Raw genomic sequence first — 72,089 nt, forward strand, 5'->3', positions numbered from 1 at the left:
GGAAGCTGACCAGCAGGCACCATCATACAGTCAAGATGATGATTCTGTTATATTGTTAGATGGTTATGTACATGTAGAGCTTACAAGCACATCTAATTCATATGAATGAATGGATGACAGAAACAGATATGACACAATTCATATTTTTATAGAGAAAAATGATACATATGATATTGACCATACATACTATACCAATATAGTGCAAAAGACTACCGATCTACTTCATATGAAATTTGGAAGTCTTTACTGTTTAATCACTTTGGCGAGAGTAACTAAGCTTGGTCTTTTTTTCTTCTATCATTTAGGTGGCGAAGTGCTCTTCTTTGGAGAACGTTTTTCACAACAGCAGTCGTTGCTGTCACATTGAGAGCTTTCATAGAATACTGCCGAAGTGGCAAATGTGGTCTCTTTGGAGAAGGAGGATTGATAATGTTTGATCTAAGTTCAACTGTTACCTCATACAGTACACCAGATCTTCTTGCGGTTATAGTTCTTGGAGTCATTGGGGGTATTTTTGGAAGTCTATACAACTTTCTTGTGGACAAGGTCCTTCGCATATATAGCATTATAAACGAGTATGTCTCAAAACTGCTTGGTTGGTTATTGTCTTCCTTGGATTGTGTTTATATTCTGGACATTAGTTTGAAACTTCTCTCATAACCATCATGACTTGTGAATATTCTATTGAATTGATTTAGTGTTATCTGAAAATTTTAGTTCCATTGTATTCTTGTTCTTCCATGCTGTCTCTATGTTTGGCATTGACAGGGTGTCATTTATTGCAGGAAAGGTGCACCTTTCAAGATCCTTCTGACTGTCACCATCTCTCTGTTGACCTCATGCTGCTCCTATGGACTCCCATGGCTAGCCAAATGCACTCCATGTCCTCTCAATCTCCAAGATCAGTGTCCCACCATTGGCCGCTCAGGCAACTTTAAGAACTTCCAGTGCCCACCAGGTCATTACAATGACCTTGCCTCTCTCTTCCTCAATACCAATGATGATGCCATTCGCAACCTCTTCAGTAGTGGCACCGACAATGAGTTTTACATTTCCACTCTCTTTGTTTTTTTTGCTGCTATTTATTTCCTTGGCATTGTGACCTATGGCATTGCTGTACCTTCTGGTCTTTTCATCCCTGTTATACTTGCCGGTGCCTCCTATGGCCGCCTGGTAGGGACTCTTCTTGGCCCCATATGTGACCTAGATAAGGGCCTCTTTGCCCTTCTTGGTGCTGCTTCTTTTCTTGGAGGGACTATGAGAATGACTGTCTCAGTTTGTGTTATACTCCTTGAGCTCACCAACGACCTTTTAATGCTCCCCTTAGTAATGCTAGTTCTCCTCATATCCAAAACGGTAGCAGATAGTTTCAATAAGGGGGTCTATGATCAGATTGTTACAATGAAGGGCTTGCCTTACATGGAGGCCCATGCAGAGCCTTACATGAGAAACTTGGTTGCTAGTGATGTGGTCTCAGGCCCACTCATTACCTTTTCTGCTGTTGAAAAGGTAGGAAATATAGTGCATGCACTGAGGTTGACCGGACATAATGGATTTCCAGTGGTAGATGAGCCACCCTTTGCAGATGCACCAGAGTTGTGTGGGCTTGTTTTGAGGTCTCATTTGCTTGTGTTGCTAAAAGGCAAGAGATTTACACAGGACAGGGTGTTAACTGGGCCGGCAGAGGTTTTTCGAAGGTTTGGTGCCTTTGACTTTGCCAAGGCAGGGTCTGGGAAGGGGGTGAAGTTGGAGGACTTGGATATTAATGAAGAGGAGATGGAAATGTATGTAGATATCCACCCAATTACTAATAGGTCCCCGTACACAGTTGTTGAAACGATGTCTCTAGCCAAGGCTGCAGTGCTCTTCAGGGAGCTTGGACTAAGACACCTATGCGTTGTGCCAAAAACTCCAGGGGTAAGAATTCTTTCCTTCTTATTTCTTTTTCTGCTCTGTGTTGCACCTTATGCTGACACCTGATATCAACATAAATAATCATATATCTGAATGCGCGAGAGCAATTTTCTTGGAAAGAATTTATTACTGTGCAGTACATCCTGCTTATATTCAGCAACTGGGATGGTAAATGCATAGTTTATGATAAATTTTCTTCAATTACTGGCTTCTTAATTGCCCAAATCAGATTTCTTCAACATTGTCTCCATTATTTGATTTACATTGCAGATCGTGATGTTTGTGTTTTAATTCAGATTAGATCAATTTAGATATATAGCCAAGTCTGACCGACCGCAGACAATCAATCTTTACAGTACACTGTACTATGGGAATGTCCTGGTCCTCTTTTGTCTCTCAACTAAAACAAAAGTTTTTTGTGAACCCTAGCTCATAAATCGATGGTTGATAGGGAACTTGGCAACTCTGAGGTTAGGATAACCACTGGGGCTATATGATTCCATTAAGTAAGGGTAAGGAAATATACTCCAAGGAGGAACATGACAAATGAGGGGCTTTCCTATCTCATCACCAAACATATGAACTGTTTGTATTAACAAAAAGTTGTAAAAAAAAATGTTAATGGTGATAAATAAATTGAGCTCGTAAACCATTGAATTCTCAATAGCGTTCTAATATCAGTTTTGAGAACAATTGACATTTGATCCTAGATTGAGCAGAATTGATATATATCCTATAGAAATACTACTCACTCCTTTTAAGCTGTTAAGTCATGAAAACTTTAGTGATTGCAATGCTGGTCTTATTTTTATGTTCATCTTGCTAAACATGCCTTGTTATCAAGCGTCAATGATCTCCTGAAGCCTGAACTCTGTTTTCTTGCAGAGGCCTCCCATTGTTGGGATTTTGACGCGGCATGACTTCATGCCAGAGCACGTTCTTGGACTGTTTCCTCAATTCAAGCATCACAAGTAGAACCATAGAGCCTTGGTGTGGTGTTCTCTTCCATGATCTACTTGTTATCGCCATTACTCTTACAATTTTCAGTTACAGTGTCATTACTATTCTTGATCACCATTTTTCTTCGAGGCTGGAGAAAGTCTAAGCTTGAATCTTCATATTTATTACTAAAAAATCAACATCAAATCTCAAATGTATTTTAAGTCGCATTTTCTTCATAATGTAAATTGTTTTATATTGTTTTATGAGCATTTGACATTCTGTATCCTGATTGCATGGTAGCTCATCATACTCATGTCTCTCTTTTTACCGCACCGTCCACAAAATTCTGGTGATAAAAGACCTCCAAAACATGTAAGTATCTGTATGTCTATGTGCATGAAAGTAATAATCGGAGCTCCAACCGAAATTGCTGTGTACCTAAATCCAAGCACTGAAGTGAATCAAATATCGTAGAAAGAACTTTCTACCAGTTGCATACTGGATGAACAAGAGATTCTCTTGGAGAAATTGTTTTGTTAGGGCCGTATCTGTGGTCGAACAGGAGAACTGCATATTCAAAGTTACTCAGATATTTCTTACATAGCCTTGAGGATCCATCACTGGGTTATGGCTTACAGGCATAGCAAGAAGACAGGTCATGTATTTAACACAAAATCTATCATTCCTGTTTCAGGCCATGACCATATCAAAATAACCAAGGAGCCTTGTCCAGTTTCTCCAACTCAGTTTTCACAGCTGCCACCTTTGCAGAGCTCTCTTTGGAAATTTTAGTTGTCAGGTAGCATTGTTTTTACTATCATGGTAGCAGAGAAATATTAGGATTGACTCTGGACTGGCTGAATAGGCTGTCTGTTTGACAATGTTTTCATAGTGTTAGTGGCTGGAGACTGCTGGTGAAGCATTGTTATACAATTATTTACATCCAAAAATTAATTAATCATGGAACAACTATAGAAAATGGTCAAAAATGTTAGATCATCCAAAAATTAAATTTCCTGACAGGTGGTCCTCAAATATTGTACAAATTGTACAGATTTTTTTTCTTTTCTTTTTCTACTATTGACACATTGCGCAAATCCATGGAAGCATATTGAAGCAGTTTGTTCATAAAAAGAATTATAGAAATTACCCGATGTTAAAGAAAAAGGAATAAAATAAAATAAAGTATCTTAATAATCTCAACTTTGCCAAGTAGAATCAGCTCTTTTCTGCGGGAAAAATAAATAATATGCAATTTTATCAATGACCATACTTAAGAAAGTATTTCTTTTTCCTTTTCTGCCTTTGCTTATAGGAAAAGGGAAACGTTTTTTATTGCCAAACAGATGGCAAGCCTTTTTTTTAAAAAATGGGTTCCCTAGACTTTTCGGTATCTTTTTCCGTTATCAGATGGCTTCATGACATTTATTTTCATATATATGTCCTTATAGAGATGGCAACAAAATCTAAATCGGTGGATACCTGACCTGATTAAGTTAGATAGTCAACGCATTGATTAGATTTTGGTTAAGTTTGGATAAAATCCAAATGCTTAACTTTGGATTCAGAAAGAGGGTGGATAGTTATGCATGATCCGAACATGATCTAAACTATGTCAGTATTTTAAAATATATATATTATATTAAATATATTTTATCAATTATCATCTCCTGATTACTAAACTCTAACTTATTTATTCATTCTCCTATTTTTCTCTTTCCCTTATTTCCTTCAGCCGCCACCCCACAAGTATAAAGCATAAAATGACAAACCAAATCCTCTTCACCCACAGTCCTATACGGCCAATCGACCACACCCATACCACCATCTACCAATCGTTTCATCATCCCTTCTTCTGACCAGTATTGACATCGCCGTTAGTCCATCAATCTGTCAGTGCATCTGCTATTCCTTTTGTAACCAACCATCAGTCCATTAGCCATCAGTCCGTCATCCGTTAGCCATCAGTCTGATTTCATTTGAAATATTTTTTGTCTTTTCAGCCTCTATTTTTCTAATGATGGATAATCTGATGGTATTTTTAGTCTTTTCTACCGTCCATACTTCATTTTTGTTATTATTTTTTTTAGTATTTTTATCTTTTATTAATTAGATTGAGATTTTGTTTTTGGATATTGATTGTTCTATTTTCTTTTATGTTGGTTTGCGGTAAATATGATTCAAGTTTTATGTTTTATGCAATTATGCTGATGTGTTAAGCTTGTATAAATAATGGGTTTTGGATTCTTTTAGTTCTTGGCTAGCAATGATGGGTACTTTTGTGGTATGTGTATGGAGAAAAAAAGAAGGAAGATATTTATATTTTTTTTCTTTTTATGTAAGTTTGCTTGATAAATAAAAGTTGATTAGAAAATGATTAGATAAAATGAAGTTGTGCTTACGATGTTATTTTGTTGTCTTTTATGTTGATTAGCAAGCGACTGCTCTTTTTGATAATTATATTTGCTTGCTAGAGTTGTTTATTAGTGAAAGTTCTTATATTTGTTTATACTGCTTATGAAATAGATATATTATGGAAAGAGAGAGTAAGAGTTATGCATGGCAATAGAAAGAAAAAGTACTACTCAAATATCGGTCAACCATCTATGCCTGCTAGTATTTCTATTACTGCTATAAATTCAAACTAGCATATACACCCATCTGTGCCTAATACATCAGCCAGTGTTTCTATTGCTGGAGTAAATTCAGAGCAACCTATACATGTGGATGAAGCAACTAGCTAAAATTAAAGAGTTAGAGATAATGGCAAACTAAAAAGCAGCACTTGGAGTCACTCTGCAAAGGTTGAAGTTCATGGAGTTCCAAAGGCAAAGTGTAACTATTGTACTAAACTGCTTAGTAGTGACTTAAAAAATGGGACGAGACATTTGCATAGTCGCTACAAGGTATGTCCGAGAAGAAGATATGGAGATATTAAACAAAAAATTTTGATGAATAACCTTGCAAAGGATGGAACAAAAGTAATGTCAGCTTACTCATTTAATTTAGAAATTGAAAAGAGAGAGCTGGCAGCTGACATGATTCTTCTCCATGATTATCCTTTGAGCATAGTGGATCATGCTAGATTTAGGAGATTTTTAAACATAGTGCAATCATTATTTAGGATTCCTACTCGAAACACTATCAAGGATGAGATCAAGACTATTTATAAGGAAGAGAAGAGACAACTAACATATTTGATTAAGAAGAATGGAAGCAGGGTAACAATCACTACTGACATATGGATAGCAAACAAGCAAAAGGAAGGTTACATGATTGTTACCAATCAAGATTAGGCATTATAAAGTCGAATTCTTAAGTAAGTAATTCTTATACTATATAATTTATGTTTGATGTGCTTATGTGACTTATTTTATATAGTTGCTAATAATTTATGATTTTGAATAGGTTTGTTGATGTTCCTTCTCCACATGCTGCATTAAACCTTGTCGAGGTACTTATTGAATATTTATTAGATTAGAATGTTGATATTAAGTTATCGATAATTACTTTAGATAATTGTAGCACCACTGATGCAATGGTTGATATTTTGAAGGATAAGTTGCAGCTTAGTACTTTGTTGTTGTCTGATAAATTTATATATATATATATGTTGTTGTGCTCACAAATTGAATTTAATTATAAAGAATGGTTTAGAAGTGATTGAGAAAAGGATAGAAAATATTTATGATAGTGTAGAGTATTGGATAGCATCACCTAAGAGGTGTGAAAAGTTTGAAGAAAGGGCTCACCAAGTACGAGTTAATTGTATCAAAAGATCAATCTTGACTGCCTAACTATGTGGAACTTAACTTTCTTAATGTTGAAAACTACTTTGATATATAAAGACGTTTTTGCTAGGCTGAAACAATGTGAGATAGAATTTAATATTATTCTAGTGATAATGATTGGATACTTGGTGCAGAAGTTTATCATAGATTGAAATTATTTTATACAGTGACTGAGGTGTTTTTATTAGAAAATATCCTAAAGTTAATCATTTGGACGATTGCACTCTTTATAATTTATATATGAATTATGAATTAATAAAAATTATTTGACATTATTCATCACAAGGTATCTTTCTTGATTGAACTCTAATATTGTAACGAAGTCTTTAAAACTATATAACAATCAATAAAGGAAGATTTATCGAATAGTTCTTAAATATGTTCGTGACTAAATGATACGTCATTAAAGGATGATGATGTTTATTAAGTATAGGTCGTTGTGTACCATATAGATCGGTTGTGCTCTTAATCAAGAAGTGTGGAGACACTAGTATAGCATACAGGTGAGATGTAGGAGTACATCATTACAGAATAAGTGACTCACCTATGAAGTGCTCTGTTGTCAAGAGCTGCTCGTGAAGAATATGGATATAAGTATCCCTCCGACCTAAGATCACCATGATGATTTGCAAGCAACTTACTGTGCTTTGATGTCGGACTATCTGAATTTTTAATTCAATGACAAAAAATTTTTGGACACAGTCAAGTACTTATGGTAGTAGGTGTGTAGATCAAGATGGGATTGACCCCTCTAAATTTTAAGAGTTGATGCATCACTGTATTTCAATTGAGTAATACCTCGATCGGGGTAATCCATGTGATATGTCATCAGATTTGAAAAAAATTGAAATATAATATGGATGATTAATCCAGGATTGACAATTAAATCCTATGTCATTCTGAGCATTTAGGATCAAAAGGATGAATTATGCAGTAACCATATTTGTAGGTTCTTGAGTGTTGCCTTACAAATATTCGACCTATCCAGACGTCAGGAACCATTGCTAGATGGTAACTTCAATTAGTACAGAAAATAATTTTCTATACTACCGACTTAGTATTCGAACCTATGGAGTCATGTACAAAGTCAAATGAAGTAGGAAAGAATTGACCTAAGTCTATGAGTTTAATTTAGAAGTATGAGACTTGATTGAACAGATAGATTAGCTTAATTGAGAATTAAGTTAGAAGTCATACGGGATTAAAGAGTTGTCTATGTCTAGCTAGCACTGGACATGAGGTACAAGTTTAATTCTGAGGATGATGATGATCTGATCAATGATCCAAAAGATTTATGAGAGATTGAATTTATATCCTAATTAATTTTAGATTAGATCTGATTTAATTAAGCCTTAATTGGATTAAAAATTCAAATTAGATTTGGATCAAAATCCTAATTAGATTAGGATTGACAGGCTCTTCAAGTTTGGTTCGAATCGGATTCGAATCACACCAAATTTGAGCCTATTTGGATAGGATCCATAGAGTCCTAAGAGACAAAGACTCTCTCTCATGAAGGGCTGACTAAGGAAGGGAGGGAGCACAAATAATCTCCACCCCATAATGTGCGCATGAAGATGTTCTCACATGAAAGTGTGAGGCATCTTTTCTGTAGTGCTTCTAGTTCTTCTTGGCGGTTCTCTAGTTGGATAAGAATTATTGTCCTAAATTGGTTAGGACTTGATTAGATTGGGGTGTCACTTATTAAGGGGAGGGACCTCTATTCACAGTGGATTAAGTCTTTTATTTGTACGACAAAAGGAGAGCAACCACCAATAAGAAAAAAAAAGGGTGTGCGACAAAAGTTTTTGGGCACTGATTTTTTTCTTGGATGCCATCTTTTTTCTTGGCATGGAGTCTCCCATGTAACGGCGTGAAGACTCCTATCCAGATGCCTCCCTCGCGATGAGATGAGATCTCATCCCTCTCCTTATTTTCCTTCTAAAAATTAATACCTGAAGAAATCATCCCTCTTCCCTACGGAGCCTGACGTGCACGCAAAGTAGACGTGTGCGTGAAGTAGAGGGTCTGTATATTCAGACCTCGTGAGGCATCGAATTTGAGTTTTTCTGAAGATTTTGATCTCTATTCCACTGCAAATCAAGGTAAGGTTAAAATTTGTCACCTTATTATAGAAAATTTTTTCAGGTGCACCCTGATGACTCGATTAGTTCAGATGAATTTTTTCTTTAACTGCTATCAGAGCTAGACTGATACATGGATATATAATTAATTTTTTTGAATATGTATATATGTGATATATAATCAAAATTTTATATTAGACATTAAATCTGATTTAGACCTATTATTTAAAATTTTTCTGATCTAATTTTGACTAGATTTTAAGATTGAAATCAATGGTTGATAAAAATCTGTTATAACAGAATTTTCTTGGTATAGATTTTTGCTGAAATAACAATCAAATTAAAATCTATTTTAAATTTATTTTAACAAAATTTTTGTGATATTATTTTAGATTGAAAGTTAGATTAATCAAGATCTGAATTAAATCTATTTTGACAAATTTTTTAGATCTGATTTTAAGCAAAATTTTACACAATATCAAATCAGGTCTAATCATAAATTTTATTTCTATGCGTTCATGTGTATGTTTGAATTATTTTCTATATGATTTCAAATCTCAATTAAATATTTTATATACTATATAAAAGTAGATTCAGATCTGAAATTTATTTACAACATCATATGATGATGTGATCTAATTAGATTAGATGCATGAAATATATGATATGATTATGTTCATATGTGTGCATGCTTGGATTTTATTTATTACATAGGTATATGTAATTAATTTTAAAAATTAGATTTTTAATTTTAGTAGTCCAGTACTCGAATTGAGATGATCACCAGGCTATCCAATTATAAAAAAAAAGTAGGGATTAAATCTCTCTCTTGCCTATTTGATGGGTTCTCTTATGACGAGTAGGGGTGCTATTGTAATCAAGTCTCATGAAGAAGAACATCAAATAGAATTTTAAAATTAGTTTGATCATGAATATATTTAGATTAGATCTAAAGTACTTCATGATTCATTATAATTTTAATGAGATAAATTCAGATATGAAAATTATTTTAAGATATGAATCATATATTACATATGATGTAATTTGAATTGATCTGAATATTGCTATGATACATATGATGTATGTATGAGATTTAGATCAAATTTATGCATGTTTAATTATTAAACATAGATCTAAAAATTAGATTTTAGGATCTGAAAATTGTATGATACATGATGTATGTTACACTTGAAATCTTAGTAAAATAGTTCTACAAACTGAAACACACATTTTACATACTTAATTTGAAATTAAGTAATCTAGATTTGAGAATTAAAGATACTAAGACACCTCATAAATTGTTTGGGCTATGGATTAGCTTGAATCAGGTCTTCTAACTGGATTAGATCTAAGGTTAGAAATAAATATGGACTAATTAAAAAAATTGATTAAATCTAATTAAGCATTGAGTTAGATTAGATTAGAATTTTTCTAGATCAACCTCAATAGTTGTAGCTTGATCAAGTCTATATTTTTGACCATACCAAATAGACCGGATCGTAGCTCAATGATTTAATCTGAGTCTTTTGATTGATCGAATCAAAATTAATTGATCAATTGGTATTTAAGATAAGTTTGATAATATTGCTTGGCAATACGATCAATAATTTTTATTTGGTAGTCCACTTACCTAACCATTTCAATGGTGTCCAAGATAAGCTGAGGCAGATCCTCTCATCGATCTCACTTATTTGATCAATTTAATAGATTATATTTTGATTAGATCACTAATTGATTCGAGCTGACCCATACGATTAAGGTAAATCAGTGTGACTGATTTAGGTATCTCTAGACCAGACTTGTTTCTAGTCCAATTTAATGACTTGATGAAGTCAGTGGGAGAATTTTTGATTGCTGACTAATCTTTTCTCTTATTCTCAAATCATTAAATCAGTTCGATTGAATTTGACGCTCTTGAACTAGCTTGTTTCTAGTCCTCTTCATGACTTGGTGAAGTCAGTGGGAGGATTCAGACTCGCCATTTCAATGGACCAGCTTGTCTAGTCTTTTTCATGACTTAGTGAAGTCAGTGAGAGGATTATGATTAGCTGATCAGTCTTTTTCAATCTCTTAAAATCGATTAATCAAATTCCCTAAATTATTAGATTCATAAAATGAGCTAGTTATGGGGATAACTAGATCATAGCCTCCCATTAAGATGGATGATAATGGATCCAATAGTCTAGGTAAGTATTGTAGACCCATAGGCCTAATATTTATTTGGATATTGAAATTATTATTTATTATATGATAACTCAGTCGTGTCTCTCTGATGGGTGGTCAGTTTGACCGACTATAGTTGGATCTGATCATTTGTTGGTTAGATGGGCTAAGTATGGTCATGTTAATGGTTGAATCTAATCGATATTTTTAGTAAAGGCTCTATTCTATTGAAATAAAATCTGAGATAAAATTAATTACTAAAAGTTGTTTGGAGAAATAATTGATTAAGAACTTATCCATAGATGCACATGGATTGACTGGCCATAGTCGGGCTCCTATGTAGTTTGTATGGATTCTAGTATCCGCTAAGGAATTAAGATAATTTTTTAAATTTGAAATAGAGACTATCAATTTATGTAAAATAGTGGGAAGATCTTTAGACTAAAGTTCAAATCTTTAGGATTAAATAATTCATATACTAATAGATCTTAATATTTTTTTTTAGTGATGACTGGTAATTTATCGCTCCGCTCACTATTGGACAGTGACAAGCTTATAGGATCAAATTTTGATAATTGATATCGAAAGTTGAAAATAATTCTCAAGCACAAAAAGATCCTATATGTGATTGCGGATCCAGCACCTAAAGTACCAGTCCCTAATGCAGATGCGACGATTAGAGACACTTATCAGAAGTAGCTCAATGACTGTATGATAGTATGTTGTATAATGAGGGTTGCTATAAGTAATAAATTTAGTTGTAAATTCGATGATGCTCCGTCAAACGAAATGATTCAAAAATTGAAGAAGTCTTTTGGCATACTTGAGGATTTGTCCTCAATAGGGCACCGATCCTTTGAGAGAGAAAAATAAGTATGGTGCAGTGGTATCGCGCTAGGGCTTCAAATCCAATCGAACTAACTAGTCTAAGATAGATCAGAGTCAGAAAGAATGCTTCTTTTGCAAGAAGCTAGGGCACTGAAAGAGAAATTATCCTCTATATCTAGCTCCTCTTGATTCGAACAGGCCTAGGAAGAAAAATTAGCAAAAGATTGCTGGACAAAGTACTTATATGATAACACCTTATAATTTTTCTGTCATGATGCTACTACCTGGGTATTAGATACCAGAAGTCCGATTCGTATATGCAATTAGTTGCAGGGACTTTAGGTTAGTAAGAAAATTTGAGAAGAGCGAATGATTCCTAAATATTAGAGATGGAAGAGCTATTCTAGTTTTAGCTATAAGAAAAGTTTAGTTTGTTCTCAATATAAATATCATTATTTTAGATGATTGTTATTATTGTCCATCTTTTCTTATGAATGTTATTCCCATAGACCTTTTGACCAAGGATGGTTATAATTTTTCAATAAAAAAAAAATTATGTGATATCATTATAAATGGTGTTACGATTATACATGGATAATTAAAATATGACATCATAATCTGTTAGTGTAATGTACACATCGAACAAACATCCAAAAATAGATAATGTCATAGATGCCTATTTTTGGCATTGTTGGATCGGTCATATAAATAAGAATAGGATAAACAGATTAACTAAAGAGAAAATCTACGACATCAATGATTATGAATCATGGCTGATCTGTGAGTCTTGTCCTTTTGGAAAGATGATCAAATCACCCTTTACTGAAAAGGGTGAATGAGCCAATGATGTTCTAGGTCTAGTACATAATGATGTATGTGGACGTTTGAACATAGACACCAAAGGAGGGTATTACTACTTCATTATATTTACTGACGACCTATCGAGGTATGGATATATCTATCTTACGAAGCACTAGTCTGAATCATTTGAAATATTTAAACGATTCCATAGTGAAATAGAAAAATAAATTGAAAAGAGTATTAGAACTTTTCATTTTGATCGAGGAGGTGAATATCTTTTCAATGAATTTTTGACATATCTAGAAGAGAATAAGATTCTCTCGCAATGAACACCTCCTACGAAGAGGAATCGAACCTTGTTAGATTTGGTTCAATCTATGATAGGGTTTGTGAGTCTGCCGATCTTTTTTTTTTTGATGTTATACTTTTGAGACTGCGTGTAATGTTCTGAATAATGTTTCGAGTAAATTTGTAACAAAAACTCTATATGAGATATGGACTGGGCGTAGACCGATACCCTCTTATCTTAGGGTGTAGAGTTTTTCAATTTATGTAAAATATTTACAGATTGGTAAGCTTGGATCTCAGTCCGATAAGTACTTAATTATAGGGTACCCTAAGGAGTCTAGGACATACTACTTCTACTATGCTGAAGAACAAAAGGTGTTCATCAGCAATAGGGCATTCTTTTTAGAAAAGAAGTTCCTTATGGAAGAAACTGATGCCACTAAAGTTAAATTTGAGGAAGTTTGATAGGTAGAAGAACCGACATAGACAAGTGAAAATATATAATCATATTTAATTAGATCAAACCCAAAGTCTATTGACTAAGGCACCTTTAAGAAGATCTGATAGAATACCGCTTCAGCCAGATAGATCTAGTGTTTCTTAGTTCGGGACGATGATCCTGTTGAACTAAATGAGAACAATAAGAATCCGATCACTCACATGGATGTCATGTAAAGATCCAACCCTGACAAGTGGCTTGATGCTATAAAATCAGGGATGGAGTCCATGGAGATCAATGATGCATGGACATTAGTTGATCTATCTGAAGGAGTGAGATCCATAGGACGTAAATAGATTTTTAAAAAGAAAAAGAGGCACAGACAAGAAGGTGGAGATCTATAAAGCCCATTTGGTTGCCAAAGAGTATTATCAATATTATAGTATCGACTATAATGGGATAATTTTTCTCCTGTGATAATATCCTCAGAGTTGGAACATATATTTTGATAAAATCAGAACGTATGGATTCGTTGAGAATGGAGAACACTAAAAAAAAATTTACGATGAAATTATTTGTGATGAAAATATTTTCATCGAAAATAAGAGTATTTACGATAAAAAATTAAATTCATCAAAAATAATAAAATATTTATGATGAAAATAATTTTTCATCATAAATAAATTTATATTAGTGATAAAAAAATTTTCATCGTAAATACTTATTATTTACGATGATTATTTTCATCATAAATAATAAAATATTTATTTTAATTTTAAATTTTTAAATATTCATGATGAAAATATTTTCATCATAAATAACTTAAGTATTTATGATAGAAAATATTTTTTCATCAAAAATAATATTATTCTCAATAAAAATATATTATCACTAATATTTGAAAAAAATAAAAAATTTAAAAAATTTAAAAATTATAGATTATTTGTGATAAAAATATTATGTCATAAATAATTGAGTATTTATGATGAAAAGCTTTTTTCAACGTAAATACATAATTATTTATGATGAAAAATTTTCATCACTAATATTTAAAAAAAATAAAAAAAAATTAAAAATTATAGATTATTTATGATAAAAATATATATCATAAATAATTGAGTATTTATGATAAAAAAAATTTTCATCATAAATACTAATTATTTATGATAAAAAAATTTCATTGCTAATATCTAAAAAAATAAAAAGTTTAAAAATTATAGATTATTTATAATAAAAATATTACATCATAAATAATTGAGTATTTACAATGAAAATTTTTTTTCATTATACATAATCAATTATTTATGATAAAAAATTTTCATCGCTAATATATGAAAAAAATAAAAAATTTAAAAAATTTAAAAATTATAGATTATTTATGATAAAAGTATTATATCATAAATAATTTAGTATTTATGATGAAAAAATTTTTTCATCACAAATACCCGATTATTTATGATGAAAAATTTTTATCGCTAATATTTTAAAAAAATAAAAAATTTAAAAATTATAGATTATTTATGATAAAAATATTATGTCATGAATAATTTAGTATTTACAAAAAAAAGCTTTTTCCATCATAAATACTCCATTATTTATGATGAAAAATTTTCATCACTAATATATAAAAAAATAAAAAATTTTAAAAATTTAAAAATTATAAATTATTTATGATGAAAATATTACATCATAAATAATTGAGCTTTTATGACAAAAAGCTTTTTTTGTTGTAAATAGTCAATTATTTATGATGACAAATTTTCATCATTAATATTAAAAAATAAATAAAAAATTTAAAAAATTTAAAAATTATAGATTATTTATAATAAAAATATTATATCATAAATAATTGAGTATTTATGATGAAAAGTATTTTTCATCACAAATACTCAATTATTTATGATGAAAAATTTTTACCACTAATATTTAAAAAAAAAATTTAAAAAATTATAGATTATTTATGATGAAAATATTACATCATGAATAATTGAGTATTCATGATGAAAAGCTTTTTTCATCATAAATACTCAATTATTTAAGATGAAAAATTTTCATCGCTAATATTTAAAAAAAATAAAAAATATTAATAATTTAAAAATTACATATTATTTATGATAAAAAATTATTTTTTATTATAAATAATTAATTATTTATGATGAAAATATTTTTATCACTAATATTTTTAAAAAAAATAAAAAAATAAAAAAATTTAAAAATTATAGATTATTTATGATAAAAATATTACATCATAAATAACTTAATTTTTATGATGAAAACTTATTTTTTATCGTAAATAGTCAATTATTTATGATGAAAATATTTTCATCATCAATATTATAAAAAATAAAAAATATAAAAAATATAAAAATTACAAATTATTTCTAACAAAATGGTAAAAACATTGTAAGTAGTTGACTATTTGCAATGGAAAATAATTTCCATCGTAAATACTTCCTTATTTACGATGAAACAATTTTATCACTGATAACTAAAAAATTAAAAATTAAAAAAATAATTTTCGATATTAAAAAAGAATCATTCTCTGAGTATCCAGACTTTGTTGGATGATGCAACAAAATTCTTCACCCATAATCGAATCAACTGTCTATAAGATCCTGGAGCAAACCACCTCAAAAATTAAACGCAAAAATTTGATTCAGAGAAAATGTCAACTTCCAACTGTATAAAGAGCAAAATTTTATCAACTGTTCGATGGACTAAATTGTATCATTTACTTCTAAACCATCCCAAAAAAGTTTAGCCAATAATCCCTTGTGACAACAAAATCCCATAACATCTTTAATAAAAAATATAACTTCTTGAACTCTGTCCTTAATCTGCGGCAGATGATGCATCATAGTAGTCCGATCTCTGGAACTACCAATTGATGTTGATCCTCCATCAAAAAGATCAGACTCTATATAGAAACTAACGCTAGCAGATTATCTAAAAATTGATCCAAACAAGATATCTGTCAAAACATAAAAATATGATTAAAATTTAATTCATGTGTAACAAAGATTGTTAGTTAATATCTGTAATGTATTAGCAGAAAAATGATTCTCATCCGATAGTACATGATAATATATTGGTTTGCTGATCTCTGAAATGAAAATAAAATATAGATAAATTGATAAAAAATTATTTTAAAAATTAGATAAAACTAGATTATGCAAATACTTAAAATTATAGATTATTTACGATGAAATTTTTTATCATCAATAAAACTTTTTACGATGAAAATAATATTTTCATCATAAATACATGATTATTTGCAATGAAACATGTTTCATCGTCAATAGTTAAAAAAATTAAAAATTAAAAAAAAATAAAAATTGATCATTATTTGCAATAAAATTTTTCATCTCTAAGTTTTTATTGTTTAATACTCCTTTTACATAGGTCGAAAAATATGCGGAAGGCCTTTGTTGGGTTCTTCAGTATTATTTTTCAAGAGTGCATTCATGATCTTGGTATAAGATGATTGTTTGTCGAAGATACTCTCTAATTAGCTGAACTCTTATGATTCCTATCCAGTTCAAGATTTGTCCTGAGATTGATATACTCTAGAGCAGGTATTATCCTTTCTACTACGCTTTTTTTGCATCAGATCTCAAAGGTTTTAGCTGCTTGCAGATTAAATTTGAGTTCAGATATCTATTCAAACCTTTCGATCAACTCATGGTCATGTTGCCATCAAAAAAATAAATCTAATTAGTTAAAATTTTTTAATTATAACTTATATTTGATTGGAGCAGAATATCAGAGAACTTATCTTAATTTTATGATCGAGGAGAATCAAATTAATCCATATCATGGTTGTCTCATATTTATCTCATTCTTTTGCACAGATTTACAATCTTCATAAATCCTGATTGGTATAAACATATCCCAAAGCTGCTAGAATTTATAAATATACCTGAGAAGGTACTTTTAGTAAAAAAATATTTTTTTACAAAAATTATTTACGATAAAATTTAAATTTACGTTGCTAATCAGATTATTAACAATGAAATCTTTCATCGCCAGTAATTTTTTGGCAAATTTTTTTTAGAGAAAACTATTTTAGTGAAAAACTTATTTTTGAATTATTAGCAATGAAAATGAAATTTTCATTGCTAATAAACTTATTAATGATAAAAATATTTTTCATTGCTAATAATTTTTTTTTAATTTATATTATGGATATTTTTTTGATAGAAATTATTGGTGACGAATATAATTTTTTCATGGCTAATAATTTTATTAACGATGAAATTTTTATTTCATCGCTAATAATTTTTAGAGAAAAAAATTTTTAGTGGAGATTTTATTTTTGACAGAAATTATTAATGAAAAAATCATATTTTCATCGCAAATAATTTTTTTGAAGGAAAAAATTTTTTAGTAATTTTTTTTTATAGAAATTATTAGTGATGAAAATTTTTTTATCGTTAATAATGATATTAGCAACGAAAATTTTTATCGCTAATAATTTTCATCAACTCAACATCTCATCATGCCAAACCCACTTCCCCCCCTCCCCTCTCTCCTCTCTCTCTTCTTTCCCTCTCCCCTCTCCCTCTCCCTCTCCGTGCTCTCCCCCCCTCTCTTCCCACCAGTGAGCCCGTCGCCATCACTGTCCGTCGTCCACGCCACCATTGCCATTGCCGTAGCCATCCGTTGAAGGTAAGGTTCTTCGAACCTCTTTTTTTTGTGTTGATCGAGCCACCAAGAGACGGAGAGGGTTATGGGGGGGGGGTTGGTGGCAGTCGGTGGCGCCATGAGGTCGAGGAGGGGGTCAGCTGGTGGGGAGGTGGTCAGAGAGCGACCAGGGGCGAAACGAGGGCAGGATGGGGTTCGGGGGCAACTAGAGGCGAGACGAGGGCGGGGAGGGGATCGGCCGACAGCGCCACGGGGCTGGAGAGGGGGTCGGGGGGTGGAGACTCGATTGGAGAGGGGGCGACTGACGGCTGGGAGTGAAACAGGGGTGGGATGGGGTCCATGGGTGGCCGAGGGTGAGACGAGGGCAGGGAGGGGGCCATGGCCGACGGTGCCACGGGTCCGAGGAGGGGGTCGGGGGCCAGGGAGGGGGTGACTAGCAGTCGGAGGCGAAACAGGGGCAAGATGGGGTCCATGGGCGGTCGAGGGTGAGACAAGGGCGGGGAGGAGGCCGTGGGCAGCCGTCGATGCCACAGGGTCGGGGAGGGGGTCGACCGGGGGAGATGGTGTTGGGAAGGGGGCGGTCGGCGGTTGGCGACGAAACGGGGAGGGGGTCGGTCGAGGAGGGGTGGGTGACGGCGAGGAGGGAGGAAGGAAAGAGAAAGAAAAAAAAATAAAAAAAATAAAAAATAAAAAAAATAAAAAAAATAAAAAAAATAAAAAAAGTAAAAATTGAGATCCCGATTTGGATTGGGATCCGGATCAGGATCTGATCCGAGCGGCACAGGGTGTGTGACAGTGTCGGCACCGTGGGAACGGGGGCCATGGGAGGCCGAGTTCGGGCGACATGGGGTATGTGACGGTGCTGGCACCATGGAAGCGGGGGTCACGGGGGCTGAGTTTGGGCGGCACGGGGTGTGTGACGGCGCCGGCACCGTGGGAGTAGGGGCCGTGGGAGGTCGAGTCCGAAGCTCGTTTAGGAAAAAATTATTTAGAAAAAAATATTTTTAGATAAAAAATATTTTTTTAAAAAATAAAAAATTATTTATAATTTTTAGGTAAAAAATATTTTAGAAAAAAATAAAAAATTATTGAGTCTTCGGGATTAGGTTTCGTGTTATTATTTTGCGTTAATATTATTTTGCATGCTCAACAGTTTATAATTTATTTTATATTTATTATATAAATTTACTTTATATTTATTACATGCTCAACTGTTTAAAGTTTTTATTATTATTATTATTTAATATTATATTCATTTATATGTCAAGAATTGCAGGTATTGCATCAGGAGACAGACGACGACGTTCGCGTTCACTGTCTACTTCGGAGGTTGAGGTGCCTTCATCGATTTCTATTGCCGCACCAGCTCCGTCATCAGAGGGTCCTGCACTGGCAGATCTTAGTGAGACAGGTTCGAGTGAGACGAATCTGCTTGGTATTATTATTCCTTTTATATAATAAAATTTAATTTTTTTATTTGGATAGCTATCATATTAATAATTTATTTATTGTTGTTTCAGGTTAGTCTCCACTGGTAGTGAGGTGAGGGCGAGGTCCATCGAAGAACCTTGCTCTAGAGCGTTGGAGACGCAAGCACCCAAGACAGCATCTCCGTATCGAGATACCATCCGACTACACCAGGCTTATTAATGGATGGTGCGAGTCGTGGCAGACCAAGCTGAGCACCATATGCCGTAGCTATACCCCTATGATGCTTTTCAATTGGTGTCATATTGTACCGGCTCAGAGAGAGATATTTTGCACTAAGTTATAGGTAAAATAAATTATACTGTGAATATTTAATTAGCATGATATTATTCTAATATTTGTTATTGGCAGGGTATATTTGATATTATTGATTTTGAGGAGGATCGTGTGCGACGAGCTGTGGATGCTCATTTATCTTTACGTTTCAAGAAGTATCGCTACCACATCCATCAGCATTGGTACCATATGATACAGGATCATGGGGTGGAGGCAGTGCGGCAGCGGTCCTATGACAACATCACTATGGATGATTCGACAGTCATATATCGATATTTTGAGGATCTAGCATATCAGGTTACACATCCAAATCTTTTTTTTAGAGTTTAATGATTGAATCATTTATTCTTAAATTTAATTTATTATCTACTAATTTAACTGCTAACTGTACAGAGAAGATATGTCCAGAACGCCATGAATCGGGCTAGACAGATCGTACTGTATTATGAGGGTTTGAGGTCGTTCGCTCGTCACATGGAGCAAATGGTAAGTAATTTTTAATTAGTATATAATTTTTTAGCTATTTAAAATTTTTTTAATTAATTATTCTTAAATTTTAGAGAGATGCTGAGAGTGGTGAGCTTTCTGGTAGGATCGATATCTACCAGCAGACCCACCAGCGACGGTCAGGAGAGTGGACGATGGGGAGCCAGGAGCTCTTTGTAAGTTTTTTTAATTATTTTTTTTCATTCACAGTTTGATTTTTAATATGAAATTAAAATAACTATAACTTTAATTTTCAGGACTATATGATCTCAGCCTACCCCTGAGGGCTTGATCGTACCCATAAATGATAAGATCTGTGATTAGATACTTGGTACGAGATTCTGTTATGTTAGAGATCTAAGATATGGGATCACTGTTTCCTCATCCTCATACTCGTCTAAGATTGACATCCATGCTGCTTGCGATACTCGACTTGCGGAGGTGTGAGGCAGGCTATTGAGAATCGATAGCAGATGAGCATCGAGCTGATGAGTTGGCTGCACGCATCGATAACTATCAGCTACTTCAAATCCAAATGATGGAGTGGAAGGTGTAGATAGAGAGGATGATATAGCTGATAAGACAGCAACAGACCGATCCGAGCTCTTTTGACCGCTCTCCTTTCCCAACTCATTCTCCTTCTGTAGATGCTGATACTTGACGGCCTCTTTATGTAATTTTTTATTTTTATTTCAAATCTCTTATAATTTTAATTTAATATAATAAAATAATAAAATTTATTTATGAGTTTATTATGTTAATTTTTTATTTTTATTTTTAATTTTTAATTTATAAAAAATATTATAAAAGTAAATTAAAAATATATATTCATAATTTTTTTTAAAAAAATATGTGTAAATTATTAGTGATGAAATTATTTTTGATAAAATATTGATCATCAAAAAATATATTAGCAATGAAAAATTGATCGTAAATAAAATTTTTAATAAATTTAAAAATATTAAAATTTTATATTAAATTAATAATTTTAAAAATATCTTCATTATAAATAATTAATATTTTATTAATGATAAAAATTTACATCAAAAATTGCTATATTTACGATGTAAGCTTTATATCGCTAATATTATTTAAATTTAATTTTTATAAAAATTTATAATTAAATTAATAGTGATAAAAATATTTTTATCAATAATAATTTTATTTACGATGAAAAATTTATGTCGCTAATATTTTTATAAATTTGATTTTAATAAAAATTTTTAATTAAATTAATAGCAATAAAATATTTTTATCATAAATAATTATATTGGCGATGAAAATTTTTCATCACTAAAAATTTTTAAAAATTTTATTTTCATAAAAGTTTTTAATTAAATTAATAGCGATGAAAATATTTTCATCACTATTAATTTATTATTTATTAGTGACATTAAATTTCATCGTAAATATTTTTTTTACAATTAAAATTTTTATCATAAATAGTTTTCAAAAAAACTAATTTTTTAATTATAAAAATTTTTTGTCGGTAATATCCATTATTTGCGATGAAATTTTTTTTCATCGTAAAATATTATCAACGATGCGATTATTTGTGACTAACTATTAGCGATGAAAATTTTGTCACTAATAACTATTAGTGACGAAAATAGGTTATTAGCGATGAATTTTTTTTATTGCTAATAATCTAATTTGTTGTAGTAGAAGAACCATACATTTATAAGTGGGCTAATAGTTCTGTAGTCATTTTCTTTGTACTGCATGTAGATGATATATTATTGATAGAAAATGACATTCCCAATTTATAAAGTATAAAGCTGCAGCTATCATCACAGCTCTCCATAAAGAATTTGGGAGAAGCATCCTATATCTTAGAGATGAAGATCTATAGAGATAGATTTAAGAGACTGTTTAGATTGTCCCAACTACGTACATAGATACCTTGCTGAAATGATTCAGTATGGAGAATTTCAAGAAAGACTATCTTTCGATAGACCATGAAATTACTCTCTTTAAGAAAGATTGTTCGACAACTCTTCAAGAGAGAGTGTATGAGTAGAGTCCCATATACTTCGACAATGAGATCTATTATATCATCATGGCATGTATAAGATCGGATGTGTCATACTCACGAGGGGTAGTGAGTAGGTATTAGTCTGATTCAGATAAGAACCAGTGAAAGATTGTACAGACAATTCTTAAGTATTTAAGAAATACTAAAAAGACTAATAGCTAATCTATGGAGATATTGACTTGACATTTGTGAGATATATTGATTTTAGTTTCAATCAGATCATAATGATGGCAAAAGTGTGTCAGATTATATATTTATCCTAAATAAAAGAGCGATATGCTGAAAAAATTCCAGCCAATTCACTATAGCCGATTCTATTTGTAAGGTAGAGTACACTGTGGTATTTGATACTACAAAAAAAAATAGTTTGATTGTGAAAGTTTATTAACGAGCTTGGAGTGGCACCTTCCGTCGATGGTCCAGTCCTTGTGTTGTGATAGCATTGGAGCCATATCTCAAGCTAATGAATAGTTATCCCATCAAAGAACCAAACACACTCTACATCACTATCACTGTATACGAGAAGTCATAGATCGAGGTGATGTCGAGCTTCAGAAGATCGACGAAAATGAGAACTTGTCTGACCCATCTGCTAAAACCTTCAAAACCAAAGAGTTCGAAGAACACAAATAGAAGATGGGTACAAGATACTATACCAATGAGCATTAGTCTAAGTAGGAGTTATTAGAAAATATAGCCTAAAGCTAATCGTTTAGATGATTGCATTCTTTATAATTTATATATAAATTATAAATTAATAAAAATTATTTGATATTATTCATCACAAAGCATACATCTTTCTTGATTAAACTCTAATATTATGATAAAGTCCTTAGAACTATATAACAATCGATAAAAGAAAATTTATCGAATAGTTCTTAAATATGTTCACGACCAAATGATGCATCATTAAAGAACGATGATGTTTATCAAGTGTAGATCATTGTATACCATATAGGTTGGTTATCCTTTTAACTAAGAAGTGTGGAGATACTGATATGGGATACAGGAGAGATGCAAGAGTACATCGTCACTTAACAAGTGACTCATCGGCAGAGCGTTCTGCTGTCAAGAGTTGCTCGTGAAGAATATGGACATAAGTGTTCCTTCGATCTGAGATCACCATAGTGACTTGCAAGCAACTCACTATGCTTTGGTACCGAACTATTTGAATTTTTAATTCAGTGACGGAAGGTTTTTGGACACAGTCAAGTACTTATGGTAGTCGGTGTATGGATCAAGATGGGATTGACCCCTCTGAATTTCAGGAGTTGATGTATCACTGTATTTCAATTGAGTAAGACCTCGACTGAGGCAATCCATGTGATATGTCACAGAATTTGAAAAAGATTAAAATACAATATGAATGACTAATCCAAAGTTGACAGTTAGACTCTGGGTCATCCTGAAAATTCAGAATCAAAAGGATGCATTATGCAGTAACTATATTCCTAAGTTCTTGAGTGTTGCCTTACAAATATTCGATCTCTCTAGATGTCAGGAACCATTACTAGATAGTAACTTTGATTAGTATAGAAAATAGTTTTCTGTGCTACCGGCTTAGTGTTCGAACTTATGGAGTCATGCACAAAATTAGACGAAGTAGGAAAGAATTGATTTAAGTCTATGAGTTTAATTTGGAGGTATGAGACTTGATTAAACAAATAGATTAGTTTAATTAAGAATTAAGTTAGAGGTCATATGGGATTAAAGAGTTGTCTATGTTTAGCTAGCACTGGACATGAGGTACACATTTAATTCCGAAGATGATGATGATATGATCAATGATCCAAAAAATTTATAAGAGATTGTATTTATTCCTAATTAATTTTAAATTAGATCTGATTTAATTAAGCTTTAATTGAATTAAAAATTTAAGTTAGATTTGGACCGAAATCTTAATTAGATTAAGATTGACAGACTCTTCAAGTTTGGTTCGAATCAGGATCGAATCGAATTCGAATCGTACCAAATTTGAGCCTATTTGGATAGGATCCATAGAGTCCCAAGAGACAGAGACTCTCTCTCATGAAAGGCCGACCAAGGAAGGGAGAGAGTGCAAATAATCTCTGCCCCATAATGTGCACATGAAGATGTTCTCACGTAAAAGTGTGAGGCATCTTTTCTTTAGTGCTTTTGTTCCTTCTTGGCGGTTCCCTAGTTGGATAAGAATTATTGTCCTAAATTGGTTTGGACTTGATCAGATTGGGGCATTAATTATTAAAGGGTGGGACCTCCATTAAGTTTTTTATTTGTGCAACAAAAAGAGAGCAACCACTAGTGAGGAAAAAAAAAAAAAAGGGTATGCGACAAAAGTTTTTGGGCACTGATTTTTTTCTTGGATGCCATTTTCTTTCTTGGAGTGTAGTCTCCCATGTGATGGCATGAAGACTCCTATCCAGGCACCTCCCTTGCTACGAGATGAGATCTCGTCCCTCTCCTTACTTTTCTTCTAAAGATTAATGCCTGAAGAGATCATCCCTCTTTCCTACGGAGCCTGACGTGCGCGTGAAATAGAAGATCTGTGTGTTCAGACCTCACGAGGCATCGGATTCGAGTTTTTCTGGAGATTTTGATCCCTATTCTGCTGTAAATCAAGGTAAAAATAAAATTTATGTCAGCTTATTCTAAAAAAATTTTTTAGATGCACCCTGACGATCCGATTAGATCGGATGAATTTTTTCTTCAATTTTCTAGTACCAAATTTTTTACAGCTAATTTGTATTTTTTCAAAATTTGTGATATAAGATTAGAGTTGCTTAAGTCGCTTGAGTCTCCTTTTGAAGTGATTGAGAAAATGGCTTAGAAAATGTTAGTTAAATTCAATAAATATTAGGATGAGATCCATATTTTGATGGGGGTTGCAACAATTTTAGATTTGAGATTCAAACTGTCCTTGATTGAGGATTATTTTAGCAAAATTTATAAGGACATGGCTACCGATAAAATTGAGAAATTACATAAAGTTTGTTATTAATTGCTGAATGAGTATCAATTCAGGACTAACATAAAAAGGTAATACGAGAAAGAGTCCAGTTTGATGCTAAGTGATCATGGACCTATGAATAATTAATTGGCTAATTTTGATTTATATGTATGAAGAAAGAAGAAGGCTAAAAGCACTTTGGCAAAAATCGAATTGGATCACTATCTTGAGGAGGATGGCATACCTTGGTTTCCTAATTTTTATGTCTTGTTTTGGTAGAAAATAAATGGATCTAAATACCCAATATTGCATAAGATGGCTAAAGATTTATTTGATACCCCCGTATCCACTGTGACTTCTGAATCTATTTGTAGCATTGGTGGAAGGATGTTGACTCCATACCACAGTCAATTACATCCTGAAACTGTGGAAGTCTTAATCTTATGTATTATATGCTATTACTTTTTTTTAATTAAATTTGTTTATTTAATGTGATGATTGTTTATATAAATTGATTTCTATTTATATTATACTAGTACTACGTATTGTTGAACAAAGTGTTGTTGAATTTTATTTGCTAAAGATAATTTGAATTTTATTTTGATTGAACATGAAACTAAGTATTATTAAATTTTATTTGTTTAAGGTAGGTATAATTTATGAAATAGTAGTATGTTAGAGTTAACGAAAGTGAAAAAAATATTCAATATGACTTAATTGGATTCGAGTCAAGTAAACTCAAATTATCCGATCCTGATTGAGATAGATTTGGGCAAAAAAAATTAGTCCTAATAATATTTAGGTTAGATTTAAATAATTTATTAGATATTTAGATTTCAGTTTGGGTAGTTACAAATCTGTTCTGACCCGATACCATCCCCATGTCCATATTCTCTTGGCTTCCTGGAAGGATAAAACTGGGCCTGGCCAACCAAATTTGATGAAGTTTCAAGCTGAGAACCACATAAAAGGGTTGACGACCGTCAAGCTCGTTAACAGAGAAAGTAGTACTTTACCTCTCTTAACGTATAAAAATAAATTAGTAACTGATTCATACCCCAAAGAGTGTAAGGGCATGTTTGACTGCGGAGTTAGAATCTGAAATGAAATTTGAAATGAATGGCTCTTTTTCTTATCATTTTGTTGCAGAGAGTCTTTGATTTCAATAAAAATAAAAATAATTTTTTTAAACTTTTTTAAATTTAATTTATATATTTTTTTTAATATTTAAATTTTATTTCAATTTTAATTATGAACTAAATATATAAGAGAATACAGTGATTCTAATTTTTATTTCAATTTCAGCCATAAATCAAATGCACCGTTGGCATATTTGGTTAGGAGGTCCAATTTCCATTTTGATGTCGAGGAGAATGGAAATATCTCAATCCATCAAAATCTAATTTCTGATCTCTACTAAGAGTCAAATTTCATTTCAATTTCGATTTCAGTGAGAAACCAAATATACCGAGGGATATGATTATTATGATTTCTATTTTATTACATTCCTATGATGATTTCAATTTTGATTTTGATTTCGGTCGTAAATCAAATATGCCCTAAATTTGCTTCAATTATTCCATCTTGAACTATATTTTTCATTACGAAGAAGTCATATCGTGTAAAGGAATATTGTACTGCTCTTCTTATTTATTTATTTATTTATGTGAGACATATATGAAATCAAACAATGGGAAGCAAATGCACGAAAGGGCTTGTTTGGTAAGACCACCAGGAAACTCCTCAAGATTTGCTTTTGGGCTGCACGAAGGACCTGTGTGTGGTATGTCCATCTTGGCCTAGATTTGATGAATTGGTTTTGTGGTAAATAATACACACAAAGGTAACAGTTTTTGTTCAGTCCGGTTGGTTGTGTTCAACTTTGATGGCATTGGGTTAATCTTGCAAAATCCATGACCAACCTGGCGTTACCATCTAGTTTAAGACCAACTCGCAGGTCCAAAATTAGGTATGAGTTGTTTCGAATTTAGATCGGACATGATCTAATTTTTTATTTTAGATCTGGCAATAGTGGGAGCTTCATATATTAATTTTTTTTAAAAAATATTTTTTGATGAAAAATTTATTCTAAGTCATATGACTGTGTATGCAATCAATTATAGCCGCTCATTTTTATAATAACATCAGCGTGCCCATAAAAATGAGCTGCTGCTGCGATTGATAGCGTGTATGTATCATGATCGGAATAATTTCCGCTGACCGGTTTAAATCGGCTAGCAAAGTGTGGAGGACGAAATGCTGACGGTGAACGAGGAGGATTCTCCATCCCATTGGTATCATACCCTCCGGTCGGTTTGTCTTCATCCGTGCATACAATTCAGAGTGGAAGCTTTATTTTATGAAAAAAGAGAGATGCCATGATTTCTATGCCAAAATCTATATGAGAGAGAGAGAGAGAAAAGCGGGGAAAGAGCAAAGGTTTCGCCGATTCGGTGACACAAGCCGTGATATGTTTGTCTACCGTTGCAAACCTTGTTTGACGTGACCTCATAATGTGATCTCTTTTCCTGAGGCAGTCGGAAAGGAAAAGGGACGATGCGTTACCAAATCCAATGCTCTTCTACTTAAATCCTTGCATCTTTAACAGGGAAAGGGTCTTTGCCCGTGGTACCGTAAGGTCGTCACTACGCTCTTTTATTCCCTTCCTTCCTGCTTCCTATGGATGAATTATTCCCCTGCAGGGATCACGAGAGAATGTTAAAGATAAGGTCTGCCTCTGCTTACGAGTTGGTAGTACATCAGATAGTGGGATATTGCAGAAAAATCTACTTCAGCCGATAAAATATTTAAATTTTGTTTTGTTTTTCAATTTTTTTGCATTTTATCGGACCATTATATCTTTATTTTGTATAAATTTACGTGTTTGTATTAGTGAATGCATGCAAATGGATAACGACGTCGATGATTGAAGCCTACCAATTTGCAGATATGGCAAAGCATTTTTCAGGGTAGTTATCATACATATATAGAATCTTCTCTAAAAAATATAATATCGCTTCAGTAAAAAAAAAATTATAATATAAAAAAATTGCACTCTTCCAACCACGGTAATCTGTATTAATTATTTTCTTTATGTAGTATCGACTTTTCAGATTGTTACCCGAAAAAAAAAAAAAAATCTTATCAGGTAAGATACAACAATGAGTGCTTAGAACGATAAATTAATGGTTATTATTAAAAGACAAACAATCAACACCTCTTGGGTATCAATTTTTTATATTTTATTTTCTGATTTTTGTGGATATATATATATACTCATCTGTATTAATTAATTCATCCATTTTATCAAAAAACAAAAAAAACAAAACAAAAAGAAAACAAAAAGAAAGGCAAACAACAAAGTTGTTATTGTCTGTTGTTTTAAATCTTGGCCTCCTCCTGTGATTTTATGTGGCCAGAACGATAGAAGTATGGGATTTTTATGGCTATTCTCTCTTTCTTCCCACCATGTTCCCATCGTCACTAACATTCATTATAACGGAGTGAGCGTTCCCAGCAATGGTGGAAGACAGACAAACATTAAAGACAGAGGAACATGGCTGTCGACACTCGCTAAGCGACAAGGGAATCGACCCAAGATTTTCAAGATCCAACAATCGAAATCCTTTTCCTTTTTGTCGGGCCCAATCCTCATCAGCTCCCCATATCTTGTAAAAAAGTAAGTCATGACTTGTACAAAAAAAAAAGAAAAGAAAAGTAAGTGACTTTATTTTTGTATTCGTGAAAACAATTTTTTTCTTAATAACGGTTTGTTTTGAGCCCTACCGAACCATTGCTTCTCTACTTTCAAATAAATACCACATAAAATGCATATTATAATCACTTTTGAGTGAATAATTAATGGACAGCAATGAAGTACGGGCTGAAATAAATACAGATTAATAATCAAGCATATATATTACTAATATAAATGCATGTAATATATGTTGATGAACGTACGAAGATGTTCTTATAATAAATGGATCTAAGGTCTAACAAAGTGTAAAGTAGTCTCTTTCTACAGAAAATCTTAGTTTTGTGGAGGATAAAGGTAAAGTAGATCTTTCTTCTAACACAACTTGCCAAAAGGAAAATCTGACTTTGGGAAAATAGCATGGGAATATGACTTGGAAAGACTATTTTGTGAATTTGTATCTTGATTTAAATTGGAAAATGATTTTATTTCTTGAGGCAGCTAGGTGTGACACAAAAGAAAAAGGATGCAGCTTGGTTGGCGGCTTGCTGCAAAGTTCAAACACAACATAGTTGGGTTATAGGTTAGATCGTCCACCACTAGATCACATTGGTCCTTGATGATTTGTGTCTCCACCTTTTTTTTTTTTCCCCCCCATATGTGATCACATGATGCATGTGCATGTAGGCATTCCTTTATGCGTGTCAAGAAGAGATTTATGTCCAAATGCAAATTAGGATGGCCACATTTGACACAGGGCATTGAAGGCTTCATGTGGCATTGTGCCCAAATGAAGTCCATCATGCAAGTCCCGTGACTAGCTATCATGTGCATACATGGCATGCCCCATCAGGGACATTGCTTTGAAAAATCATGGTTTGCTTTCTGTAAACCTATCCCAAATTCTAACCATAATCTACCCCATTTTTATATGTCTACAGCGCCGTTGGGCGACACGAAATGCATATTTAAACATCATGCATATTCATGTTGATGCGGCTCAATTATCTCCATTTAGATAAAATAATTTTCTAATAGTAAATATTTTTTTAAAATAATTGATCAGTGACATGGAATTTATCATGTCACGATTTGTTAGGGGGTTCATACTTTGGTGAACAAAAAAAAGTACATGCTCGGGCCAACATGGCTCACGAATCCTACATCATTCGTGATGTAAGAATGCAAAAGTGTGTAGGAATATCAAGCTTATGATGTAATGCCACCTCAAAATAAACTCTTATCCTCTGAATAGGTCCTAGATGCCATAGTGAAAATTTGATGCATCTCTAGCCATTTGTAATTCACTAGCTTTATTAAGATAGTGTGCAAATTAGCAAAGCTAAAGTAAGTAAGAGACTGCTTAGTATCATAGACTTGGAGTCCAAAAACTTAAGCCATTGGGAGAAGGAATGGTCCAAGCTAATAAACCCAGATGGCATCTTTTTTATTAGTCAATGTGGGAATACGACAATCTCTTCTATTCAATCTTGTGATGTCCTTGTCATGATTGGCTCCTACTCAAGATAAATGGATCAACCAATGACCTGGGTCCTACTCAATGGTATGAGATCCTCCCCAACCCTAGTATCTCCTAGTGAAGAGCTCATATGGCTAATAAAAGTTGTGGTGCATAATAGATTTGGCTTTGATAACATCTGGTAGGAGCTTAGCATTTTTTCAAGCACCCATGCGGTATTTAGATGCCTTGTTTGTCCACAATCATCTCTAAGTCTATCACTCCAGCCTCTCAATGGTCTTGGCTTTGTTTCTATTAGAGAATGCATATAACTCTCCAGTTGCATAGCTTAGCTAATGAGACCTTCCCCCTTTTTGAAGCTCTACCCAATACAAATAGTTAGGATATGCACAAGCACTCTAGCTCCTTCTGTAAGAATCTATAATTGTATCTTGTCTTTTTGCTAAATCAGTAGGCTTTTGAAGAATTCTACAAGCCTCTATCTCATTGGGCTCCTTTCAATATAGAAGTGGTGTATTAAATGTTGCATGGAAGGGTTGAGTTTTGATGCCAGGTCCATCTTAGCATGGATCTATTTGGATGCTCGGGTATCTAATCCATGAACAAAAAATCTATTTGTTTTGGAAAAAGAAGGGTTAAGAAGTATCTAATCCAGGAATAAAAAATCTATTTGTTTTGGAAAAAAAGGGTTAAGTGACTAAAAAGTTTAAGAAATAGATGGAGATGAGGATTTCATTATGCTGATTTTTAGGGAATATAGAGAATCACTATTTTAGTAGAATTTGTTATTAGTTTGAGGGATTGGGTGCTCTAGTTATCTTCCATATCTCTTATAATTTTGCTCAATTTCCAATCTCCCATAAAAGATTCTAGATGCACATTATGGAGGAAAAAGATTGACTAGAAACATAATGAATCAATCCAAGAAGGTCTGGACATGCAAAGGACAATTGAACTCTAATATAAGCTAGTTAAACAAAATCTGTTCACTCTTGTCTTATTTGTAATTTTAATGGGTTGAACTTCTATTCATACTTGCAAGCTTCGAGATGCCATATTTAGTTTTTTGAGTAGAGCACTTGAAAAACCTCCCTAGTTTGATCTGAATTGGAACTTGTCATCGTAGTTACACCCATTTACTTAGCAACTGAAAATTCTGCACCTATTTTGAATTATGCATCTTAAAAAAATTTAGACATTAATAACTACAGTATAGATGGGTCTCTCGCTGTTTTTTTTTCCTCCCTTTAAAATAAGTGTGGCTCATTTTCTGGCCGAATTAGCTGGAATGAGCTTGTGATTAAGCTTGATTTGTTTGTATCTCCAACCTTCACACAAAAGATTATATATATATATATATATATATATATATATATATATATATATATATATATATATATATATATATATAGATATGGGAAACGGCACCAATAGGAAGCTGCAAAAAAGCAAACAAAAGCAGGGGAAGGGGAAGGTCAGTGACTCGAATCCCCGTGGGACGAGAAAAGATTCTCCTCCCGACAGCCAAATCTAGTGATTAAATATTCCGGTCCTCCTGGGTCTCACCTTCATCTCAACCTCTCCCCTCCCAAACAGCAAACAGCCTTCTTTCCCGCGGTGCCAACTCGTTATTGGTCCGGTCAGGTGGGGCCTGACCGTTTGCTGCTTTCCTTCAAACAGCGAGGTAACCGTTCGGTAAATCATATCCGTCCAATCTTGTGATCCCCGGGTCGGGCACGCCTTGAATGAAGGGGTGCACTTTTATCTGATGTACAACGCTGGACAGGCCATGAGATCTGTCAGCTGTGATTGTTCCGATTTGTCCCGCAACCTTGTCGGTGGGTCCCGCTTTCCGACCATTAGCCAATGCGTGGTTTACACGGCGTCCAAGAAGGCCGGTGGCTGTCTGCCGCTGGACAGCTAAGCAGGAGTCCGCTACTCTACGACCCCACTCTCTTCTCTTCTTCTTTGATCAGCGAAAAGTCACCGACCGCCCTCTCTCTCTCTCATATATATGTAAATCTTTAAGCTAGAAACGGGGGAAGATTGCGAGCAGGGGAGGACAAGAAATGGGAAAGGTGAAGGAAGAGGAGGAAATTGGCCACAAAGCTGGTGGTGGTGGTGGCGGCGGTGGTGGAGGTGGTGGCGGCGGATATGGAGGTGGAGGAGGAGGGGGAATGGGGTGGTGAGGGTGTTGGTGGTGGACGACTCCCCTGTGGACCGAAAGGTGGTGGAGATGCTGCTTAAGAGAAGTGGGGGGATGTTTGAAGGTAATATGAGGTGGTCTTTGTTTCACACAGATCTTTTTTTTTTCCTTTTTCTTGAATGGTTGTTGTTCTTGCTCTGTGGTTGCATTGAAGTTTTATATCTTTTGTGCTGTCATTCTCCTCGCATTTTCGGATTGGTTGGGGCAATCGAATTCTCTACAAGCTGAAATGAATGTGAAATTTAAATTGTTTTGGGTATTTTTGTGTTTAAATAGGTGAAATTCTGGTATTTCCACTGGCTTTAGAATGTTCATTGGGGTACAAACTAAGACATGCTTTTCGTTGTTGGGTGTTTGGATTTTTATCTTTTGATGATTTTACTAATTTTTCCTTATGTTGTGTTTGGTTTGGAATCTTGACAAAAATTTCTGCTTATCCAGCGGCAGCATTCTACATTACATGTATATACACATTATTCTCTTAAATCAGAACTCAGAGTCATGTTCTCTTCCTTTCAGATTTTTTCATTACACTTCCATGTTTGGTTCTCTTGTGGTAACTATATCTCTTGCGGGTTGTTAAAATTGCAGAGATGTAATTGACGAAGATGCATGAAGCTCCATCGAGATGACCATTATAAATCATGTCCTTCTATACTTAGATTCATTTCATGATAATTATTTTGACTTTGTTAGAGTGCCTCTTTGATATGTCAAACAATTGTTCTCTTGGAACTGATCCTCTCTGTTGTGCATGTGAGCATGCTTGAGTGCATGCACGTGTGTTCATGCTGCTCTATGTTCTCTCATTCCAGTCATTTGTTTTAAAGCAAACGGTGGTGGATTTTGATAGCGTATGCTGCTTTGTATTTTGTTGTCGCCTGGTTACATTGCAAAGATGGACTATTTACCTTAGCTTCTAGAGGGTATTTTCTTAGACTTGATAGTACCTCAACACTGATTTATCTATCTCCCATTTGTTGGTTTTGCCCGTTTAAAGACCTATGCATCAGCTAAGTCTCCTTTTGCTTATGACATTTATGATCTTATGCTTCTCCATATGACCATCATTCTTTCTTAACTAGTTTCTGGCTACAAAACATGGTTATGGATGCAACATGGAACTGGTAATTGTGACAAATCTTGAAAAAGCATGGTATAATATGCCTAGGATACATCAATAAATACATAAGATTATTTTTACATGCATCTAAAACAGCATTTACAAAGCACAGTGGGCTATCAAAAATAACATAATTCCTGCTTTATACAATAGCATCAAATTCCACTAACTCGATCGTTTAGTATCATTCCAATCAATAGACCATAATTTATTCGCCAAACAATAACATCAACACTACAAACTCCAACATTAACCATTCACCATTGAAATGTGAACATTCATCAAATAATAAGGAAAACAAACCCCTCTCCCTTATCCCTAGAGGTATCAAGGAACTCTGTCTGGCATATCCAGAAATTTTCTGAAGCCTTTTTTTAGTTTTGAAAAATTGGATGCTTAAAATAGTATCAGACATGCATTCTAGAAGTATTTGACAAGTGTTAGTATGCAATATGAATATTGCATGCAATTTAAGTATCGATGCTTCCTAGGTTTTTCGTGTTGTGTCTTTTGAGTTATTGAAGTTATTGTCCAATCTAGTTGATTCCTATTAAACAACAAAGCTTCATCCCATGACTGCAGTTGAGGCTCTCCATTGATCTGACAGCTTGAGTCTAGCTTGAGCTTAGCTAGAATATAAGCTTGATCAGGCTTGTCTTGAATTAGTGAAGCTTGAACTTGGTTCTCAGGCTCAGAATTAATAATGACCCAAACCTGAAAAAGAAGATCAAATAAACTGCTCAATCAGGCTGACTTGATAAGGCTTGAAGTGGGGGCATACCACATATGTTTCATAGATTGATAGTACATTTAGTTTGAGAAAAATAATAGAGCGATGATACATTTGACGGTATATTAACTGGTTCTGTTTCTATATTTATGATTCATCATTAAGTCTTTGATTTATGGCATATTCAGCTATTAGAATCAAGCAGAACTTTAATTCAAGCTGGAACCAAGCTTGAATTGGATTCATACTGAGCTTGGTTCAGGTTTGACAAAAGCTTGATTTGATTTTGGATTGATTTAAGGTTATTAAGCTGGGATGGAGATAATCATCTTTCAGCTCACTTTGAAACTAGGCTCAATTAAGCTTGAATAAAAAATGAGTGGAATTTGATCTGAAACTTTAGGCTTGAAGTAAATTTAAAATTGAGCATGACTAGGCCTTGGCTTGGTTACTACCCTACTGCGCCTTGTTTTTTGCTACCATATTGGCTACTTGATTGCCATCTTCTCCTGTGATTGGTAAATAATGGTATTGAAGTGCCATAGAATAATGATTTTGTCGTGTTTCAAGTTGTTTGGTTCTTATCAAACAGAAGGCACTCACCTGTTTCTCCACTTATAGGTTTCTTTCTATTTGAAGGGTTTCATTGCATTTGGTGTCTTTTTCACCATCACATGTACTGCTTGACTTGCAATCATTTGTTAACATGAAGACCAAAATGAATTTTAATAATGCATTATAAAGCAAAAGGAAGCCATGAATTCTTGTGCTTCATCCATATGTAATGATGAAATCACTTCATCATTTGTTCTGATGTCATTGCTTTTGAACTCTGACTAGGTGCTAGCAAAAGTTACTTTTTCCAAATGCCTGCATTTCTTTCACTATGTCCCATCTTTGAATTGATCTCTTAATGTTAGATATCTTCTAAAATATATAATCTTAGTTGTCTCAAAACTTTCTTCCCTTTCATTTCAGTTACTGCAGTTGATAGTGGAAAGAAAGCAATGGATGTTCTTGGCTTGAATGGAGGGAAGGCTGAATCTCCCAGCAGTGATGTAAGTCAACTTTCCTGATAGCCTTTTACCGTATTGTTTCATAAATTACGTCTGGTTTCCCAAGTCAAAGTGTTTGAGAAGCTGTTAGTGGACTACCACATAACAAAATGCAGAACTCTACTCCACTTATGAACAAAATTCAAAGAATCCATTAAAGTTGTAGATTGTACAATAAGCAGCAATCAAGTCAGTTTAGTCTTTTTGCAAAAAACTTGAAAGAAGCTACTAAAAGGTCTGAAAAAGAAGCTCTATAAATGTTTAAGATATCCTTTAAACCCATCAAACTTAGTTCTAATCAACTAATTTTTCAGCTGATTCTTTTGCTTTTCTATAGGGTTAATGAATTGAATATATTCAATTGATTAACAACTAAATGTGGATTTCCATTTCCCTCTCTCATTAGATTGGGATATTCTAGGAAATTTGGTCAAACTTGAATTTCTTTTTTTTTTTTTTGGTTTGTGAGTCTGTTAATTGTAAACAGCAAAAATTTTGGAAGTCTGTTTTGTTGATCGCATAGGTATTCTTGCTGCTTGTTTGTGGTATTTATTACTTTTCAAATTATTTCAAATTCAAAAATAATGGTAACACAAGTATTAGAAACGTTAAAAAGCAAGTCAGAACATTTATGATACTGGCTTGTGAACACTTTATTCTTGAGAGTTTAAGTGGCATGCTTGTGGAGGTCTAATGGGCTTGTGGTCATCTCCAATCACAAACACCACTATTAGGTCCAATAGGCCCGTGCTGTAGTGTCTTCTAGTCCATATGGGCTATAGGCTAGGTCCGCTTAGATATCATTTATAACAATCTAGGATCTCATTCAAAAAGGTTAGCTAGAAGGTATTAGTTTGATTCCTTGGTCCTTATAATTATCCAACATCTTTCTAGTATACAATCGATGTGGAATTAAACACTCACCTGGATGGATCCTCACATGTCCTGTAAGTTTTTGTTGCTTATTCTACACAGTGGTATTAGAGCAAGTCCTCACATTCATCAAATCATTATATGGAGAAAAGTTTGAATGCAATGACAACAAACTTGAATCACCGATTGAGCTTTGCAAGTGAAGTTGGTGACTAAGTTTATCTACACAGTTACCCAATTTCAACTCAATGATCTCTATCAAAATATTGGACCGCTAACATCGATTCTTGGATGGATAATATGCCTAAAAGTGTTATGGCCTCAGCCAATATGATTGGCAAAACAAAGTTTTTGGGGGAAAAGGCTGCACTATTAGCAGCAGCATAATTAAGAAAAAGCGAAATGAAGTGACCAGGTAGCTGGCAAGTGCCGTCCACTATCCTGTTGAAAAATTGGAAAAGTTTGCAAATGCTTATTCTAAAATGAAAAATGCAGTATAGTCTGAAAAAGAAAGGAGAAGAAAACAATTTTATCATATCATGGACTTCATAAAAAAAAAAAAAGAAAAAAAAGGCACTCAAGTAGGATCTCCTTGATAAATTTCTGTGACGGTGTTATGCAAAAGCTGAAGCTACATGCACAGAGATACATGTGCTAGCACATTATGAAGAGTAGATGGTTTCATGCATGTATCGAGAGTAAGGTATCAACAGGGCAAGTTTTCATTTCATGAAAATTCATGCAAGAAAAGTGAACAAGCAGCCAGGAGGCAATTCAGTGTCTGATATGAGTGTCTGTCAATCTTAAAGCAATGCAGCTAAATCAACATAATTTAGATTGCATGTAATCATCAAAATACTACATGGAGTCATCAAAAATAGCAAAAGATAGTTCTTTATTGTGCAAATTGTGAATTAAGGTGGGATGTTGGAAAAAGGTAAGATACAGTTTGATTGTGTGTTTGACTGTATTTCAGATAGTTCTGCCACGAGTTGTCTTGAGGAGCAATATTATGGTACTTCATGGTGAACCTATACTTTTGGTCCACGTCTCAACGTGCAATGGGTCCTCACCCAGTAGCTTTGTAAAAGGAGAAAAACAGGCAGTATGGGTGCAAGGCAAAGGGTTTGTGGATTATCATCCAGCAGCAGTTAAGATTTGTGGACTGGAACTGGAAGTGCCAAAGTGCCAATCCACCTAGGTGTACCATGTCTTGTCCCATGTGGGAAGGATATTAAGAAAATTCGTGCAAATCAGGTTTGAAGTTATCTAGGACATGTAAAGATACTTTTGTATATATGTGGACATATTGAGTCACCAATAATTAAACATAGGTTGAGTTAATTTACATCCATAAAAGAGAGATCTTGGTGGAATTTGTAGGTGAAGGACAAGTTAAAGAAATCCAGGAAGAGTTTGAGTTGGCACCGGTGAGGCCTTGGAGCTCTGTTGACTGCCCGGCCTTAGAACTCCTTATATAACTTCTTCATAATGCTTTCTTGTTGAACCCGCTCAACTGGCGGGTTGGGCTGGGCTCAACCCAAAGTACCACATCATGTAGTGAAGTCTAGGCCCGGTCTTTGAGCCCACTTTCCAGACCCAAGCTTGCTACTTATCGGGTTCTTGGGCTATCTCCTTTTTTTTTTTCTTTTTTTTTCAGATAATTGGCTTGGCCTCATGTTGTTAGGGCAGAGCTGGTGGACAAGGGGATGGGGATGATGTGGTTGGCCTCGTTCATGGTGGGGGTGACGAGCATGAATTGGGGGAGGATGAGGGCACTAGTGCGGAGCGGTGGCAAATTATGATGGGAGGGGTTGAAAGGGTGGGGGGGGGGGGGTGCATGGTGGATCAGGGGAGGAGGAGGAAGAGGGAGGGAGGTGGGACGAGGGGAGGGGGTTAGCGGGGGAGGGGAACTTAGGGTCAGAGGAGGAGGGGGTTGATGGTGGATTGGGATGGGAGGGGTCGAAGGGGGGCCATGGAGGGATCGGGGAGGAGGAAGAGGAAGAGGAAGAGGAGACAAAGGTGGGGGAGGGGAGGCAGTTGGTAGGGCATTGGAACTCGAGGTTGAATTAGGAGCAGAGTTGATAGGGGATTGGGATGGAAGAGTTTAGAGCTAAAGTTGACAAATAGAGTGGTGCAAGGGCTGGTGGAGTCGTGGATGAGGAAGAATTGGAGAAGGGGGCAAGGGCAAAGGGGTAATTCTGTATCATATTTTATATTATAGTATAATATATAATATATATTATATAAAATTGGGGTTGGATCGGGCTTGAGTCGGGTCAATGCAAACTCAAGCCTGGCCAGCTTAATGAGTGGGCTCAAATTTTAGGCCTGGCCTTGCCCTCGGGGCTTAAAAACCAGGCCTAAGCCCATCCTAAATGGTCCGGACTTAGGTGGGCCGGGTGGATTGGATTTCATTACAATTTCATATCATACCAATGAATAGAACTATTACTATTTCATCTAAGATTTCATCTACATTGAATAAGCAAGGACTTTCTTTTACTATGGATTTTGATAACTTGAGCCCTTATTTGTTGAGGAGAAACTGGTCCAATTCGAAGTTATTGATGTTTATATCGGTCGATCATAGAATAGAAATTCTGATTCATTCAGATCAAGCTTCCTTTCTATTAATCTGGAAGTTCTTTTCGGATACAAGGAAATCTGAGCAGCTCTATTTGTTATACATCTCCGGACATTTAGGGTCTTGAATTTTCTTGACAACTTCTCCTGTGGCAGGAAGTTGGCTGTATGATTTTGTCAGGGTGGTGATGGCCAACGGATGGTACTAGTCAGTTTGGTGGGTAGACAGAAGGGTGGAGACTGTGCTCATCAAAATTACAGGAAAACCCTGACTGAGGTGGAAATTCTTTTGCAGAGATGTTGATGCAATTGGCAGGTCTAGAAAGATGAATGGATAATGTGAGTGCAAAACAAGTAAGACCGTAATAGAGGAGTAAGATATATGGTTGAAGAATGATGTCTAAAAACATAAAGACAAGACCTTATATGCCACTGTATCCCCCCACACCCCCCCACCCCTTCTTGGACGAATACTTAATTTTCTGGTCAGGATGGAATCTTAACGTCACCAGTTGTTTCCACCTTAGTGCAGTAGCAGTTCATATATTGAACTCTTTGTAAATTATGGCAATCCCAGTAAAAATCAGCTTCTGCTATGGTGATATCTTCAATATCTCATTATACTGCATGGTCCCTCAAGTTGTATTCCATGAATTTCACTTGTCTATACCCACCACTGACCGATCATCTCTTTTACAGCATATCTTTTAGTTTGGTGGGAAAGAAAATCTTTCATTAGTTTGTCTACCCACTCATTCAGAAGAATTCACAACCTAATCAGTTCTTTATAATGTGGTGCAGGACCAGAAGATTGATGTTATCCTTACTGACTACTGTATGCCGGAAAGAACTGGCTATGACCTTCTCAAGGCCGTCAAGGTATGTATTTTTTATTCCAATTATCTTCTATCACCTCCTACCATTCCATTGTGCTATTATTAGTATCATATGACTAATATTAACTAATTAAGCAAATTAAATGGATTGACTTTGCTCGGCCTAGTTCCTGTTATTCAACAACTTTCTTTTCCTTGATATCAGGAGAACAGCTGCTCAAGATCCATACCGGTAGTCATGATGTCGTCCGAAAATGATCCCCAGAGAATCAGCAGGTCCTTTAGCTACTTCCATCACAATCTGCTTATCCTTTTTATCAGTCATTTTTCCCTCATTAAAAAAAAGAAAAAGAAAAAGCACTTGTGGCAGCCACATACTTTATCACCTTTCAGTGTCATACATAATACATTGAGTGATTAATGAAACAACATATAAAACTGGAAATAAATAACTTCTTTTAGCTACATAGTCTTCCATCATAGTGACATAATTCAGTAGTGGTTCACACTTTGGAAAACCATTAGATCTTCAGAGTCAAAGTTTACAGTCAACCTACATCCAAAAATATTTTCCTCTTCTGGCATCTTCAACTCGTCATAAGCTTTTGTTAACAATAATCCTGGAAATGCACCTATGCCCAAAAACTTCACATTTGCTTTCAAGTGTCTTGCCCTTCGCCAAATCACAAGTACTTCTTTGTGCAGGTGTCAAGCTGCCGGAGCTGAAGATTTCCTCCTAAAGCCTCTACATGTAAAAGATGTGCAGAGGTTGAGAAACTATGCTAGGCCAACAGCCCCAACACTCTCAGGCACCAAGAGGAAGCTGCCTGTAGATTTGATAGCTGAGAACAATGGTTCCGAGCGGCGTCCACGCCTTGCTGGAGTTGCAGTAGCATGATCGTATGCTTCATCCACATTGTTTTTTTAACTCAAAGTCTTGGTAATGAGATTCAAGGGAGGTCTTTTTCTCATCTTGTAATATGGATATACTGGTGATAAGCAAAATCTTTTTTACATATATATGTAAATATTTTCTTGGTCTTTCCCCTTGTGCCTGTGGTCATTGTTGCTGGATTTATGAGAATGGGAACCAGGGATTTTTGTTCCTTGCATGGTCCAGAGATTACTTTGGGGTCGAAGGGAACAGGATAGCTAGCTGGAGACATAACAAGCTGTAACATCTGTGACTTGATAAGATTATTGCAGCAGGTGAAAGGACCAGGTGTTGTAAAGATGTGGCTTTGCCAAGCCAGAAGGGTCTGATTTGGAGCTCTGAGATTTGGAAATTGGACCAAATATTTGGAAATGGGAGAGAACGACAAGTGGTTATGCAAGATCGCGGCGGGGATGATACGATGGAAGCCTTTGTGAACTGGTGAAGAAGTAACTAACATTGTGGGCTGGTGAAGGTTACTGTTAATGAACTCACAAAAATCAGATGCTAGTTTAAGAGAAGATGAAGGGTATGCTTATAAGATCACAATCTGTGATGCGGAAATCTGGCTGACAAGTATTTGGGTCAGATAGAACGAAGAAAACAGCAGAAGTCCAAATAAATGGATTGGAGTATCAAAATGGGATCTAAGCTTCAAACGGTACTAATTTTTCATTTAAGAGGAGTTATTGGATCCATAATATATCGATGGAAAGCTTGTTCTAAGCTTTACGATCATGAGCCAGGTTTACCTGTTCATTTCAGATTTCGGATCCAAAATCTATTGCTTAAGAGGGTTTTGAAGTTGTTTTATATTTAGGAGTCCATTTTTGGTTCAGTTTTGTATTCTTAATTTTATTTAATTTTTATCTATTTATATTAGGACAGAGATACTATAAATATCTTTGTTTTGTATATGTTCAGTATTATTATTGTTGGTGCAAAAATCCGCTTGCACCGGAGAAGCTGGAGTCGCGGTCGCCGCCGGGACCTGCAAAAGAAGTCTAAACCGGAGGTGGGGTTGCTCCGGCAAGACCCTCCGACGCTCAAGTTAGTTCTCTGCCTCAACAAGAATGGAGTGTTCGAACGAAAATTTTAGCAGAGTTTCTAGGTAAAAACGAGAGCTCAGAGAATAACGTATCTGGGGTCCCCTTTTTATAGGCAGAGGGAGCAACAGACTAATAGTGATGTTTGTAATCGTCTGGCAGTGGACTGCCCATGGTCAGGAGGAGTTTATCATGAAGAATAATGGGGTGGAGTCGTGGCTGTCATCATGGCTCGCCACGTGGAATCAGTTGCGGGGAGTGGAGCGGCGTCCGTTGTCGCGACTCGCCAGGGAGTGGCGGAACCGCACAGGATCCGCCGCAGGGAGTGGAGCAGAATCGTGGCCGTTAGTACGGCCTGCCAGGGAGTAATGGAGCTGCGTAGGGTCCGCCACAGGGAGTGGAGCAGAACCGTGGCCATTATTGTGGCCTGCCAGGGAGTAATGGAGCTGCGTAGGGTCCGCCGCAGGGAGTGGAGAGGTGCTGTCCGTTACTGTGGCCTGCTAGGGGGTCCAGACTTGTCGGCCGAAATTCGGTTGGAGTCGGTAGCTGGAGTCGGAAGCGAAGTCCGGCACCTGTAGGAGCTCGGACGAGGTCTTCCTACCGTCGAAATAGAAGACGGAGTCCGGCTCACGTAGGAGTCCGGACGAAGTCTGCCTGCAGTCGGAGTAGAAGATGAAGTCCGGCTCCCGTAGAGGTCCGAACGAAGTCTGTCTGTAGCTGGCGAGATCAGGCTCCCGTAGGAGTCTAGTCAAAGTCTACCTGCAATTAAAGTCAGAGGCGAAGTCCGACTTTCGTAGGAGTCCGGATGAAGTTTACCTGCAAGCGAAGTCGTGGGCGGAGCCCGGCTCCCGTAGGAGCCCGGGCGAAGCCTTCCCGCAGTCGGGGTCGGGGACGAAGTTTGGCTCCCGTAGAAGTCCGGTCGAAGTCGGCAGCTGGAGTCGTGGGCGGAGTCCGGCTCCCGTAGGAGCCCGGGCGGACCCTTCCCGCAGTCGGGGTCGAGGACGGAGCCCGGCTCCCATGGGAGTCCGGGCGAAGCCTTCCAGCAGTTGAGGTTGGGGACGAAGTCCGACTCCCGTAGGAATCCAGACGGAGTCTTCCCGTAGCCGAAGCTGGGGACGGAGCCCGGTTCTCATAGGAGTCCGGTCAAAGTCCACCTGCAATCGAGGTCAGGGACGAAGTCCGACTCCCGTAGGAGTCCGGACGGAGTTTACCTGTAAGTGAAGTCGCGGGCGGAGCTCGGCTCCCGTAGGAGTCCGGGTGAAGCCTTCCAGCAGTTGAGGTTGGGGACGAAATCCAGCTCCCATAGGAATCCGGACGGAGTCTTTCCGTAGCCGGAGCTGGGGACGGAGCCCGGCTCCCATAGGAGTCCGGTCGAAGTCCACCTGCAATCGAGGTCAGGGACGAAGTCCGGCTTCCGTAGGAGTCCGGACGGAGTTTACCTATAAGTGAAGTCGCGGGCGGAGCTCGGCTCCCGTAGGAGTCCGGGTGAAGCCTTCCAGCAGTTGAGGTTGGGGACGAAGTTCGGCTCCCGTAGGAGTCCGGACGAAGCCTGCCTGCAGCTGGAGTCGGAGACGAGATCTGGCTCCCGTAGGAGTCCGGACGTCGCGAAGAATCCGGTCGGTGCTGGCGGGATCCTGCTCGTCGACAAAACTTGGGAGTGTGGTGGAGGCTCGGCCGTTTGGGAGGTTTGAAGAGACGTTGCCGGAGGTCGAAAGTCAGTTGGATCCCCGGAGGGTCACTCCCATCACGAACTTCGGTTTGAGGGTATTTTATACCCAACACCAGTCCCCCTACTTCCGAGTTTGAATTTCGAATGAAGTACAGAAAGATTGTCGCAGCCAAAGTTCTTCCCTCGACGTCCGCACGCGATCGTCCTCAGATATTTTGGCATTTAATGCGCGTATGCTGGAGCCTTTTTTCGATTAGGGCGACCCAAAGAGTCTTTTCGAAACTCTCACCGGGACGTGATCCCAAGCATCGTGCCATGAAAGTTTGCGAACGGTCAACCCTAGGTCGCGGTGAGTGGGACACGCGGGACACGTGGTGGGCACTGGTTGGCCTAGGGACACCTGCCACCATAACTGCGCCAGGCCCCGTTGCCTATTTAAGCCCCCACCTTTCCTCCTGGGGCTTCACGACATCCTTCTTTCGCTTGAGAGCTTAGCCACTCCATCGGTGCCCCTTCCGACTCCGAGCATCTTTCGCGTCGGTCTTTGCCATCTCCGCCAGCTTTCCGCCGCTTCCGGTCCCCCGAGTCTCTCCAAGGGGTTCCCCCGCTGGGGCCTCCGCCCCGGAGGCCAATCTCAAGATGATGTCACAGACTAAGAAGAGTGCAAGGAGGAGAACAGCAGTCTGCGAGTTCTCCGATTGTCAAACCGCTGCTGAGGATTCCCGCCGCTTTAACTGGGGCTCAAGGGAGAATTCCTTCAACAACATGGGTTTAATAATGGAGACAACCGATGAAGATGTTCCGCCTGAGAACTTCGGAGTAGCCGAATGGGGCGACACCGGTCAAGGGGGCAGAGCCTTCGTCACAAGCCGTGGCGGGATCCTTGATGCCGTCGGGGCCGAGGGACCAGAAGCAGTCGGCACTGACGGTGGGGCAGCAGAACTTGTTGCGGGGATGGTGGAAGTAGCGCATGTCGAACTTACTGGAACACCCAGGACGGTGGTTGTCTTGGAGCACATGACGGTGGCGCATGTCTTCGACGCCACCGCTGCCTCCGGGGTAATTTCGGTTCATCTTGAAATAGGTCGTCGTCGCCGCTGCCGTTGCCCTTGCTGCCCCCTGGAATCTATCCCATCCTTTTCCCCCTAGGGTTGGGATTTCGGAGGTGGAGCAGAATGAGGCGGGGGGCGAGAGCCGAGAGGCTTGTCACACGTGTTGGAAAATACTGCTGGGAAGGATAGAATCGGAAAGAGAAGTCTATAGCTCGAAGTAGCCTCCGGTGTATTCCTTTCGAGTCTTGTAATAATGTTTTCTTTTTCTGGCCCTTCGGGTCTTGTAACGTACATCGAAAAATGAGAAGGAGATTTTGTTACTTCATTTACGCTTTGCGTCAAATTATTGTCTGCCAAACTTCCTTTCTTTACCATTGTTGTTGTTGTATTCCCTTCTCTTTACTTCTCTTCTTCTTTCTCTCTTTTCTTTTTTTTTTTTTTGACGTCGTCCATAGGTTGCCGGTAGTGGTCACGTGGCTCGCCTTTCAGTTGTCCTTCTCCTTCAACTAATGACTCTGTAATGTATATTGGATGAATAATATGAGAAGGAAAATTTCTGCTACCTCTTATATTCATGTGTTGAATTGTCACTTGCCGAGCTTCTTTTCGGCCTTCGCGTCATTCGGAGGTATCCGATTGCCATCGTATCGACCCTCCTTTTCATCCATGGCCGTAGATTTGTCTGGGGCCGCTCGGGTTTGGTGCCCCCCATCAGGCTCGGGCTCGGAGGTCTGATCTTTCGTCACCCCGAGGAAGTCTCATCTCGGGCTCATGCTGAGAGCTTCCTTGAGAGTTGGGGTCCTTGATAAGAACCCCAATCTTTGCTGAGACGGGGTTCTCTGCGTCTTCGACGCTTTTGTTTTTTATTCGTCACTGATGTGGTCCATCACCTTCCTTTTTAGCCCCTCCTCCCTTTTTCTTTTTCGTTTGGAATTTTTTCTCCGCTCTTGGTGGGGCTACGAGAGTTCGGCTCCCGTAAGCGAAGTCGGGGCGAAGTCCGGCTCCCGTGGGAGTCCGACGGAGTTTACCTGTAATTGAAGTCAGAGGCGAAATCTGGCTCTCGGACGAAACTTACCAACGGTCGAAGTTGGGGACGAGGTTCCGGCTCCCGTAAGAGTCCGGAAGGAGTTTTCTTTTGATCAAAGCTGAGGGGGAAGTCCGGCTCCCGTAGGAGTCCGGGCGAAGTTTGTCCGCAGTTGAAGTTGGAGGCGGAGTCCAGCCCCCGTGGGAGTCCGGACGGAGTTTATCAATGGCCGAAGCCGGGGACGAAGTCGGTTCCCGTAGGAGTCCGGACGGAGTCTTATTGCGAAGGGGCCGCTGGGGAAGGTCCCCCTTTTTCTCTTCTGATCTTGAACGACCAGACTTTAATTGATGCCGGGATGAGGTTCTTTCCCTATTTCTGTCGTAACAGGTTTCAGCTCTGGTTAGGATGAGGTCCTCCTCTTGTCTGTAACGCGGCCATAGGCGTACATATGGGCGTTGCTGGGCCCTTCCCTCCTTCCGATCTAAAGAGAACCGGGCCTTCGACTTTGCTCAAGTTAGGACGAGATTCTCCTCCTGTCCCTAACAGGGCTGTGGGGGTGCATATGGATGTTGTAGGGCCTCTCCCCCCATCCGGTCTAGAGAACCGGGCCTTCGACTTTGCTCAAATTAGGGCGAGGTTATCCTCCTGTCCCTAACAGGGCTGTGGGGGCGCATATGGGCGTTGCAGGGCCTCTCCCTCCGGTCTAAAGAGAATCAGGCCTTCGACTTTGCTCAAGTTAGGGCGAGATTCTCCTCCTATCCCTAACAGGGCTGTGGGGCGCATATGGGCATTGCAGAGCCTCTCCCTCCATCCGGTCTAAAGAGAATCGGGCCTTCGATTTTGCTCAAGTTAGGGCGAGGTTCTCCTCCTGTCCCTAACAGGACTGTGGGGGCGCATATGGGCGTTGCAGGGCCTCTCCCCCCATCCGATCTAAAGAGAATCGAGCCTTTGACTTTGCTCAAGTTAGGGCGAGGTTCTCCTCCTGTCCCTAACAGGGCTGTGGGGGCGCATATGGCGTTGCAGGGCCTCTCCCCCCATCCGATCTAAAGAGAACCGGGCCTTCGACTTTGTCGAGACGAAGTTCCCCTCTTGCTTCTGATACAGTTTGTTTGGACTGCCCTGTCGATGTAAGATAGTGCCAAAGGGGGTAGACATGTAGATATACAACTTTTAATTAAAATAAAGTTATTGGTAGTACATCCGTAAGTTTTTCGAGCTCCATGGTCGTGGGAGGTCAGCTCCTCCGAGATCCTTAAGATAATAAGTTCCGAGTCGGACTACTTCTTTGACCTCATACGGACCTTCCCAGTTTGGGGCGAGCTTCCCTCGATCCTGAGGTTGCGAGACAGCGGCTCGTCGAAGCACTAGATCTCCTGCTCTAAAGACTTTGTTCTTGACTCGGGAGTTGTAATAGCGAGCGACTTTCTGTTTGTAGGCTGTCATTCGAACCTGAGCTACCTCCCGCCTTTCTTCCAGCAGGTTGAGGTTGGCTTTAAGACCTTATGAATTTTGATGTTCGTCGAATGCCACGACTCGTGCCGATGGGAGTTTAAGCTCAATTGGGATGACGGCCTCCGTTCTGAAGGCTAAAGCAAAGGGGGTCTCCCCTGTGGGCAGTCTTTGGATAGTTCGATACACCCACAATACATGATAAAGTTCGTCCGCCCAAGTTCCCTTCATCTTTTCGAGCCTTGTCTTAATCCCCTACAGAAGGGTTCTGTTAGTCACCTTAGCTTCGTCGTTCGCCTGAGGATGGGCTACTGATGTGAAGTTGTGGGAGATGTTTAGATCTTCACAGAATTCGACGAATCTTGCTCCCGTGAATTGCCGTCCATTATCAGTGATTAGGGTCCTAGGCAGACCGAACCTGCATACGATCGATGAAATCTTACATTTTTGCTTCTGTGATTTTTGCTAGTGGTTCGGCTTCAACCCATTTGGTGAAGTAGTCGATCGCTACAAGGAGGAACTTCCTCTGCCCCGACGCCATGGGAAAGGGGCCAAGGATGTCCATCCCCCATTGCGCAAAAGGCCATGGGGCACTCAAGGGTGTAAGCTCGGTGGCGGGCTGTCTCTGGATATTGGCATATCTCTGGCATCGATCACATTTTCTAACATATTCAATCGAATCATGATGCATTGTCGGCCAGTAATATCCTTGGCGGAGCAACTTGTGGGATAAAGATCTAGCCCCCAAATAGTTTCCGCAGATTCCTTCATGCACCTCCCACAAGGCGTAGTCAGCTTCTGAAGGCCGGAGACATTTCAAAAGGGGCAAAGAGTATGATCTCTTGTACAACTTGCCCTCATAAAGGATGTATCGGGAGGCTTGATTTTTGAGCTTCCGAGCCTCTTTTGCATCCTGGGGGAGAACCCCATCTATGAGATAGGTTATCAGTGGGTCGACCCAGCTGGGTTCATGGTCAATTTCCATCATGGGCATGATTCTTCTATACTCGGGCACTTTAGAACTTCAAAAAGAATGCCTTTGGGCAATTCGGCCGGAGCTAATTTGCCAGCTTGGAGAGAAGGTCAGCCCTGGTATTTTCCAACCTCGGAATCTGTCTGATGTTGAAGCTGCTGAAGGTGGGGACGAGCTCCTTTACCTTTTCAAGGTATTTAGCCATGCTATCCTCCCGCGCTTCGTAATTTTTGTTGACTTGTCCCACTACTAGTTGAGAGTCGCTGTGGACCCAGAGCCGATCTATTTCCAGCTCTTTGGCGATCCTCAGTCCTGCGATCAGAGCTTCATATTCCGCTCCGTTGTTCGTTGCAGGAAACTCAAAACGCAGAGCATACTCCGCGATGATTCCCTCCGGACTGATCAAGATCAGGCCTGCACCTGCGCCTGACATGTTGGAAGACCCGTCCACATAGAGGGCCCAAAAGCGATCAGAGGGATCTGCTTCTTCTTTGGGAGAGTTCGGTCGGGGCTTCAGGCCGTCAATTTTGCCTTGTTCAGGTTCGGCCTCCTCTGGGATATTACACTCCACTATGAAATCTGCCAATATTTGGGCCTTCACTGCTGGCCTGGGTCGATAGTTGATGTCGAATTCTGTGAGCTCGATCGTCCATTTTGCCATCCTCCCGGAGGCGTCCGTCCGGTGCAAAATCGCCTTGATCGGTTGGTCGGTGAGCAGCGTTACGGTGTGCCCTTGAAAGTAGGGTCGGAGCCTCCGGGCTGCAATCAACAAGGCGTAAGTCAGTTTTTCTAATTTGGTATACCTGATCTCGGCATCTCTCAACGTGCGACTGACGTAGTAGATCGGCCGTTGGACTTTCGCTTCTTCTTTGACAAGGACAGCCGCGAGAGCCATGGGAGAGACCGCCAGGTATAAAAATAGTTCCTCTCCAGGCTCCGGCTTTGCCAACAGCGGGGGTGAGCCGAGGTAGCTCCTTAGTTCTTCGAACGCCTGTTGGCACTCAGAGGTCCAACAGAAGTTCTTCGGCTGCTTGAGGGTTTGAAAGAAGGGTAAGCACCGTTCGGCCGATCTTGCGACAAAGTGATTCAGGGCCGCTACCCTCCCTGTAAGGCGCTGAACCTCTTTTATCGACTTTGGGGCGGCCATCTCCTGGATGGCATAAATTTTTTCTGGATTGGCCTCAATCCCGTGCCCCGACACCATGAAGCACAGAAATTTTCCCGAGGTTACTCCGAAAGCGCATTTAGTCGGGTTCAGCTTCATTTTATATTTCTGGAGAGCGTTGAAGGTCTCCTCGAGGTCGGCGACGTGGTCCACGGAAGATTTGCTTTTTACGAGCATGTCGTCCACGTAGACCTCCATATTGCGGCCGATCTGCTCCTTGAAGATTTTGTTCACCAACCGTTGGTAGGTTGCGCCTGCATTTTTGAGGCCAAAAGGCATGACCCTATAACAGTAAAGACCATGGTTAGTAATGAAAGCGGTCTTTTCTTCGTCTTCCGATGCCATCCTGATTTGATTATAGCCAGAGAATGTATCCATGAAGGTGAGGAGCTCATGGCCCGAGGTCGCGTCCACCAGTTGATCGATTCTGGGAAGAGGATAGCTGTCCTTTGGGCAGGCCTTATTCAGCTTTTTGAAGTCTATGCACATCCTCCACTTGCCGTTTGCTTTTTTGACTAGGACAATGTTGGAAATCCAATCAGGATAATTGACTTCCCTAATGAATCCGGCTTTAAAAGCTTGTCCACTTCCTCGGCTATCGCCTTCTGCCTCTCTGGTGCATGACCTCGGATTTTTTCTTTCATCGGTCGATGCTTTGGATCGACGGCCAGGCGGTGCTCCATGACTTCCGTGTCAATCTCTGACATGTCTGCTGGAACCCAAGCAAAAACATCTGCATTCTTTCGTAGAAAATCGATGAGATGTGTCCGCACCTCCTCCCCCAGGTTGGAGCTGATCATCGCTACATGCTTCGCGTTTCCGTCGTTCAAAGGGATCGGTACCAGATCTTCAATTGGAACGCCCCTCTCTTCAGTGAGGTCGTTGCGAGCATCCAGTCCATCGACTGGACATGGGTCAGATTGATCGCTTCTTTGCAAGGCTATGTTGTAGCAGTGTCTGGCCAGGGCTTGGTCTCCTCGGACCTCTCCGATCCCCTGGTTGGTGGAGAATTTCAACTTCAAATGGTAGGTTGATACGATGGCTCGGAGGGCATTGAGGCCAGGTCGGTCGAGGATTGTGTTGTAGGCTGACGGCGCCTTCAACACCAGAAAATTCACCAGAGCCCTGGATTGCCTTGGATATCGACCTGCGGCCACAGTCAAAGTTATTATTCCCTCCATCAGAACAGCGTCACCGGTAAACCCTACCAGAGGGGAGCTAATCGGCCTCAAATGGCCATCAAGGATGGACATTCTTGAAAAGGCGTCGTAGAATAAAATGTCGGTCGAACTTCTATTATCGACGAGAATGCGGCGGACGTCGTAATTTGCTATATTCAAGAAAACTATAACCGCATCGTTATGAGGGAATTGAACTCCCTGAGCGTCTTCTTCAGTAAAGGTTATGGGCTCCTCAATCTTTTGTCGCTTGGGGGGTACGGCCAGTACATTGGTTGCTTCCTGCCGGGATCTTCCCAAGATGGTGTTGGTGAAATCCATCGGAGGTCGATTGTCCAACCACTCCATGCCGGCGACCATTACCGGAGGATGTGGGGCCTGAGAAACCAGAGGCGAGGTCGGAGCCTGAGATCTGGCTGCGGAGGCCGTGGGTCACCGTGTGGATGCTTCGCAAAAAGTCATCGGGCGAGGATCCAGTGGGGGGAAGGAGGAGTGGATGTCAGAGAAGATGACCAGAGGTGGTTCTGTTGAGTGCTCCTTTAAGAACAAGGGTACTGCGAAGGTTCGCAGCCCTTCCTCTAGCGCCAATCATGTTGGTGCAAAAATCCGTTTGCGCCGAAGAAGCTGGAGTCACGATCACCGTCGGGACCTGCAAAAGAAGTCTAAACCGGAGGTGGGGTTGCTCCGGCAAGACCCTCCGACGCTCAAGTCAGTTCTCTGCCTCAACAAAAATGGAGTGCTCGAATGAAAATTTTAGCAGAGTTTCTAGGTAAAAATGAGAGCTCAGAGAATAACGTATCTGGGGTCCCCTTTTTATAGGCAGAGGGAGCAACAGACTGATAGTGATGTTTGTAACTGTCTGACAGTAGACTGTCTATGGTCAGGAGGAGTTTATCATGAAGAGTAATGGGGTGGAGTCGTGGCTGTCATCATGGCTCGCCACGTGGAATCAGTTGCGGGGAGTGGAGCGGCGTCCGTTGTCGCGACTCGCCAGGGAGTGGCGGAACCGCACAGGATCTGCCGCAGGGAGTGGAGCAGAATCGTGGCCGTTAGTACGGCCTGCCAGGGAGTAATGGAGCTGCGTAGGGTCTGCCGCAGGGAGTGGAGCAAAACCGTGGCCATTATTGTGGCCTGTCAGGGAGTGATGAAGCTGCGTAGGGTCCGCCGCAGGGAGTGGAGCGGTGCTGTCCGTTACTGTGGCCTGCCAGGAGGTCCAGACTTGTCGGTCGAAGTTCGGTTGGAGTCGGTAGCTGGAGTCGGAAGCGAAGTCCGGCACCTGTAGGAGCTCGGACGAGGCCTTCCTACCGTCGAAATAGAAGACGGAGTCCGGCTCACGTAGGAGTCTGGACGAAGTCTGCCTGCAGTCGGAGTAGAAGATGGAGTCCGGCTCCCGTAGAGGTCCGAACGAAGTCTGCCTGTAGCTGGCGAGATCAGGCTCCTGTAGGAGTCCGGTCAAAGTCTACCTGCAATTAAAGTCAGAGGTGAAGTCCGACTCTCGTAGGAGTCCGGACGAAGTTTACCTGCAAGCGAAGTCGTGGGCGGAGCCCGACTCCCGTAGGAGCCCGGGCGAAGCCTTCCCGCAGTCGGGGGACGAAGTTCGGCTCCCGTAGAAGTCCAATCGAAGTCGGCAGCTGGAGTCATGGGCAGAGTCCGGCTCCCGTAAGAGCCCGGGCGGAGCCTTCCCGCAGTCGGGGTCGAGGACGGAGCTTGGCTCCCATGGGAGTCCGGGTGAAGCCTTCCAGCAGTTGAGGTTGGGGACGAAGTCCGGCTCCCATAGGAATCCGGACGGAGTCTTCCCGTAGCCGGAGCTGGGGACGGAGCCCGACTCCCATAGGAGTCCGGTCGAAGTCCACCTGCAATCGAGGTCAGGGATGAAGTCCGGCTCCCGTAGGAGTCCGGACAGAGTTTACCTGTAAGTGAAGTCGCGGGCGGAGCTCGGCTCCCGTAGGAGTCCGGGTGAAGCCTTCCAGCAGTTGAGGTTGGGGACGAAGTCCGGCTCCCATAGGAATCCGGATGGAGTCTTCCCGTAGCCGGAGCTAGGGACGGAGCCCGGCTCCCATAGGAGTCCGATCGAAGTCCACCTGCAATCGAGGTCAGGGATGAAGTCCGGCTCCCGTAGGAGTCCGGATGGAGTTTACCTGTAAGTGAAGTCGCGGGCGGAGCTCGGCTCCCGTAGGAGTCCGGGTGAAGCCTTCCAGCAGTTGAGGTTGGGGACGAAGTTCGGCTCCCGTAGGAGTTCGGACGAAGCCTGCCTGCAGCTGGAGTCGGAGACGAGATCTGGCTCCCGTAGGAGTCCGGACGTCGCGAAGAATCCGGTCGGCGCTGGCGGGGTCCTGCTCGTCGACAAAACTTGGGAGTGTGGCGGAGGCTCGTCCGTCTGGGAGGTTTGAAGAGACGTTGCCGGAGGTCGAAAGTCAGTGGATCCCCAGAGGGTCACTCCCATCACGAACTTTGGCTGGGGGATATTTTATACCCAACAATTATCAATAAAATTCATGGGATTATTTTCTCTAGTTGGAGTCTAGAGTTCTTCCTTGTCTCTTCGAAGATTTTCTTCTCTCATGAATCCTTGTTTTTTTGCCAACACTGCATTAATATGCCAATATCATATGTAAAACATTCATTATACTCTTTCAAGTCCAGTTTATTCCCTAGAAATGGGTTATCGATTGGGTTGAGTGGGCTGCTCCTATTAAGTTGGGCCTCCACTCTGTTAGCTGTTCCCGGTTCTTTTGTTTTATTATTTTTTTATTTGAATAAATCTTGATGAGTTTGTTAGTCCAGATTAGTTTGTTGAGTCTTTATCTCCTATTACTATGGAATGTTAGCTACGTATGCCTAGTCTTTATCTTGTAGTTAGTGGTGGCATAAAATCAAAAAAAATAAAAAAGTAAAAAAAAAAATGATTCCTCCTCTCAATTTTATTTCTTCGATCTTTACTCGTCTTGTTCCTATAATTTTGTTTGTGCAAGTAATACTACATCAGTGGTATCAGAGCTTGTACAATGAATAGCTCGACTCAAATCTCAGTTTCGGCCTTGGATGGGAAAAATTATAATCGGTGGAGTGTTCAAATGAGGGTGCTTTTCGATGACCATGAGTTGCTAGATATCGTGGAAAATGATGTTGCTGATGTCGCAGAGAATGCAATCGATGCATAGAAGAATACCCACCGTGAGAGCAAGAAGGATAAGAAGGCATTATATTTCATTCATTAAGGTGAATGATAAAGTTTTTGAGAAGATTGCAGGAGCAACCACATCAAAACAAGCTTGGGATACCTTGATGATGTCATACAAAGGAGTAGACAAAGTTAAGAAGATGAGACTCCAAACTCTGATATGTCAATATGAGCTCCTACAAATGGAGTCTTCAGAAACTATTGCTATTTATATTAGTCGAGTTCTTGCTTTGATAAATCAAATGAAAATATATGGAGAGGAATACAAGGAGTAGGCCAAAGTGGAGAAGATTTTACGATCACTCACTTTCAGATTTGAGCATATCATGGTGGCGATAGAAGAAGCACATGATTTTTCTTCAATGACTATCGAAGAATTATTCGGCACTTTGCAAGCCCATGAACAACATATGAATGAGAAGAAAGTTGAGAAGCCTATTGAGCCAGCTCTTCAAAGCCAAGTCTCCATCAAAGGTGATCAAGGTGGTGAAACAAGCCAAAAGCCTAGTGGTTCTCATGACAGGGGACGAGGATGTGGTGGCTATTGCTACAACAGAGGTCGTGGTGGTCATAATAACAATCATGGAGTTGGAGGCAATAACCAAGAAAAATCAAATACTAACCATCAACAAAACTCAAGAGGTCATGGCCGTGGATGTGGTAGAGGAAGGTATGACAACTCCAATGTTGAGTGTTATTCTTGTCACAAACATGGCCATTAAGCACCAAACTACCACACATGGTTCCTTGACACTGGGTGTACCAATCATATGTGCGGCAAAAAGGAGCTATTTGTTGATCTTGATGAGTCATTTCGCACCAAAGTTAAATTTGCCGATGACAGTACCATACCAGTTACTGGAAAAGGATAGATTCTTATCAACTTGAAGAATAGAGATCATAAGTATATTTCTGATGTCTTCTATGTGCTAGGCATGAAGAGTAATTTGCTTAGTATAGGTCAGTTGGCAGAAAAGGGGTATGTTATGAACCTTTATGGCAACCAACTTTTCATTCTTGATAAAAAGTGTACACTCATTCTCAAAAAACCTTTGACAAAGAATCGTATGTTTCAAGTTGATATTTTTGGTGGTGTTTATAATTGTCTCAATACTATTGTAAATGATGAGTCTTGGCTATGGCACCTTCGCTTTGGATATTTGAACTCTAGAAGTTTAAAAATGCTTGCTAGAGAAAATATGATGAAAGACTTGTCTGGTATTCATTATCCAGAACAATTGTGTGAGGCTTGCACTCTTGGAAAGCATCATAGATTGCCATTTGCAGTAGAACAGTGGCGTGCAACACAACCACTGGAGCTTATTCATTTCGATGTATGTGGCCCAATGAATATCTTGTCAAATAGTAATAATAGATACTTCCTGATCTTTATTGATGATTTTACTCAAAAAATTTGGGTCTATCTTTTGCAAAAGAAGTATGAAGTTTTTAATTGCTTTAAGAAGTTCAAGGTGCATGTTGAAAAGCAAAGTGGCTATTATGTTAAAGTTCTGCAAACTGATAGTGGGGCTGAATATACTTCGAATGAATTTAATAAATATTGTGAAGAACAGAGAATAAAGCATGAAGTTACTTTTTCCTACACTCCACAGCACAATAGAGTTGTCGAAAGGAAAAATAGAACTATAATGAACATGGCGAGGAGCATACTAAAGGTGAAAGAAATGCCCAATTTATTCTGAGATGAAGTTGTTTTATGTTCTGTTTACTTGTTGAACAGGTCTCCAACAAGGAGCATCCAAAATATCACCCCTACAGAAATATGGAGCGGTTTCAAGCCGAGTGTGAAACATCTTAAAGTATTTGGTTCTGTTGCTTATGCACACATTCTGACAGAGACGAGGACTAAGCTAAATGATCGAGCGGACGAGACTATCTTTGTTGGATACAAGCGTGGGGGGTATAAGCTGTTCAATCCCATGACAAAGAAGGTGATTGTCAGTCGAGATGTAATTTTTGCAGAAGAAGAAGCTTGAAAATGGGATGTGGATGCCCATAAAGATTCTCGAATACGTATTATTTCTATTCTTGAAGAAGAAGCAGAAGCTTCCATCACAAATGAAGAAGCCTCATCAAGCTCTGCTCAAGAAACTTCTATACCATAGGCTTCTCAAGAAACTTCTTTACCACAAGCTCCGGCAGAATCAGGATGGCCAAAGAAGCAACGCCAACGATCAGTACGCCTGCAAGATTATGAGGTAACTCTTGATGATGAAGTTGATGATGATGGAGAATTGATACACTTTGCTTTCTTTGCAGATAATGAACCTATGACATTCGAGGAGGCGATCCAAGATCCTAAATGGGTGAATGCCATGAACGAGGAGATCAAGGCAATTGAAAGAAACAATACATGAAAACTTACTGATATCTCATGAGGTCACAAAGCAATTGATGTAAAGTGGGTTTTCAAGACAAAGGTGATGTCAAATGGTAAGGTGGAGAGACACAAAGCAAGATTGATGGTGAAGGGATTTGAGCAAAGGCCTGGTTATGATTATCAAGAGGTTTTCTCTCTTGTTGCTCGAATTGAAATAATTAGACTTCTAATTGCTTTAGCTGCCCAGAAGCAGTGGAAGATCCATCAAATAGATGTAAAGTCAGCTTTTCTAAATGGAACACTTGAAGAGGAGATTTTAGTCAAGCAACCGTCTGGATTCATGAAGCAGGAAAATGTAGATAAGGTGTACAAATTGAAGAAAACATTGTATGGCCTCAAGCAAGCACCACGAGTATGGAACAGACGAATTAATTCTTTCTTTTATAAGGCCGGTTTCCAGAAGTGCCCATTTGAACATGCTTTCTATGTGAAGATTAATGACTCTAGTGATATACTATTGGTGTGTCTTTATGTTGATGATCTAATATTCACAAGCAATAATCTCAAAATGATTGAAGATTTCAAGAAGTCTATGATGCTTGAGTTCAAAATGACAGATCTTGATCTCATGTCATATTTTCTTATCATCGAAGTAGTTTCAAAAGAAGATGGGATTTTTATTTGTCCAAAGAGGTATACTATTGAACTCTTGAAGAAGTTTCATATGCAGGATTGTAATTCTGTGAGAACTCCCATGGAGGTTGGTACAAAATTGTCAAAGAATGGAGAAAGGGCATATGTTGATTCAACTTATTTCAAACAAATTATTGGAAATTTGAGATATCTCACATGCACAAAGCCAGATATTTCTTATGGTGTTGGTTTGATTAGCAGGTTTTTGGAATCTCCTCGCCAATCTCATATGCAGGTGGCCAAAAGAATCATGCGGTACCTAAAGGGGATTTATGATCATGGTTTATTCTATTCCTTATTTAATAAATGTGCTCTTATAGGTTACTCCAACAGTAATTGGGGTGGAGATTTAGATGACTGTAAAAGTACCTCTGACTACTATTTTATTTTTGGTGCTACAACTTATTCATAGTTATAAAAAAAGTAATCCATAGTTGCACTTTCAACTTGTGAAGCAGAGTATGTAGCTGCAGCTTCAAGTGCATGTCAAGCAATATGGTTGCTCAATATAATGAGCCAAATCCATGCTCCAGTTGAGAGGCCAACGAAGATCTTCATTGACAATAATTTTGCAATCAACTTGACAAAGAATCCTATCGCACATGGAAGAAGCAAGCACATTGATATATGCTATCATTGCTTGAGAGATCAAGCTGGGAAGAAAGTAATTGAGTTAGTATATTGCAAGTCCGAAGATCAAGTACCGGACATTCTCACCAAACTGTTGAAGTATGATGCCTTCACCAAGTTAAAGCGTATGCTTGGAATGATGGCTTCTTTTCCGAATGGGGATTAAGGGAGAATGTTAGCTATTAATCCTGATTCTTTTGTTTTATTATTTTTTTATTTGAATAAGTCTTGGTGAGTTTGTTAGTCCAGATAAATTTGTTGAGTCTATATTTCCTATTACTATGGAATGTTAGCTACGTATGCCTAATCTTTGTCTTATACTTAGTGGTGGCATAAAATTAAAAAAAAAGTAAAAAAAAAAATGATTCCTCCTCTCAATTTTATTTCTCCAATCTTTACTCGTCTTGCTCCTATAATTTTGTTTGTGCAAGTAATACCACATCACACTCTTTCCCCAATCTCCGTTGGGTGGATTAGCCATCTCAACCAGATGGGCCTGCTTGCACTTCAAATTTAACCCACATAAATTACCTAAGTTAGGTTCGGACTGACACCAGTTCTATTGTAGAGCAATTCTTTGTGCACCGAGCGCGGTGCACAAAGAATTTCGCTTTATTGTATCGTCAAAATGCCTGAGTTGAGCCCAGTTTTTTTGCAGGTGGATTTGGAGTCTAGATCGATGAATGGAGTACTGCCACCTGCTTGTGTCTGTGGACGCCAATCCCTTTGAAAGCTAATTATTAGCTAGAACAGAATGAACCATTCCCAGCTAACTGCTACACAAAGTATGCAAAACAAGCCGTAGACATTCCCAAATGAGAAATTCTTCGTGCACCGCGCGCTGTGCGGAACACGCGCCCCACGCGGTGATTGGCTCACGCACGGGCCGGACAGCATGCGAAAAAAAAAAATATATTTTTTTCACTGACCTCATGTGTGAGCCAATCACCGTGATGCGCGTGCACAAAGAATTTTTCTTTCCAATTAAATGGGTTTTATGACCCATTTGCTATTGGAGTAGGTTGGGTCCAAATCTCAACCAGCATTATTTGTTTGTTGCTCTTTATGATACTCAACGCGCTTGCACTTGTATCTATTGTTCACAAGAGTTTTCAATTTTCAACCTACTGTAAAGTCCAAGGGGCTAGAAGTTCAACTAATCAAGGCCATGTTTGGATATTCCTACAGGAATATCTCGATGGAAACAGGCCTGTTAGCTTGGCTAGGCCCGCATCTTTTACCCCAAATCCCCACCTGTGATTTTGCTGGTCTGTATGAAAGAGAGAAAGATCCATGCAGGTCTTTTCTTCTTTCCACAAAAGAGTTTGACCTAATCTTGGAACGTAGTAAGAAATCTAGTCCAATCCTATTGGATTACTCATGGATGTCATGGACCCAATGAATGCACTTGTCATTTCTGGATGGTAAAATGGGTGACTTTCAGCCAACCCTCCTTGACTTGCAAAAAGCTGTTTCTATATTCTGTTCTCAATGGATGCTGATACCATGCCATTTTGGCAGCCATTCATGGTGTTTCCTGGAATTCATTGAAGTTACGCCCACCATCTACCACCCACCACACGGCAAAGTGGAGAGTAGCAGGGGGAAGCCAATCGCAATTAACCCTGCTCTAGCCGCCATGTGCTGTGAGAAAAGCTCACGCGCCGCGCGCGGGCGCTGCCGCGGAGCACGCCGCATGACCTGCGCGCTCCAAGGGCGGACACGCGAGCCGACCATATCAAATGCTACGCGCTTCCTGACCGCTCGTTGAGTAAAAAGTCTACTACATCCTTTTGGGCGGCAAGCGGTCCATCGATCCAAGTAGCGTTGCCAATTGCCGACCTCCACTAAGAAAAGATTGAGCTACCTTTAGTCACACATGCGACGTGTTTCACTGTATATTTTCGGACTAGAAAAGTTCCTGACATGCGTTACAGAGTATTTACAAGACCTTCAATATTTCAAGAATATATTGTGATACTTGGCATGCATATCTATGAATTTTTTTTTTCTTTTAAAGATAAAGTTATTGCTTAAGAATTGGATTTGTAAAACTGAAGTTCTAAAGGATTGTTCAGCAAGTTTGATGAATCTCACTTTTTTTTTTTTTTTTTGATGAAATAAGTCAAGCCACAAATGATATCTTTGCAGAAAAAGGACAGCTAGGAGGGCTACATGCGGTAAGGGTTGGCAAAGCGGCATTATATATCTTGTGAAGAGCATTATTTTGCATATTTAAACCACATGACTTGTGTGCAATAAAAAAACAGATGATTCATTGCATAATGGATGCACCAAGCAGACTTATGTTACCTCTTGGCTCTTCCCCTCATAATTAGGAGGTCCCCAGTCTTGCTGCCATCATATTTTGTCAAGAAAATAAATGAAATTAAAGGAAAGAAGAGGAAAAGAGAGATGCAAAAATGTGTCTTTGGTGAAGGAGATAGGTGAGGCTTGCACAAGAGACATAACACGCGACAGGGATTTTTTATATTGCCTCTCTTGATGTGCAGTAATTTTTGCAGGTTTTGCTTGCTTCCACGCGTGGACATTGGTATATTTAAGCACTAGGGAGGTTGTTTTGCTCGATGGTACTTTTTTGCTTCAGAATAAAGAAATGCAAACTAGTCCTTAAGATACTTCACATTTTCTTAAAATTTTATTAAACCACTCGGAGAAAAGCGAAAAAAAAAAGTCAGCCCTTACCTTGGAAATGTTCGTGAGACTTATGCTTCACAATTACTCCAAAACCCCTAGAATTAATTAAAGATTCGATGGCCATGTTGCACCAGAATGAAAGAGAGCCAAACTTGGAAAAAATGTCATCTTGATATCAAATTGGCTTAACTTTCAGCATTTTGGACTCCCATTTCCTTGTTAATTTGAAGAAGAAAGGAACAGCAGAGTTTTTCTTGGAAATATCAACACTCGATAAGGACATAAAGCTAGCTAGATGTCACATCCTTCTCCTTATCTTGGGAGTTATCACCTTGGTGCAGCACCGTTACAATTCATGCACTTTCTAAACAAATTCAATGAGTTGCCGTAGTTCTACTTCTCCTCCCTAACTCATTTTGTTTTCATTGAAGGGGATCTGTTTAGACCTGTTTTATATCCTTTGAATCCTCTAATAAAATAAATATGAAACTTCTCTCTGTAGTACATTACGATTCCACGTGGAAGGACCTTCCGATGCCCGGAACCACATACAAGAACAAGCGCGCGCCATGAGAGAAATTGCAACAAAGGATCGTAAGAAGAGAATAATACCAAAATAAATTTAGAAAGAAAATTATTAAATAATTAAAATTTACAAAAATTTTTAGAAGAACTGGCTCACCCTCTCTCTTCAACTTTGTAAAGACTTCCCACCTGTTTCTTGGCATGGGATCTTGATATCGGGTTGCCTCATACGTTTTCTACCCTGATCTAACGTAAACAAACTGAATAGTATAAGAGATAAGTTTACGTTTGTCATACAAGTCCTACATGAAGAAGGAAGCTCCTCATTGGTCTATCCCTTCTGGTGTCCATACTAAAGTCGATGATGGCTTCAACAGTCCATCTCAGCATCCATCTATTATTATCATGCCAAGATTCCATTTAACATTTCCAATCATGTTTGCCACAATAATTGCACTTGGGCATCTTAATTAGTAGCCACTCTTGCATATGCCTGCAACCATAATCTACACCTGATTTTATACATCCATGGCCTCAAACCACTATAATTTATGCAAGATTGCACAATCACACCGTTGTAATCTACGTGGTTCAATTCATCCTACTTTGTGCTTTGACGTATGCGTGCCTTTACTTGAACATGTGTGCACCTCTAACATCGTTGCATTCATGTGGCTCACTACATCTAGTCCTCTAACTTCATGCTCTTTATTTAATTTTTTTTTGAGAGGATGCTCTGTACATAATTGGCTTCCTCCAAGCACGACCAATTTTTTGCTTAAAATTGAGATCACTCTCTCCTCAGCCCTCATGCATAGAGTCTTCCAACTCTTGGATTTCTTGAGTTGCTTCAATTTTAGTCGGCACTTCCATCTCATGCATTATAGAAATTATACACATCATGAATATCTACTCGTTGCATGATGTTTTTTAAACTATTTCAAAATTTGTTGATGCATTTACCTCACGGATATATAATTAAATTACTGCAAGAAATTTCCATGTCCTATAAAGTTTCCATGTAAATTTCGCCTGCATGATTTGGCTCCCGGATCATAACCCTCCAGATTGATACAGTAGTGATCACCTAATGAAGCTCCTCTGCTCCAGATTTATTTTATTTTGTTTTATTAATTCACTCAACTGTAACCAAGTTCATCTCTAATAAATTTTTCTAATGTAAGCAAACTTCATAATACCAGAGTTGGACTTGTGCTAATAACCAATTCGATTATATAGGGCTCAAGCTCTTATTCCTCTCCCGTTTATGAGCTTATGGCTTGTTTTAGTTGACTTTCCTACACCAACACTGTACGTACAAACCATCAGTTAAAAAAAAAAAAAAAAAAAAGTATACTAATTCGCAATGTCTTCTCCACTCCCCCATACCTTTTCTTTAAAAAACAAGTAAAAAAGAAAACTGTCGGCACTTTCTTAAATGCATGGAAGCCTGGAGGGCAAATTCTAGACTGGAAGGTAAAATTATATATCCTTTATTTCAGCAGCACGATAACAACAAGCTCAACCGTACCAAAGCGAAAACAATTCGATAAGAATGGGATAGAAAGAGGTCCTAGAGCTACAACTACACATTGGCTAAGCAATCCGACATATAACGGGAGAAAGGAAACAACCAAATCTGGATCAAATGAGCCCTCTCCTTCTCCTTCCCAAACTCACAGACTTCCTCAATTCTTTTCTTACTCAGGTCATAGGAGACAAGCTTTCCCGGAACGGATAGGTAAACCACCTCCTTCTCTGGATGGAAAGCTAAGAAATTGAATCGGTCCGAGAGAGCAGCAAGAGAAGCAGCGGAATGAATTCTTTTATAATTCTGTTCTACGATTGCTCGAACGTCGATGCGATGCTTCAGCACCCATTTGTGGACATTGGAGTCCTTAAGCTTCCAAATCCTCAGCTGTTCGCCATCGTTGTGGGTGTAATGAAGGCAGCCTCTAGACTTGCCAACACTTGCTTCACGCTTCATCGGCTCGGGCAATTCCATCAGATGGCAATCCATTTCAGCGAGACTGATGGCCGCAATGTGTTTCGGATAGGCAAGGATGTAAAGAACTCCATCAAAGTATTGCATGGTGGCCGACATGGCATCGGTGTTCATCCCCCAGTGCAGCTCATGCTCGACCCACCTCCCGGTCTCCGACGAGAAAACCTCGATCTCAGACCCTTGTTCTAGCCAGCTTGTGAAGCAGATGACCTTGTAGTTTGGGGAGTGGCAGGGATCAAAGGTCAGTATAGAGAGTTGGCTACTCTTCATGGGCTCAGGGAGAGCCATCCACCTCTTTGTAGTGGGGTTGACGACGTAGAATGCAGAGGGGACGCATGAATAGTAGAGTAGCAACCCATTGCAGCTATCGATGATGCTTGATTTATTATGGAATGGAAAGAAATCAAGATCACAGTCTTCGAGACCATTTCCAGACGTGTGTGCATATCTTGGCTCCCTGGAGAGGTTCGAGTTGGAGCTGTAGTACACGCCGGAGGTGATCAAGGGGAGCTTGCTCCTAAGGTAGTTGTCGGAGATCAGACCATACCATGCTTTGGAGACACAGTTGAATCTAAACAAGGACTTCAAGGGAAGCCTTGTGAGAATCTCTGTCAACAAATCATCACTCAAGCTAACCCCATTACTGTTGCTGCTACCACAACGGTTCATCTTTGATAGGCCCTTCTTCTCTAAAGGATACAAAAGATGGTTCAAATGGAAACGGTATTTAAAAGCTCTAACTTCGTTATATCCCCACCTAGAAACAATTAAAGGACAGGTTTCGAACGGCCAGAATGGGTTAGCAGACAAAGCTACACCGTTGGAGGAAAATTAGGGAGGTGGGTTGGATGAGGAGACACCCAGAAGACCGTCTTCTTATAGTGAGCTCAAAAGATAGCGTTAGCTTTCACGCAAACCATCTTAATTGCACGCGGTGACGTTCACGCGAACGAACGGCAACCGTTGCTCGGGACGGTGCTATTTTTTAAGATTTAGAAGACGGATCCACTGAAACGTTTCAGGTAACGTGGCCGTTGGAGAGAGGCAGTGATATTAATGATGTAATTCTCTGTTAAAGGACAGTTGCTTGTAGCTATTTAAATATTAGCCCCATGATTGTTTTATTGTAATGATATGGGTCGGAAGGAGGAGCATACTGTTAGCAAACAGATTTCCTCCTGTGAGATAAGGTTGCCAATTGCGGGGTTTGTGTTTTTTGTATTAAATAAATATTTTAAAAAGGTCCTCCATAACTCAAGGAGAAGGAAGCAGAAACTTTTAGGTCTCTTCTTTACCGTGTCTAAAGAATTTTTGACCGTTATAACATCGTTGTTCTTTTTCTTTGGAGATTCTCGTTAATGCAAACGAAGAATTATATGGGTCATATGGGTTTGGCGGCTCATAATTGAAAAATTCAGAGTCTATCGCACCAATTCTCGCAAGTTAATCTCTTCAAGGAGTGAATGGATGGTCAAGAACGCAGCCTCCTTCAACCATCAAAAAAAAGAATGGATGGTCAAGAACGACCGAATCTCCATGATGGATTGTCGCGTGCTAAAGTGAAAAAGAGAACAAGATGGATCAGTGTCATAGTGCTGTTCTGGAGACTATGGAAGGAGCGGAACAAATTGGAGTTTTCATCGGATTGAAACTTACAAATGAGACTGGATTACGTGGAATTATTATTGACTTGGGTGGATGCAATGCTGGCAAGGAGGAAAAGGAAGTCTACGTGCTTGAAGGCCTAGCCGAATGCAGAGGAACACTTGGAGCGAGACTAAATACCTTTTTGACCACTGGAGCCAATGGACATAGAGGATGAGATGATTGGTTCTGGACCTTTTGGAACCATATAGAATTCATGACCCCATGAGGGCATGCATGAACGAGGTGAGACTAATAGAGCTTCGGTCTTTGGAACCAGAGGAGTTCCCTGTAACTTTGCATGGTAGATAGAGGGGATGAGACTATTAAATGTAGGTCTTTTGGAATTGGGTGGAATTTGCTGCTAGAGATCCTTGGTAAAAAGTGAGAAAATCGGATCTGGATCTTTTGGAATTGGATGATCGAAGTTCTTACCACTTTGAACCAGAGATATTGGAGGTAAAGACAATTACAACCAGCCATTTAGAACAAAACTGAGTTTACCACCACTAGAGATCACAAGCGCGAGGGTGAGCACTTTTTTCAGTATTTGTTTTCATTAATATCAACATATATTAAGTAGATATGGTTATTAACAAATCATTAATTATGTACTAATTTATTAGTCCTCATAAAAAAATAATTATTGTAGGGTCATACCACCTCAGCCAATATCTTCGAAACTCATACTGATCAGAAGTTCTCAGGTCGACAAGAATACCGATGTAAGCTTTAGCTATAGACATCATCAAAAGACTGACCTCATCAGAAAGCTGACCTCATTATAATGCCGAGCTCATCAGCAGGCCGATCTCTTCAGAAGGCCGACCTCATCAGAAAGCCGACCTCTTCAGAAGACCGACCTCATTAAGACACCGAGCTCGTTAGAACGTCGAACTCATTAGAAGGCTGAGCTCATCAGAGGGCCAACCTCATCAAAAAGTCAATCTTTTTAGAAAGCCGACCTTATTAGAAGGCTGACCTCATCAGTAGGTCGACCTCACCAGAAGACCGACCTCTTCAAAAGACCGACCTTATCAAAAAGCTGAGCTTCTAAGACCATTAGCCTATTTAGTCATGTGGGCAACTAGCTGGAACATTCTAGCAAACTTTCGAAATATGGCCACATGGGTGTAACAAACACCCATGACTTACAACTTACTGGCACAGGCCTAACAACCTATAGGCTAGGGGCATAGCAAACTCCAGCATCTTTCTATAAAAGGGTAACAAGGAAGGAAGGGGGGAGAGAAAGCTCTAGTAAGCCAATCCATGCTACACCAAGCTCCCATATTTTTTTTTTATCTATGCTCAAGCTCCAGCTAACTTAAGCATTAAAAGGTCCTCCGTCGGAGGCTCCCACTTCTAATGTATGAGGACTTCTTTTGCAGGTCCATCCTGGCATCTAGATCTCCCTTCGCTTCCAACCACTTCAACACCTCTGGAGTTTTGCAGCAATAGATTGGTACTAGAAGATGTTGATTTAAAGATTAAATTTGATGATGACAAAGAGTTTGGAGTATAAGTTATAAAGTCAAACTATGTTTATGAGGATGTGTCGATTTATTGTTCTTAGTGCTCACTCAAGATAAAAAATTTAAGATTTTTCAAGGTTTAGACAAAACAACCACCACTCAAGAACTCAGTGAAGAAACTCTAGACTAGACATACTTTGCAAGAAATTTTAATGAGGATTAAATCAAATTAAGAAGACAAGTCTAGTCTAAAAATCAAATTGAAGAAGAAAAGCTATCTAAGAATCCATGGCACACTTGGCATGCTAGTGGAATCGATCAAGTGGAAGTCTGAGTCGACCCAATCTCAAAAGATAGTAAAAGATAGAAAGCTAAAATTTCAAACAGTGTTCAGTGAGCTGATCCAATTTTTATTGAGTTGATCCAGTGAAGGACTGAGTCGACTCCAAGAAAAATTGAGTCGATCCAATGAAATCTACATGCTTGGAGGCCTAGCCGAATGCAGAGGAACACTTGGAGCTAGACAATACCTTTTTGATCACTGGAGCCAATGGACATAGAGGATGAGATGATTGGTTCTGGACCTTTTGGAACCATATAGAATTCATGACCCCATTAGAGAGTACATGAACGAGGTGAGACTAATAGAGCTTCGGTCTTTGGAACCAGAGGAGTTCCATGTAACTTTGCATGGTAGATAGAGGGGATGAGACTATTAGATGTAGGTCTTTTGGAATTAGGTGGAATTTGCTGCTAGAGATCATTGGTAAAAAGCGAGATAATTGGATCTGGATTTTTTGGAATTGGATGATCGAAGTTCTTACCACTTTGAACCAGAGATATTGGAGGTAAGGACAATTACAACCAGCCATTTAGAACAAAACTGAGTTTACCACCACTAGAGATCACAAGCACGATGGTGAGCACTTTTTTTAGCACTTTTTTCATTAATATCAACATATATTAAGTAGATATGGTTATTAACAAATCATTAATTATGTATTAATTTATTAGTCCTCATAAAACAATTAGTATTATAGGGTCATACCACCTCAGCTAATATCTTTGGAACTCATACTAATCAGAAGTTCTCAGATCGACAAGAATACTGATGTAAGCCTTGGCTGTGGATGTCATCAGAAGGCCGACCTCACTTAGAAGGCCGACCTCATCAGAACGTCGAGCTTATCAGTAGATCGATCTTTTTAGAATACCGACCTCATTAAAAGGCCGATCTCTCCAAAAGATCGATTTCATTAAAACATCGAGCTCATCAGAATACCGAACTCATTAGAAAGCTGAGCTCATCCGAGGGCTAACCTCATCAGAAGATCAACTTTTTCAAAAAGCCGATCTCATTAGAAGGCCGACCTCATTAGAAAGCGGAGCTCATTAGTAGGCCGACCTCACCCGAAGGCCAACCTCTTCAGAAGGCCGACCTCATCAAAAGATCGAGCTTCTCAAGTCATTAGCCTATTCAGTCACATGGGCAACTAGCTGGAACCTTCTAGTAAACTCTTGAAACGTGGCCACATGGATGTAACAAACACCCATGACTTACAACCTACTGGCACAGGCCTAACAACCTATCGGTTAGGGGTGTAGCGAACTCCAGCATCTTTCTATAAAAACATAACAAGGAAGGAAAAAGGGGGGAGGAGCTCTAATAAGCCAATCCATGCTACACCAAGCTTTCATACTTTTTTTCATCTATGCTCAAGCTTCGACTAACTTAAGCATTGGAGGGTCCCCACTGGAGGCCCCCACCTTCAATGTATGAGGACTTCTTTTGTAGGTCCGTCTCAATGTCCAGATCTCCCTTCGCTTCCAACCACTTCAACACCTCCAAAGTTTTGCAGCAATAGATTAGTGCTAGAAGATATTGACTTAAAGATTGATTTTAATGATGACAAAGAACTTTGAGTATAAGTTATAAAGTCTAACTATGTTTATGAGGATATGTAGATTTATTATTCTTAATGCTCACTCAAGATAAAAGATTCAAGATTTTTCAAGATTTAAACAAAAGAACCATCACTCAAGAATTCAGTAAAAAAATTCTAGACTAGACATACTTTGTAAGAAATTTTAATGAGAATTAAATCAAATTAAGAAGGCATGTCTAACTTAAAAATTAAATTGAAGAAGAAAAGCTGTCTAAGAATCCATGGCATATTTAGCATGCCAGCTGAGTCGATCCAGTGGAAGTCTGAGTCGATTTAGTCTCAAAAGATAACAAAAGATAGAAAACTAAAATTTCAGGCAGTGTTTAGTGAGCCAATCTAATTTTTATAAAGTTGACTCAGTGAAGGACTGAGCCAACTTAGAAAAAAATTGAGTCGATCTAGTGATTATAACGGCTATTTTTTCAGAACTTCAGTTTTTTGCCAATAACGACTTCCAACGATTATTTTCTTCATTCCAATGGCTAGAATTTTAAATACAGCTATATCAAATGACTTAAAATGATGAAAAACTTCAAAGATATAAAAAGGAATCCTTAGAAAAATGTTAAGAGTGCTTTTGAAGAATTTATTGAGTATCCATTGAGAAAGCCAAAGGAGTGAGCTGAAAAGAGAAGAGGAGTTATTTTCAGAGTTATCTTTTATCTTTTCATTACAAATCATCCTCAAGCAAGTGAGAGCAAGAGTAAATTGAAGTGAAAAAATGATCAAGTCAAGAATCAAGGAGCCTCACCATCACTCAAGCATTCAAGAAGAAGTCAAACGATCAACTATCATCATTCGAACTTTTTTTGATTCTTCAAAGAGTTTTATTTTTCTTAACTTAATCTTTTATATTCATTTTGGATCTTATTGTATTTCAAGTTTCTTTGAGAAGAAACATGGATTGGTCCAAGTCTTGAGTTGGACAAAAAAATTTTGGTTGATGAGCCTATTTCAAAATCAATCAGGGTTGATTGTTAGTCCGGAGAAAAATAATCACTTATAAGATGTTGGTTGGTGATCTACAAAAACTAACTGGACTAATTATAAGTTCAAAAAATAATCTTGTATGATTTTGGTTGGTGAGCTAGAAAAAATAACTGAATTTGATTGTAAGTCTGAAAAATAATTGGATTGTAATTCTAGTGGTGAATTATAGTTGAATCCCAAGTGGTTTATCTGGAAAGTGAACGTAGGTACTGAGTTTGACATCGAACCACTCTGAAATTTGTGTGTTTATACTTGTGCTTACTGCTGTTATTTTTTATATTTTTTATCTTTTCATTGCTCTTTACATTCAAGATTATATTATTTATTATATGCACATCATTTAGTTTAAATCATTTAAATCTGCACATTAGTCATTTAATATTTGAAATATCCAATTCACCCCCCTTGGGTAGCCATACGTGGGCAACAGAGGAAGGATATCCAGCAACCCAACTTGAGAGAGAAGTATGTCGCACCGCTCCGCCGCTTCTCACCGACCGTCAACTTGGTGGAGTCAAAGTGGAGCCATACAATCTTCCGCCACTCGCAGATTGGTGGAACCAGAGCAGCTACCATGATGGCGCAATCTCAAAGATTTGGCAACTTGGTCCGCCAGATCTAAGTGCTAGTGAACGCCTTCCTTGACTAGATCTAGGTGTGAAGGAAGCTGGCCTTGACGAAATTCGAGGTCGCCCAACACTCCTCTACAAGATCCGAGATCGCCTAACAAAATCCAACATGAAGGAAGCCGGCCTTGACAAGATTTGAGATCACCCAACAATCCTCAACACGATCCAAGGTCACCTCAATAAAATTCAATGTGGAGGAAGCCAGCCTTGACAAACTCCGAGGTCACCCAACAATCCTCCATAAGATTTGAGGTCGCCTTAACAAGATCCGACATGGAGGAAGTTGGCCTTTACAAGATATGGGGTCGCCCAACAATCCTCCACAGGATCTGAGATCACCTCAACAAGATCCAAGATGGAGGAAGTTAGTCTTAATAAGATCCGAGATCATCCAACAATCCTCCACAAGATCCAAGATCGCCTCAACAAGATCCGACATGAAGGAAGCCGGCCTTGACAAGATCAAGGTCGCCTAACAATCCTCTATAAGATCTGAGGTTACCTCAACAAAATCTGAAATAAAAGAAGCCAGCCTTGACAAGATTCGAGGTCGTCCAACAATCCTCCACAAGATCTGAGGTCATCATGACAAGATCCAAAGTGAAGAAAGCCAACCTTGATGAGATCCAAGGTGAAGAAATCCAACCTTGACTAGATCCAAGGTGCAAAAAACCGACCTTGACAAGATCCACGATGAAGAAAGCTGACCATGACAAGATCTGAGGTAAAGAATGCCAACCTTGACAAGATCCGAGGTTGCTTTGACAAGATCAAAGTTGAAGAAAGCAACCTTGACAAGAGCTGAGGTGAAGAAATCTAATCTTGACAAGATCTGAGATTGCTTCAATAAAATCTGAGGTGAAGAAAGGCAACTTAACAAGATCTAAGATGAAGAAAGCCAACTCTAACAAGATTTGAGGTGAAAAAAATCTAATCTTAATAAAATTCGAGGTCACCTCGATAAGATCCAAGGTGAAGAATGTCAACCTTGATAAGATCCAGATCATCCAAAAATAATCTACAAAATCCAAAGCCGACCCTGACAAAATTTGAGGTGGAGGAAGCCTACCTCGATAAGATCCACAGTCACCTAAAGGCCCTTAATAGGATTCGAGGTAGAAGCCATTGACAAATATACATCAGTAATTTATATCAAAAATTTAATCGAAGGGATGTAGCGGTTCACTTGAAGAATCAAACGACATGGATTTGCCAACTTGAACAAGATGAGAACTTTTTTTATGAAGTGCTTCTTTCATCTAAAATGATCTCTTCAGACTCAAAAGTGAGGGATAAGTGTTGTGGGGTCATACCACCTCAGTCGGTATCCTCAGGACTCATACTCAGAAGTTTTCAGATCGATAAGAATACCAATGTGAGCCTTAGCTATAGACATCATCAGAAGGCCAATCTCATGAGAAAGCCGACCTCACCAGAACATCGAGCTCATCAAAATACTGATCTCACCAGAAGGCCAATCTCATCAGAATGTCAAGCCCATCAGAACATCGACCTTGTTAGAAGGTCGAGCTTATCAGAAGACCGACATCACCAGAAGGTCGATCTTATTAAAATATTGAGCTCATTAGAATATCGATCTCACCAGAAGGCCAACCTCATCAGAATACCGACCTCATCAGAAGATCGAGCTCATTAGAAAGCTGATCTCTTTTGAAAGCCTACCTCATCAAAAGGCCGATCTTTCCAAAAGGCCAACCTCATCAGAATGTCAAGCTCTTCAAAAAGCCGACCTCATCAGAAGATTGACCTCTTCAAAAAGCCAACCTCATCAGAAGGCCAACTTCTTTGAAAAGCTGATCTCATCAGAAGGTCGAGCTCATCAGTTGGCCGACCTCACCATTAGGCCAATCTCATCAAAAGGTCGAGCTCATCAGTTGGCCGACCTCAAGCCATTAGCCTATTCAGTCACATGGATAATTAGCTGGTACCTTCTAGCAAACTCCCAAAATATGGCCACGTAGGTGTAACAAACATCCATGACTAACAACCTACTAGCACAGGCCTAACAGCCTACAAGTTAGGGGTGTAACAAATTCCGACACCTTTCTATAAAAAGATAATAAGGAAGAAAAAAAGGAAGGAAAAAATGAAAGCTCTGGTAAGCCAATCTTTACTACACCAAGCTTCCATTCTTTCTCTCATCTATGCTCAAGTTCTGACTAACTTAACCATCGGAGAGTCCCCCACCAGAGACCCCCACCTCCGACGTATGAGAACTTCTTTTGCAAGTCTGTCCTAGCATCCTGGCTTCCAGATCTCCCTCCACTTTTGACCACTTCAGCACCCCTGGAGTTTTGTAGCAATAATTATTAAGCTAATAAGTTTTTTCTAATAAAAGAGCTCTGTTAACAACATTATTGATATGTTTTAGTATATAAATTAGTTGTGCATCCCTCCACATAGGATACCATCGAAGTTGGGTATATATTGCATATAGCACCAAGATAAATATGTTTTTTTAAGCAATAAGATAGTAATGTGCCAGCACTGGAGTTTGAAACTGGATGATGCATGCTAGTCTTGCTCCTTGTGTTGCCATAAAATCTCTAGATGATCATTGAACCTTCCAAGAGAGATGATATGAATGGACAACTGGCTGAAAAATGACTTCACCATGGACATCATAAGTTGAATATAAGACTCAAGGCAACTTTTATCATATTCTACATCAAGCAAGGTTGCCTACACATCTTCAATCATTTCTGTTGGTGCAGAATTCCGTCGAAGTCGGAGAAGCTGGAGCTGGGATGACCGCGGCCGCCGCCGGGACCTGCAAAGAAAGTTTAAACCGGAGTTGGGGGTGCTCTGACAAGACCCTCCGATGCTCAAGTCAGTACTCTGCTTCAATAGAAATAGAGTGCTCGAGCAAAAATTTTGACAGAGTTTCGAGATAAAGTTACCAGCTTAGAGAAGAACGTATCTGGGGGTCCTTATTTATAGATGGAGGAAGTAACTGACCGACAGCGATGTCTGTAACCGTCTGATCATGGACCGCTCAAAGCCGCATAGAGTTTGTTGCAGAGAGTACTGGCGTCAAGGGTCGTTCAGGGCCACATGGAGCTTGTTGCGGAGAGTGGAGTGGTGTCCGTTGTCGGGACTTGCCAGAGAGTGATGGAGCTGCATGAAATCTATTGCAGAGAGTGGAGCATGATGGTGGCTCTTGTCGTGGCTTG

General features: G+C 38.8%; 3 protein-coding genes across 3 annotated transcripts in view; 2 read left to right on the top strand and 1 right to left on the bottom strand.

Moving 5' to 3' along the window:
* Positions 1-3,113, top strand: part of LOC105049759 (chloride channel protein CLC-c) — a 14,584-nt gene extending 11,471 nt beyond the window's left edge. Inside the window, exons 6-8 of the mRNA XM_010929502.4 lie at positions 306-575; positions 786-1,917; positions 2,800-3,113. Coding sequence (XP_010927804.2) covers positions 306-575; positions 786-1,917; positions 2,800-2,889 — 1,492 coding nt within the window. The 3' untranslated portion in view covers positions 2,890-3,113. The remainder of the gene's footprint in view (positions 1-305; positions 576-785; positions 1,918-2,799) is intronic.
* A 29,220-nt stretch (positions 3,114-32,333) lies between these two features.
* On the top strand, positions 32,334-40,729 carry LOC105049761 (two-component response regulator ORR3). Its single transcript, XM_010929503.4, is given in 6 exon segments — positions 32,334-32,454; positions 32,457-32,549; positions 35,317-35,396; positions 39,654-39,731; positions 39,894-39,964; positions 40,394-40,729. Coding segments are annotated over 6 exon segments (621 nt in total). The 5' UTR covers positions 32,334-32,348; the 3' UTR covers positions 40,587-40,729.
* Positions 40,730-61,676: 20,947 nt separating this feature from the next.
* LOC105049762 (F-box protein At5g07610) lies at positions 61,677-63,049 on the bottom strand. Its single transcript, XM_010929504.4, has one exon. The coding sequence runs from the start codon at positions 62,878-62,880 to the stop codon at positions 61,792-61,794; it is 1,089 nt and encodes a 362-aa protein (XP_010927806.2). The 5' UTR covers positions 62,881-63,049; the 3' UTR covers positions 61,677-61,791.
* Positions 63,050-72,089: the final 9,040 nt, after the last annotated feature.

Source organism: Elaeis guineensis, chromosome 8 (assembly GCF_000442705.2).
Source record: "Elaeis guineensis isolate ETL-2024a chromosome 8, EG11, whole genome shotgun sequence".
Taxonomy (NCBI): Eukaryota; Viridiplantae; Streptophyta; class Magnoliopsida; order Arecales; family Arecaceae; genus Elaeis; species Elaeis guineensis.

Coding starts and splice junctions, on each gene's coding strand:
- LOC105049762 (XM_010929504.4), bottom strand. CDS start 62,880: ATGAACCGTTGTGGTAGCAGCAACAGTAATGGGGTTAGCTTGAGTGAT.